Source organism: Triticum urartu, chromosome 6, assembly GCF_003073215.2.
Source record: "Triticum urartu cultivar G1812 chromosome 6, Tu2.1, whole genome shotgun sequence".
NCBI lineage: Eukaryota > Viridiplantae > Streptophyta > Magnoliopsida > Poales > Poaceae > Triticum > Triticum urartu.
The window spans coordinates 23,747,759-23,819,847 of NC_053027.1; the positions used below are offsets into that span (position 1 = coordinate 23,747,759).

Sequence of the window (72,089 nt, forward strand, 5' to 3'; positions counted from 1 at the left end):
TGCCACAACCACTTTACAAGAAATAGAGGTCAATCAAACTGATAAGCAAGAATGCTAAATGGTATTGATGTAACTAGCGCTTGAAACACTAGGAGATGCGCGAACATGCTACTATAGTACTTACTTTTGGGTGTCTAAATTCCAGCTCCTTCGGCAGTCCCGGAACTGTTTTGGTGAATTTTCTCCAAACCCTGCCGGACAAAGAAAACAATTACTTGATATCAGGAAATGAACAAAGTTGCTGATATAGTGGATAATGATCGATTTAACTTACTTCTTGAGGATTTCAGTCATGTCCGCATACTCCTTGGGATCTTTTCGTTTAGAGTCCAAGACGGTTACTACTCCCTGCTCAAGCTTAATCTCTAGGAGAATATAGTGGTAACTGCACACACATGCATAACTCATCAACTACATTACTATAACCTTGACTAATATATAAGGGAAACCGAATACGCACAAGACAGTAACACTCACCTGAAGTTGTAAGGAAAGAGTATTATATCTTTGTTTTGATTTATTACGAACGATCGTAGCAAGCTGGCCTCGGTAGCTGCGGCATGAAGTTTAACCTGAGTTGCATCTATGAGATATGTGCTAATGAACCCAATATCACCGACTTGTCTTTTCTTCAATTCGACGATCTTCAATCTGCATAATATAGTGAGGATGATTATAAATACATGCAATGAAAGAGCTAAGCTATATAGAGAAACTTAATGACAGAAGTGGTACTACTTACAGACAGTAGCAGGCGACCGTTGTTTTATCGAGGGCCAATTGATTGAAGAACTGATAGAACTCCTCAAATGGAACATGCAACAAATCAATTCCAACGAGGTCATGCTCCGGTTTAACTCTCGCATACAAAGTACTCCTCCCCCAGAGTCTCTGCAGATTTTCAAGTACCAATCATGCAATCTTCGCATCATCATTGATAGAGATCTTTCATCTTTGACGAGAGGCTTCCCGTACTCGTATCTTTGTATCTACACGTCCATGGGTTCATAATGTACTTCGTCGGGCAGGTAATCTGCAAGATTGCTATAACCGGGCACCATCCTCGGATCATTATCGACGTTGTGGCTAGGCACCTTGAGCGGGGGGCACGATTGCTTCGCTTGTTCGCCGAGCTGGGCAATTTGTTTCCCAGCTCGTCGATCTTTCAGCCTTTGATCACTGATAGTACTTCCCGACCGCTCCGCTTCGGCAAATTCCTTTCCAATAATGCGGTCATAGTTTCCTTTCGGCGAATCAGACTTCGGTGGTTTTGTCAGGGCAGCCAGAGTGCGCTTCACTTCCACCTGATCTACCTTCTCCTCCGGAGGTGGATGTTTCTTTGCTTTCACCCCTTCAAAGAATTTCTTCACTTCTTCTCGCTCGATCTCGGCGTTCTCCTCCTGGGCCCTCTCGTATGGTAACTTCTCTGGAGTCTTCAGAGAAGGACCAAATCTGTATGTCCTCCCACCTCTGGTTGTACTGCTAGACACCGACCGAGCAGACGTAGCGGTTGTCTTCTTTACTTGCTTAAGAGGCGGAGGAGAAGGACTACGACGCGCCGGAGCAGCTGGAGCGGCGGCAGGTCTCTTCCGCCCTTGCTGACGAGGCGGAGAAGGAGGAGGCTGGCTGCTCGGGCGCGTCGGCGCAGGCGGAGAAGGAGGCGGAGTGCCGCCACGCGCCGGAGAAGGAGCCGGCCGAGGGCCCTGATCGTCACTCGCCGGAGGAGGAGGCGGTGGAGGCGGAGTGCCCTGACTCGCCGGAGGAGGAGGAGGAGGCGGTGGTGTCCAGTTCGGAAGGTTGATGAGCTCCTTCCGCCATAGGCATGGAGTCTTCAGAGCAGACCCCAGCCGAGTCTCCCCTTCACCGGTAGGGTGGTCAAGCTGGAGGTCCTCAAATCCCTCCGTTATCTCATCCACCATCACCCTAGCATATCCTTCTGGAATCGGCCGGCAGTGAAAAGTTGCGCCGGGTTCAGTAGGAAAAACAGAGCCAACAGCCGCCTTGACCTTCAAATTCATCCATTGCGTCATAAGGTGGCAATTTTGAGACTCTGTTATAGCATCCACGGGATAGCTGGCAGGAGCCGTCAAGTCATGCTCCGGCTGAAGCAGCTCGGTGGAAGCCACGCTGCTTCTGCGCTGAGATGGCGGGTAGCTTCGGGGGAGGCTTCGGCAGTATGTTTGCTGCGATTTGCTTCTCGTTCCTCTATCGCGTCTACCCTTGCTTGCAGCGCCTGCATTTGGGTCTGCTGCACTTTTTTCCTCCTCTCATGGGATTTGTAACCGCCTGCGTCCAGAAACCCAACCTTCCACGGAATGGAGCCTGGCGTGCCTCGTGTCCGTCCAGGGTGCTCAGGATTCCCGAGGGCCATTGTGAGCTCGTCGTTCTCTCTGTCTGGAAAGAACGTCCCTTCCTGCGCTGCTTCGATATACTGCTTAAGCTTACTGACTGGTATGTCCATTTGATCGTTCGTCCAAATGCACTTCCCTGTTACAGGGTCCAGTGTTCCGCCAGCCCCGAAGAACCAAGTCCGGCAACGGTCTGGCCAGTTAATTGTCTCTGGTTCGATCCCTTTATGAACCAGATCATTCTCAGTCTTGGACCACTTAGGCCGGGCTACGAGGTAGCCACCTGTCCCCGTGCGATTGTGAAGCTTCTTCTTCGCAGCATTTTGCTTGTTTGTCGCCGACATCTTCTTACTCTTTTCCGATGTCTTGTGGGCCACAAATGCGGGCCAGTGATCTATGATATTCTCATATCTGCCCTTAAATTCTGGTGTCTCATTATTTTCGACAAACTTATTCAGCTCTTTCTTCCACCTCCTGAAAAGTTCTGCCATCCTCTTCAGAGCAAAAGACTTGATTAATTTCTCTTTAACTGGGTTCTCTGGATTATCCTCAGGCGGTAGGGTGAAATTTGACTTCAGCTCAGTCCAAAGATCATTTTTCTGCATATCATTGACATAAGAGACCTCAGGGTCTTCTGTAGCCGGCTTAAACCATTGCTGGATGCTTATCGGGATCTTGTCCCTAACCAGAACCCCGCACTGAGCAACAAATGCGCTCTTTGTCCGGAGGGGTTCAACAGGTTGGCCGTCGGGCGCGATTGCTATGATCTCAAACTTTTCATCCGAGCTCAACTTTTTCTTCGGGCCTCATCTCTTTACCGAAGTTGTGCTCGATCCGGAGGGCTAGAAAAAAGAACAAAGACTTAATTAATATCTTTACATACCAAAACAATGAATGCATCAATCAGCTAGTCAGCATAGGCTTAACTAATATATATACCTGGCCGGACTCGGTTCGGTCACCGGAGCCGTCCTCATGTTCTTCTTCTTGCACCGGCATTAGGTCACCGTAGCCATCTTGTTCACCCTCTCCTTCCAGACCATCGGTTTCGTTGAGAAACAACGAGATGGCATCACTTCCTTCTGCGATTATGTCCCTCAACAACGCTTCTTTTGTTGCTTCGTCTAGGGCGATCTCCATAGTTTCTACAAATATTTAAAACATGGCAATTATTATTCAAACATGATAGATGGATATATTAGTGCCAAACGTAGAACTAGCTACCTAATCATAGTAAGCTATCGGGAGGGGGTATATATCGACAACGACGACACTACATCTATGTCCCTCGACGACCCTCGTTCCCGATAAAAAAAAGAGGAAGAAGAAGAAAAATAAGAGGAGAAGAAAGAATAGAGGAGAAGATCTCCTCTATTCTTTCTTCTCCTCTTTTTTTCTTCTTCCTCTTCTTTCTTTATCCTCTTCTTCCTCTCATGTTCGATAGGATCGCCGAGGGGTCGGGAGGTTGCGTAGTGTCTCAGGATTCAACAAAACCATGTCTTCATCATTAGGCGAAAGTAACATGTGCATGATGGTATGAAGCTCTTCAAAGTTGTTCTGGAACGGACTCCCAGATAGGATAATCCGCCTTTTGGTACAAAGTTCAGCAAGAGCCTTCCGAATATCGCTATTTGGAAGGCCTTTGCTGAATTGGTACCAAAAGGCGGATTATTCTATCCGGGACTCCATTCCAAAACAACTTTGCAGAACTTCGTACCAACATGCCCTGGTTACTTCCGGCTAATGATGAAGGCATGGATTTCTTCAATACTTTGACACTAGGAAACCTCTCTCTACTTCCGGCTAATAAGAATAAGAAGAAGAAGAAGAATAAGAAGAAGAAAAGAAGAAAAAAAAGAGGAGAAGAAGAAAGGAATAGTGGAGAAAAGAGAAAATAGAATATATTCTATTTTCTCTTCTTCTCCACTATTCCTTTCTTCTTCTCCTCTTCTTTTTCTTCTTTTTTCTTCTTCTTATTTATTTCTCCTCTTCTTTTCGGTAGAGGAAACCCTAAATAGCTAGCAAGTTTCGTGGGTGTGAGATACATGTGGCCTTCGGTGTCGGACACTACATCCACGTCCCACAAGTGACGTGGGCGTCGAAGCCCGCGCCACTTGTGGGATGTGGGTGTAGTGTCCGACACCGACGGTACATGTATCTCACACCGACGATACTTTCTATTTAGGGTTTCTCCTCTACCGCTCCTCGACCTCTCGACGACCCTCGTTCCCGATAAAATAAAGAGGAAGAAGAAGAAGAAAAAAGAAGAAAAGAAAGAATAGAGGAGAAGACTTCCTCTTCTTCCTCTCCTCTTCTTCTCCCTCTTCTTCCCCTTCTTTTTTCTTCTTCTTATTTATTTCTCCTCTTCTTCCTCTCCTCTTCTTCTTCTTATTTAGTTCTCTCGACCCCTCATCCCTCTCTCGACCCCTCGATGACCCTCGTCCCTGATAACATATTTTTTCTCCCCTCGACACCTCTCGACCTCTCGTCCCACTCTCGACCCCTCATCATCATCTATCACCCCCCTCGTTTTCTTTAGCATATATCCATGAACAAAATAGAGGAGAAGATCGAAGAAAAAAAAAGAAGCCTTCCTCTTCTTATTTTCCTTTCCAAACTCCTTCCTTTTCTTCTTCTTCTTCTTCCTCTTTTCTTCCTTTTCCTTATTTTACTTTTTCCTCTACACTAACCTAAAATCGATATCTACTAATTAACAACCTAAATAAAAAAATGAATACATATATGAAAAAAAACATCATATAAAAAAACATTTTTGACATATTTAGCATATTCTGATCCATAGTTCAAAATTTTCAAATTTCATTCAAATGAAATTTGAATCGGATTCAAATAACTTGTTGAAAACCTATTCTAAACCTCTCCAAAAATTCTGAAATTTTGCCATCGCCTTTGTCTTGCATCAGTACCTCACCACAATTTTTTTTAAAAAATTCCAAAAATGCCCAAAGCCATCTAGTATTTCATCAAACACCTTCTATATGGACAAAAAGATTCCTCCTGTTCCAAAAAATTCAGAAAAGTGGACAGCGCGTTGCTGCTGCTCCACTTCTCCTCTCCTCTACTTCTCCTCGGGCGCTCGGGGCCGGCGGAGCAGGGGCGGAGCAAGGGCGCAGGGGCGGAGCCGGGGCGCTCGGGCGGCGGCGACCATGGAGCAGGGGCGGACCAAGGGCGCTCGGGCGGCGCAAGAGTGGCACTCGAGAGGGGGGCTCACTTTGAGGGGGGCGGCGACGGCTGGAGTCCGACGACGAGGACGGCCTGCTCGGGGACGCGGTGACGGGGACGGTAGCCGGGGCGGCGGGCGTGGGGCAAGGGGCCGGCGCGGGCGACGACGAGGGCGGGGCGGGGCGGTGCGCGTCGGGGCAGGGACGAGGGCGACGGCGACGGGGGCGGGCCGTGGCGGCGCGCGTCGCGGGCGATGGCGACGATGGGGGCGGGGCGGCATCGGGGCAGCCTGGCGGCGTCAGGGGAGACAACTGCAAGATGAGAATGAAAAATTCCAAAGTGTGGCCTTATATAGAAGAGGCTTTAGTCTCGGTTCGTGGCAGCAACCGGGACTAAAGGTGGGCATTAGTCCCGGTTGGTGCCACAAACCGAGACCAATGGCCTCTTTTCGGCAGCCCAAAGGGCGGGAAGCGAAGCCCATTGGTCCCGGTTGGTGGCACCAACCGGGACTAAAGGGGGGCAATGGTCACGGCTGGTGCCACCAACCGGGACCAATGCCACCTTTAGTCCCGGTTAGGGCCGCCAACCGGGACCAATACCCTTGTGCTGCCCCGCGCCCATAAGTTTAGTCCCACATCGCTAGTTGACAGCGCCCAACACCAGTTTATAAGCTCTGCTACCTCCTCCCTCTCGAACTCCTCTGAACAGCAGGCCTATGGGCCTAATTTGACACTGCTTTGCCTGTGGGCCTATTGGGCCTTCTGCGGGCCTGAATCCTGGCCCATGTATGGTTTCTAGTCGTATTCAGGCCGTGGAGGCCAAGTAGGTGGCATTTTTTTGGTTTTTTCTTTTTTATTTCTATATTTTTTGGTTTTTTATTTTTTTATTTCTACTTAAAACTAAATACTTACAGTTTTTTAGTGATTTCTTTTTGCTTTTAGGTCACAAAAATTATAAATTTTCTGTTAGTGCCATTAGTTTTAAATTTTAAATAGTTTAAATTTGAATTTTTAAAAATTTGTGTGAATCACTAGTTTATGAATAACTTTACTATAAAATTAGAATTTTTTTTCTATTTATTTTTTATTTCTACTTAAAACTAAATACTTACAGTTTTTTAGTGATTTCTTTTTGCTTTTAGGTCACAAAAATTATAAACTTTCTGTTAGTGCCATTAGTTTTAAATTTTAAATAGTTTAAATTTGAATTTTTAAAAATTTGTGTGAATCACTAGTTTATGAATAACTTTACTATAAAATTAGAATTTTTTTCTTCTTTGCTATTTATTTTTTATTTATACTTACAATTAAATACTTATAGTTTGATTTTAGGTCACACAAATTATATTCTTTTTGCTATTGAAGAATATTATGTTTTATTTTAGTTGATCATAACATAATATTTTAATTGATTGTTTTTATTTTCATAAAAGTTTTGTAGTTCATTCTGTTTGCTATTAATTCATTCTTTGAGCTAAATGACTCTGAAATTGGAAAGCATTTCAAAATGAACTCTGAAAAGGTTGAAAGTTGGCATGGTATCATCATTTCACCCACATAGCATGTTCCAAAAAGTAGAGAGGGTTACGACAAAAACTTGATGCACTTCGTGTACAAAATGGACAATCACTTTCGAAGTATCAACGTTTCGAACCATAAGACATGAAAGCATTTCAAATGAACTCTGAAAAAGTGGAAAGTTGGGATGGTATCATAATTTCACCCACATAGCATTTGCTTATTGCGGGAGAAAGTCTGCACTTTTTCCTCCCATGTGTCATTTTCTTATTGCGCCGTAACCATGGATAATCTTCATTGTTTATCAGGATGCTTGGGTCAGCCTTGACTTTGAAGGGAGGAATTTCATGAAACTTTTCATAATCTTCAGACATGTCTGTCTTGCCCTCCACTCCCACTATGTCCCTTTTTCCTGAAAGAACTATGTGGCGCTTTGGCTCATTGTATGATGTATTCGCTTCCTTATCTTTTCTTTTTCTCGGTTTGGTAGACATGTCCTTCACATAGATAACCTGTGCCACATCATTGGCTAGGACGAATGGTTCGTCTGCATACGCAAGGTTGTTGAGATCCACTGTTGTCATTTCGTACTGTGGGTCTACCTGTACCCCGCCTCCTGATAGGTTGACCCATTTGCACTTAAACAAAGGGACCTTAAAATCATGTCCGTAGTCAAGTTCCCATATGTCCACTATGTAACCATAATATGTGTCCTTTCCCCTCTCGGTTGCTGCATCAAAGCGGACACCGATGTTTCGGTTGGTGCTCTTTTGATCTTGGGCGATCGTGTAAAATGTATTCCCATTTATCTTGTATCCTTTGTAAGTCAATACAGTCAAAGATGGTCCCCTGGACAAACAAGTACAGCTCATCACAAACAGTGTTGTCACCTCTGAGACGTGTTTCCAACCAACTGCTGAAGGTCATGATGTGTTCACATGTAATCCAGTCGTCGCACTGCTCCGGGTGTTTGGAGCGCAGACTGTTCTTGTGTTCATCGACATACGGGGTCACCAACGTAGAGTTTTGTAGAACTGTGTAGTGTGCTTGAGACCAAGAATATCCATCCCTGCATATTATTGAGGCCCCTCCCAGCGTGCCTTTTCCAGTCAGTCTCCCCTCATACCGCGATTTAGGGAGACCTATCTTCTTTAGGCCAGGAATGAAGTCAACACAAAACCCAATGACATCCTCTATTTGATGGCCCATGGAGATGCTTCCTTCTGGCCTAGCGCGGTTACAGACATATTTCTTTAGGACTCCCATGAATCTCTCAAAGGGGAACATATTATGTTGAAATACGGGCCCTAGAATGACAATCTCGTCGACTAGATGAACTAGGACGTGCGTCATGATATTGAAGAAGGATGGTGGGAACAGCAGCTCGAAATTGACAAGACATTGTGCCACATCACTCCTTAGCCTTGGTACGATTTCTGGATCGATCACCTTCTAAGATATTGCATTGAGGAATGCACATAGCTTCACAATGGCTAATCGGTCGTTTTCCGGTAGAAGCCCCCTCAATGCAACCGGAAGCAATTGCGTCATAATCACGTGGCAGTCATGAGGCTTTAGGTTCTGGAACTTTTTATCTGGCATATTTATTATTCCCTTTATATTAGATGAGAAACCAGTCGTGACGTTCATACTGAGCAGGCATTCAAAGAAGATTTCTTTCTCTTCTTTCGTAAGAGCGTAGCTGGCAGGACCTTTATACTACTTCGGATGCATGCCGTATTTTTCGTGCAAACGTTGCAGGTCCCCCTGTGCCTCAGGTGTATCTTTTGTGTTCCCATACATGCCCAAGAAGCCTAGCAGGTTCACACAAATGTTCTTCGTCATGTGCATCACGTCGATTGAAGAGCGGACCTCTAGGTCTTTCCAGTAGGTTAGGTCCCAAAATATAGATTTCTTCTTCCACATGGTGCGTGTCCCTCAACGTCATTTAGAACAGCTAGTCCGCCGGGACCCTTTCCAAAGATTACGTGTAAATAATTGACCATAGCAAGTACGTGATCATCGGTACGCATGGCGGGCTTCTTCCGGTGATCTGCCTCACCTTTGAAATGCTTGCCTTTCTTTCGACATTGATGGTTGGTCTGAAGAAATCGACGATGGCCCAGGTACACATTCTTCCTGCATTTGTCCAGGTATATACTTTCAGTTTCTTCCAAACAGTGCGTCCATGCGTGGTATCCCTTGTTTGTCTGTCCTTAAAGGTTACTGAGAGCGGGCCAATCGTTGATGGTTACAAACAGCAACGCGTGTAGGTTAGATTCCTCCTGTTTGTGCTCATCCCACGTACGTACACCGTTTCCATTCCACAGCTGTAAAAGTTCTTCAACTAATGGCCTTAGATGTCTTTGCCGGGTTAGATTCCTCCTGTTTGTGCTCAATATCGTTGCCGGGTTGCTTAGGGCCTTGGATGAGAATTGGCATCATAATGAACTTCCGCTTCATGCACATCCAAGGAGGAAGGTCATACATACATAGAGTCATGGGATAGGTGCTGTGATTGCTGCTCTCCTCCCCGAAAGGATTAACGCCATCTGCGCTTAAACCAAACCATACATTTCTTGGGTCACTTGCAAACTCATGCCAGTACTTTCTCTCAATTTTTCTCCACTTCGACCCGTCAGCGGGTGCTCTCAATTTCCCGTCTTTCTTACGGTCCTCACTATGCCATCGCATCAACTTGGCACGCTGTTCGTTTCTGAACAAACGTTTCAACCATGGTATTATAGGAGCATACCACATCACCTTCGCAGGAACCCTCTTCCTGGGGGGCTCGATGTCAACATCACCAGGGTCATCTCGTCTGATCTTATACCGCAATGCACCGCATACCGGGCATGCATTCAGATCCTTGTACGCACCGCGGTAGAGGATGCAGTCATTAGGGCATGCATGTATCTTCTGCACCTCCAATCCTAGAGGGCATACGACCTTCTTTGCTGCGTATGTACTGTCGGGCAATTCGTTATCCTTTGGAAGCTTCTTATTCAATATTTTCAGTAGCTTCTGAAATCCTTTGTCAGGCACAACATTCTCTGCCTTCCACTGCAACAATTCTCGTACGGTACTGAGCTTTGTGTTTCCATCTTCGCAATTGGGGTACAGCCCTTTTTTGTGATCCTCTAACATGCGATCGAACTTCAGCTTCTCCTTTTGACTTTCGCATTGCGTCCTTGCATCAACAATGACCTGGCGGAGATCATCATCATCGGGCACATCGTCTGGTTCCTTGTGATCTTCAGCAGCTTCCCCCGTTGCAGCATCATTGGGCACATCGTCTGGTTCCTCTTGATCTTCAGCAGCTTCCCCCGTTGCAGCATCACTGTATTCAGGGGGCACATAGTTGTCATCGTCCTCTTCTTCTTCACCATCTGCCATCATAACACCTATTTCTCCGTGCCTCTTCCAAACATTAGTGTGACATGAAACCATTGTAAAGCATGTGGGTGTGAAGGATTTTCCGGTCAAAGTAAGACTTCATATTCCCACATTTAGGGCATGGACAACACATAAAACCATTCTGCTTGTTTGCCTCAGCCACTTCGAGAAAATCATGCACGCCCTTAATGTACTCGGAGGTGTGTCTGCCACCGTACATCCATTCACTACTAGGGAAAAGCCTACCAGCAGCGAGGGTTTTGGGCATCTCAGCAGCGCGGGCACCGGCGCTACTAATAAAGCGCTACAGCTAACGTATAGCAGTAGCGCCGGTTGTCCCACGCTACTGCTATACATGAATAGTTGTAGCGCTCTTTGGTAAAGGGCGCTACTGATATTATGTGCAGCGCTGTTTGCTGGGACACGCTACTGACAATGCGGCGCTACTGCTAAATTTCCCCCCTCGCTACTACTAGTTTATTTATTAGTTTTTTCCTGCATATTTGTTTTGTATTTGAATAGGCTTTATACAATAATCTTTAGCATATCATACACATACAAATGTAATCATAGCATATACATACAATTAGTCTCATCAAATCATGTCATCATCATAATCATCATCCAACACAAAGTGGTCTCTCATCATCATCTCGAAAATAGCGATACAAGTCTCGAATGATATGCAAATACATCGTCATCCATCTAAACAATGATATACGCGAGAAGAGCTATCACTTTGAGAACATGAGTTCGTATCCCTCTTTCGCATTAGCGTGAACCTCTAAACTAACTACTGCCTATCGCTCGGAAACCGGAAGGGCTTGACACTCCGGCCACTTGTCGTATATATACTCCTGCCATAGCACTTCTTCGCCATCTGTGATCTATGCACCTACATCATCACATGAGTCGATGATATGTAACATATATAGTTGAGCAACAGAAAGAGACAGACTTGGCAAAAATAAAAACAACATATCATAAGCATAAATAACAAAGTTCATCGTACCCCAAAATGCCCTAACTAGAGTGATTTTCGCTAGTCGAGGACGAGGACGGTTTAATTACATCACAAATAAAGTTTCACCATGCATAACTCAAAGTTTTGTCATACAGAAAGTATGGACTAAACGGACACATTGTCATATATCGACAATCACTCCAACATGTCGTTCCATCCATCCAAGTCAGGGAGATAGTCCCCGAGCCTAGTGAAAGGCTTCAGGTCGAGACGCTGAGAGCCTATCCATGTTCGGATGTCTTCCCGCGACATTTGTCCTTCTCCGTTGAACATCCCTGTTTTTCTGACGACCTCCTTCATGATGATTTGGGCAAGTTCGTGCTGGATGTTATAGAACTCAGCTCGAAGTCGATGATCCTCGATATCTCCTATGTCCTTTGCCCATTGCAGAATATGGGCATCGCCGGATCTAGGTGACATGCGAAGGTTCTAGTGATCCCGTCTGTACTCCAGCATGTGGTGTAGGACATAGAGTCCATCATTAAGAGAATCATTCGGTTGCTGGATGCAGCAGAAGTCGGTCTTATGGCCGAAGGCGACCCTGCCGCCCCTTCTCTTCTTGTCCCTGACCTCTCCACCCCCTGCTTGGTAGTAAAACATAGCACTATCGAGAACATCCTTGATGTGGGTGTAATCCTTTTTGTGAATGTTCTTCGACGAGTCCAAGTAAAGAGCGTGGGAGAATCGGGGGTAGAGGATGATGAGGACGGCGCGCCCGTCGCTGCGCAAAATAAGTCCTCAAATTAATTAGCCTCCACCCTGCAAATGAATGATTGAAATTGAAGGAAGGATAGCAGCGCGGATGACTTACACGGGATGATAAGGCATGAGAATCGCCTCCTTGTCCTTATTGGCGAGCTTGAAATTGACGATGTAATCCCTCGCATATTCACGGTGATTTGCGCAGACTCCCAAGAAGCCCTCGTGCATGTAGTACGGGCCAGCGACACAGATATGAGATATCTGCTCAACCCCGATGATGTAGTTCATGTGCAAGGCATAAAGGCGGACAAACGTAAAATCCAGCTTCTTCACGTGAAACATGTCGAATATGTAATCGAATCGGAGGAAGAACTTATCCGCGGGGAAGCTGTCGACGTACGACATTTGCCGCGGAACGTTAACCACGTAGAGTGGGTATCCTGGATCTTTCGAGGCGATGAGGTCTTTCTCTACCCGCAGCACATCGGCATGAAGTCTCTTTAGATCGCCGAATCTGGCCCGTAGCGCTGTTGCAGGTAGGATTGGTTGATCGGGGATATGCCATTTATCCGCACCGGGGATATCTATATGGTCCTGAAGCCGAGGCTGCTAAGGCGGCTGGATCGTAGAAACAACTTTTTTGCCTTTCCTCGCTCTCTTCCTAAACTTCTTTACTACCGGAAGGTCGTCCATAATATGTTGAGACGGCAACTCAGGCACCGACTCATGACGCTCAAACCCTGAGGAGGCGCCAGTATAGACATACTGTTCAGCAGCGCCATTGTCGTCCTCATCCTCATCCATGGCGACGTCATCAGCGACTAATGGAGCCTCCTCCTTACCCCGTCCGCTATCACCCAACCCGACACCCGACGATAATTGGGTAGGTGGGGTGTTGATGTTCATACCTTGCTGAGGCTACGTGCTCGTAGGTGTGCTCCCGGCCACCTCCAGACGACGCAAACTCTTTGGCCACAACAGGACCCACCCAGCATTGCAACAATCACCAAGCCGCCGCGGTGTCTCGTCGTCATCCCCCCAGTAGTACTGGAGGAGGCAAATTCTCGTGGCCCGGTTTGACACTGGCCATGGAAACCTTGAAGACGTTCGAGGGGATCGGCCGGCTGTGGAACAATGGTTCCTTCGGCTCCATTATCGTCGCCTTCCCCACGTCCACCTTCTGGTCGCCGATGGTGTACAATATGGTGCACGGGGTTTCGTCGGCCTACAAAGAAAAGTCTGCGACATGAGACATCCGAAAGGCAACGAAAATGGGAGATTATACATTTATATTGAAGGGGGCCGGTGTGACAGATACCGTGAGGGCGTCGAGCTCAGCCAAAGACGAAGCACAGCCTAGCACGTCCGGTGCGGGAGCAGGTGCAGCTGTAGGTGCCGGTGCAACGCTAGTCGAGTTGCTCCCCGCCAAGAAGTCAGCAAGGGGAAAGTCCGCTGCAACTTTTTTTGGATTTTGCCTGGTCCAATTGAGAACGGCCGGAACCAAGGTAGTAGAAATATCTAAAGCCACCTGTTTTGCGGCAGCTACCGCTATTGCGACTGTCTCAGTTGATTTCTTCTCAACCACAATCTCAACCCTCTTGTCGATGTTTTCTTCATTTAACCTCCGTCTTTCCTTTCTCTCCTCCGTGGTCTCACGGTAGTACTTCTTCCACGTGGCGCCGTCTCCGACATTGTGCACGCGTCCATACGACAGTCGAGTATCAACCGGTTGTTGTTTCAATATGTTCAACGCCCGGTTGAATGGAGTGTCCCACTTGAGCCTCGCCAATGCCTCAGACGGCGAGTCACTTTCGGCCGCAATCCTGTGCTGCTCTCTCTGCAAAAGGCACAACGATCGTTTACAAATATGACTAACGTGTGCAGTCGAATTGATCAGAAACTAAAATTACCAGCAGTCTCATGAACTCTGTAATGACCGGTGTTGTCTCGTAAACCATTCTCACTGGGTCCCAATGGTGCCGGGCCCTGAGGACGTCACGCTCCCGCGGGACGGTGAACTCCGCCAAGGGATCTGGGATGCCCAGACTCGCGGCTTCCGTGTCCTCCTTGGCCCATTTGGACCTCTTTTCGCCGTAACCACGGCTTCCGAGGTGGTGGCTCCCAATGTTCCTCTCTTCAAGCCCCTTCATGTACTTAGAATTTTTTTGGCATCTTCGGCCTCGCAAGCCTCCTTGAATATTTGAAACTGCTCTTCCGTGATTGTCGGATTATCCTTTACAATCTTGGAGTAGGGTTCCTTCTTGTCGATGATCCTTGCTTTCACTCAATTTTTCCAGGCGGCCAACGCGTCGCTAAACTTGGTCATGGCGTGTTTGTTTATCTTCTTCATTGGCGGGTCCTCGTCTGGATCATTATAATCCTTCTCATTCCGGCCCGGGAAAATGAATATCTGGTGAAACTTCTTTAGGAGGGAGCTCCTCATATTTTCTATCTTCTGTAGTTTCTCATTGTTGATGGTGGCGGTTACCCGTACGATGCAGCCTATTTGATTGTCGTAGCATCGACGAGCTTCCTCGGGCGCCGTTGGCTCAAAATTGCCGTCGTCCACCTCCATGACCACCACTCTAGTAGTTCTGAGTTTGTTAGGAACCCGTTGCCTCTTTGCTTTCGGTTCTACACTGGCTCCGCTCCCCGAGGCAGCGCCGGTCTCAGTCTCAGCACCGGTGTGCGTGTCGGTCTCAGTCCCCGATGCCACCGGTGGGCCCAGCAATAACATCGGTTGATCATCGGTAAGGCTAAAAAATTCGTCTGCCGCCCGGTAGGCGTCGTCGCAATCACCAGAACCCTGTCCTTCATCATTGCTAGCCATGTTTCCTATGATTAAATCTAGTCAATTAATTCTAGACCTAATAAAATGAATAATGACATAAAAAAGGCCTATTGTTTTGCAGGAACGTTGACTCCTTCCTGGTGCGGCAAATCACACGGGCACTCGATATGTCCTAGTTTGTAGCACAAGTCATTCCGAAATTCACGGAAAATTTCGGCATGACCTTTGCTAAAAAGTGGAAAAATCGAGAACCTGAAATTTGCCGGAACAGAAATGAATCAACATTCCCGCAAAATATATATAGGCCACTCAGCTTCATTGAAACAACAAAGCCACTTGGGCACAAGCAACATGACCACTTCAATGAAAAGATATAATCAACAATAGAAGTCTAGGAAGGGATCATATTTAAAATAAAACTTGCCTAAATAACCTAGATAATTAACCTAATCAAACTAGTTAACCTGACTAGTTCTCTGTCAAAGCCCTAACTAAATTTTTGCACTAACTTAGGCAATTAACCTAATTAAACTAGTTAACCTAACTACTTCTCTGTCAAAGCCCTAACTAAATTTTTGCCCTAACCTTGATAATTAACATAATTAAACTAGCTAACCTAAGCATGAGAGAGAGAGGAGGGGTGGGGGCTTACAGAGGATGGCTTCGGTGGTGGCGAGGGTGGCAGGGGCGTCTCCGGTGACGGCGAGGGAGGCAGTTCTGGCGAGGGAGGATCCGGTGGCGTCAACGGCGGCTACGGTGGCGTTGATGAGGCCGCGCGGCTCCGTGGCGTTGGGGGCGGCTCCTATGGCCGCGACGACGCAAGGCTCTGGTGGCTCCGGGGGCGTCGACGTCGGCAGGAGACAGCGGCGAAGTGGGGCAACGATGAATCAGTGAGACGACGGTGGGGTGGGTCGAGAGATTTGGGGGGCAAGTGGTGGCCGGGGGGGGGGACGTTTTTTTGGTTAAGTCAAAACTAGCGGTAGCGCGTTTCGCAGAACGCGCTATAGCTAAGGTAGCTATAGCGCTTTTTCCAAAACGCGCTACTGCTATACATATGTAAGTTTCTCTCTTTTTTATTTCCTTTTCTGTTTGTATAGCAGGGGTCCTCGAAACGCGCTGCAGCTGCGTTAGCTACAGTGCCTCTTACTAACACACGCTACAGCTAAGCCTTTCTCTGTTTTTTCGCTTTTTCATTTATTTTGCTTTACATATTATTATTTTTCTTTCTCCTTTTTCTGTTTCTTTCATTTTCATTTACTTTTCTATTTGTTTTTCATTTTATTTTATTTCCATTAGCAGTAGCGCTGTTACAGGGAAACGCGCTGGTACTCATGCCCTAGCGGTAGCGCGCTTCCTGCAAGGCCGCTACTGCTATGCGTAGCGCATCGTTCCAACAATGGGAATATTAGTAGTAGCGCTTTTACGGGCACACGCGCTACTGCTAGAATCGTATCTGCAGCGCGGTTTATTTTGAACCGCTACTGCTATCTAGCACTAGCGCCCTTTTTTAACCCGCGCTGTTGCTAAATTTCTGTGTATAAGGTTTTCCCTAGTAGTGATTGTCGGTTCATCTACGTGCATTATATATAATTAAGTGTGTCAAAAACCATTACAGAACATCATGAATAGATAATTAAGTGACCAAATTAATAGAAGTTCATCATCACATTAAAACCAAAGTACATACATAGTTCTCATCTAACAACATATAGCTCTCCTGATCATCTAATTAATTAAACCATACATTGAAACTATGTAAAACATTTCAATGTGAAAACAAATGCGATCATAATCGTGACCAAGGTAACAATTGATCCAACGGCATAATGATACCAAGCCTCGGTATGAATGGCATATTTTCTAATCTTTCTCATCATCAACCGCATTGCATCCATCTTGATCTTGTGATCATCGACGACATCCACAACATGCAACTCCAATATCGTCTTCTCCTCCTCAATTTTTTTATTTTTTCCTTCAAGTAATTGTTTTCTTCTTCAACTAAATTTAACCTCTCGACAATAGGGTCGGTTGGAATTTCCGGTTCAACTACCTCCTAGATAAATAAAATTTATGTCACGTTGGTCGACATAATTGTCATAAACAATAAATGAACCAAATAGTTATAAAAAGATAATATATACCACATCCGAATCATAGACAAGACGAGGGCCGACGGGGGCGGATACCAAAACCATCTCACTATATAATAACAAGCAATAATAAAAGTAAGAAAATTAGACAAGTATCTATCTAGCTAAAGTAAGAACTTTTTCTTTGGAAAGAAGATAAGAATAAGAGGCTCACCACGGTGGTGCCGGCGACGAGATCGGTGCGGGCGATCCACGGCGGTGAAGACGGGAGTGGGACGTGACGGGCCACTAAGCCTAGACAAATCTCGAGGAAAATGGAGCTTTGATGTCGAGCTTCGAGAGGAGAAAGCTTAACTAGTGTGGCTCGGGCATTTCATCGAACACCTCATGTGCATAGGAGGTGAGCTAGAGCACCACAAAGCTCTCCCTTCGCCGGCCAGAAAAAACAGAGCGGTGTGGAGTGCTCTGCTCGCCGGCGAGTGGGTATATATAGGCACCTCATTGGTCCCGGTTCGTGCCATGAACCGGTACCAAAGGGAAGCCTGTGGTCCCGGTTCAAGCCACCAACCGGGACCAATGGTGGTGGGCCAGGAGCTAGGCCCATTGGTCCCGGTTCGTCCCACCAACCGGGACCAAAGGGGCATGACGAACCGGGACCAATGCCCCCACGAGGCCCGGCAGGCCCCTGGCCTGACGAACCGGGACAGATGGCCCCATGGGTCCCGGTTCTGGACTGAACCGGGACTAATGGGCCACCTCGGACTGGACCAAAGCCCTGTTTTCTACTAGTGGGATGCCCAACGCACCCCAAGGTAATATTCAAGGATAGCCAAGAGCCTAAGCTTGGGGATGCACCGGAAGGCATCCCCTCCTTCGTCTTCGTTCATCGGTAACTTTACTTGGAGCTATATTTTTATTCACCACAAGATATGTGTTTTGCTTGGAGCGTCAATTTATTTTGTTAGGATTTGCTTGCTGTTATTTAGAACAATCTTTTGCATCTTTTATTTCAATAAAAGTGGCATTGATAGCCTTTACTATGCCTATTTTAGAAGTCCACGTGTTGCTGTTTGAAAACAGAAAGTTTACCGCTGTTGCAATAATTCCCTAGAAAATTCAGAATGTGATCAAATGTTGAAACCTTTTGCATATTAAAATCTGATAGATTTACTACAGTGGGAATTTTCTTTCATAATTTTTGGAGTTAGGGAAGTATGGATCTTGCTGCACTCTTTAGAGATTGTCCTGTTTAGGCAGATTGCTGTTATGTTTGCATTGTTTGCGCATGTTTGCTTCTTTAATGTTTCTATTTGATGATAGGACTATTAAATATGCAGAGGAATTTAGTATGAAATGTTGAATAGTAATTTTAGTGATGTGCTACAGTAGAGTAAAATAAGGTTTTTACAATGATTTATACTAACTTATCTCACGAGTCCTTGTTTATTTTTGTGTGGATGAAGCTTTTGAGATTAGGGAGACTGTGATATGAGAGGAATTAAGGAGACACAAAATCTCAAGCTTGGGGATGCCCAAGGCACCCCAAGATAATATTTCAAGAAGTCTCAAGCATCTAAGCTTGGGGATGCCCCGGTTGGCATCCCACCTTTCTTCTTCAACAACTATCGATTAGTATCGGTTGATCCTAAGTTTTTGCTTCTTCACATGATATTTGCTATTCTTAGATGTCATTTTATTTTGTTTTTCTTGCTGTTTTAATAAAGTATAAAAATCTGAATCCTTAAATGTTAAAAAGTCTTCACATAGTTGCATAATTATTCGACTACTCATTGATCTTCACTTATCTCTTTCGGAGTAGTTCGTCATTTGCTCTAGTGGTTCACTTATATCTTTTTAGACCACGATGGTGGTTTTATTTAATAGAAATAAGTGTTCTCTCATGCTTTACTTATATTATTTTGAGAGTCTTGTAGAACAGCATGGTAATTTTCTTTTGTTATGAAACTAGTCCTATTATGATGGGCATCCAAGAGGGATATAATAAAAACTTTCATATAGAGTGCATTGAATACTATGAGAAGTTTGATACTTGATGATTGTTTTGAGATATGGAGATGGTGATATTAGAGTCATGCTAGTTGAGTAGTTGTGAATTTGAGAAATACTTTTGTTGAAGTTTGTGATTCCCATAGCATGCACGTATGGTGAACCGTTTGTGACTGTCTTCCTTATGAGTGGCAGTCGGGGATGAGCGATGATCTTTTCCCACCAATCTATCCCCCTAGGAGCATGCGCGTAATACTTTGTTTCAATAACTAATAGATTATTGAAATAAGTATGTGAGTTCTTTATGACTAATGTTGAGTCCATGGATTATACGCACTCTCACCCTTCCACCATTGCTAGCCTCTCTAGTACCGCGCAACTTTCGCCGGTACAATAAACCCACCATTTACCTTCCTCAAAACAGCCACCATACCTACCTATTATGGCATTTCCATAGCCATTCCGAGATATATTGCCATGCAACTTTTCACCGTTCCGTTATTATGACACGCTTCATCATTGTCATATTGCTATGCATGATCATGTAGTTGACATTCTATTTGTGGCAAAGCCACCGTTCATAATTCTTTCATACATGTCACTCATGAGTCATTGCACATCCCGGTACACCCCCGGAGGCATTCATATAGAGTCATATTTTGTTCTAAGTATCGAGTTGTAATTCTTGAGTTGTAACTAAATAAAAGTGTGATCATCATCATTATTAGAGCATTGTCCTAGTGAGGAAAGGATGATGGAGAATATGATTCCCCCATAAGCCAGGATGAGTCTCCAGACGAGAATAAATAAAAGAGGCCAAAGAAGCCCGAATAAAAAAAGGAAAGAGAAAAGAGGCCATAAAAAGAGAAGACCCAAATAAAAAAATAAAAAAATGAGAGAAAAAGAGAGAAGGGGCAATACTACTATCCTTTTACCACACTTGTGCTTTAAAGTAGCCCCATGATCTTCATGATAAAGAGTCTCCTATGTTGTCACTTTCATATACTAGTGGGAATCTTTCATTATAGAACTTGGCTTGTATATTCCAATTATGGGCTTCCTCAAAATGCCCTAGGTCTTCATGAGCAAGCGAGTTGGATGCACACCCACTTAGTTTCTTTCTGAGCTTTCATACACTTATAGCTCTTGTGCATCCGTTGCATGGCAATCCCTACTCACTCACACTGATATCTATTGATGGGTATCTCCATAGCCCGTTGACATGCCTAGTTGATGTGAGACTATCCTCTCCTTTTTGTCTTGTCCACAACCACCATTCTATTCCACCTATAGTGCTATATCCATGGCTCACCCCCATGTATTGCGTGACGATTGAAAAAGTTTGAGAACATCAAAAGTATGAAACAATTTCTTTGCTTGTCATCGGGGTTATGCATGATTTAAATATTCTGTGTGGTGAAGATGGAGCATAGCCAGACTATATGATTTTGTAGGGATAGCTTTCTTTGGCCATGTTATTTTGAGAAGGCATGATTGCGTTGCTAGTATGCTTGAAGTATTATTATTTTTATGTCAATATTAAACTTTTATCTTGAATCTTATGGATCAGAAAATTCTTGCCACAATAAAGAGAATTACATGGATGAATCTGTTAGGTAGCATTCCACATCAAAAATTCTGTTTTTATCATTTACCTACTCGAGGACGAGCAGGAATTAAGCTTGAGGATGCTGATACGTCTCCAACATATCTATAATTTTTGATTGTTCCATGCTATTATATTATCAACCTTGGATGTTTTATATGCATTTATATGCTATTTTATATGATTTTTGGGACTAACCTATTAACCCAGAGCCCAGTGCCAGTTTCTATTTTTACCTTCTTTTAGGTTTTCGAATAAAAGGAAAATCAAATGGAGTCCAATTGACCTGAAACTTCACGGAACTCATTTTTGGAAGGAAATAAGCCCAGAAGACTTGAAGTGCACGCAAGGGAAGCTTCGAGGAGGCCACAAGGTAGGGGGCGCGCCCACCCCCCTAGGGCGCGCCCTCCACCCTCGTGCCCCCCTGACGTATTTCTTCCTCCTATATATCTCCATATACCCTAAAAACATCGGAGAGCACAATAGATTGGGAGTTCCGCCGCCAGAAGCCTCCGTAGCCGTCGAAAACCAATCTAGACCTGTTCCGGCACCCTGCCGGAGGGGGCAATCCCTCTCCGGTGGCCATCTTCATCATCACGGTGCTCTGCATGACGAGGAGGGAGTAGTTCTCCCTCGGGGCTGAGGGTATATACCGGTAGCTATGTGTTTGATCTCTCTCTCTCTCCCGTGTTCTTGAGGTGATACGATCTTGATGTATCGCGAGCTTTGCTATTATATTTGGATCCTATGATGTTTTCTCCCCCCTCTACTCTCTTGTAATGGATTGAGTTTCCCCTTGAAGTAATCTTATAGGATTGAGTCTTTAAAAATTTGAGAACACTTGATGTATGTCTTGCCGTGCGTATCTGTGGTCACAATGGGATATCACGTGATTCACTTGATGTATGTTTTGGTGATCAACTTGCGGGTTCCGCCCATGAACCTATGCAGAGGGGTTGGCACACATTTTCATCGTGATTCTCCGGTAGAACTTTGGGGCACTCTTTGAGGTTCTATGTGTTGGTTGAATAGATGAATCTGAGATTGTGTGATGCATATCGTATAATCATACCCACGGATACTTGAGGTGACATTGGAGTATCTAGGTGACATTAGGGTTTTGGTTGATTTGTGTCTTAAGGTGTTATTCTAGTACGAACTCTAGGGCTGTTTGTGACACTTATAGGAATAGCCCAATGGATTGATTGGAAAGAATAACTTTGAGGTGGTTTCGTACCCTACCATAATTTCTTCGTTCGTTCTCCGCTATTAGTGACTTCGGAGTGACTCTTTGTTGCATGTTGAGGGATAGTTATGAGATCAAATTATGTTAGTATTGTTGAGGGAACTTGCACTAGTGAAAGTATGAACCCTAGGCCTTGTTTAAACGCATTGCAATACCGTTTACGCTCACTTTTATCATTAGTTACCTTGCTGTTTTTATAATTTCAGATTACAAATACCTTTATCTACTATCCATATACCACTTGTATCACCATCTCTTCGCCGAACTAGTGCACCTATACAATTTACCATTGTATTGGTTGTGTTGGGGACACAAGAGATTCTTTGTTATTTGGTTGCAAGGTTGCTTGAGAGAGACCATCTACATCCTACGCCTCCTACGGATTGATAAACCTTAGGTCATCCACTTGAGGGAAATTTGCTACTGTCCTACAAACCTCTGCACTTGGAGGCCCAACAACGTCTACAAGAATAAGGTTGTGTAGTAGACATAAATACTCCAGCCAAAGACCGCAATCAAGTATGTGTATCGAGGTATTAAGTTCATAACAAATAGAATATTGCAATAAGCATGATGATATAATGTAGACAACAAAACTGTCATCCATGTGTGATAAAGAAACCATCAGTTTATCCTTATTAGCAATAATACAATACGTGTCTTGTTCCTTATTTCCACGTGGATATAGGCCACCACAAGATTGAACCCACTATCATACAAAACTCCCTCTAAAGAAATACTCACAAAACTTGGCCAGAGAAGACAAATAGACCATAGACCATGTATGACTACTTAATTATGCAAGAAGAAACCACAAGAAACCTCTTCATTATTACCTATTGGTTCAAAGTGTATAAATAAGTTCAGGAATTGTAGAGTCAATATAACATGATAAAAGATAGCATGCTACAATATTTTTGGCAAGCAAACTAATGGTAAATAAAAAGTAAATAGTCAAGACAGATAACAAGTAAGTAACGTGGTTGTGCGTAATACCTTTTTGTGTGTGGAAGAAACTCCCCGGCAACGGCGCCAGAAATCTTGCTTGCTCTCTCGTAAGAGTGGTTGGCTAACCCCAAGTGTGAGGGCAAAGTAACCCGACAATAAGTATTTCCCTCGATTGAGAATCAAGATTTATTGGAACATTAGGAGTTTTGCAACAACAAAAAAATCCTCGGTGCCAACTGTTGTAAGCAGGCCCATGATGAGGGCATGCGAGTTGAGCGATACACAGGGTCCCCAAAATAGTGCCCCCCCCCCCGACCGACGAGAAAATAGGAGCACAGAAAAAAAGGAGAAGAGAAAATGTGAAGAGCTGCCCATCGATCTGATCTCTCAGTCGCTCCATGCCAGAGCAACCTGCTCGCTTGCACCGTTCTACGTCGAGTCTAAGCCAAAGGGAAAGCCTCGCTATGCCGTAATCAAGAATTCACCCAAGTCAGGCCGCGCCGCCTTGAAAACCAATCAACCACACATCGAGTCGGTCAAGAATACATCTCTTGCGCGGCTGTGAACGGAGCAATGGAAGCGGTAGGATCTAGGGACCCCTGCGGTAGTCATCGACGATGCCGACGCCGAGGTCGATGTTGACGATTAAGAAGATAAGATCCCGCAGCCTAGCCGTGAAATCTGTCTCCTAGCGTCATGCTTCGTGTTGTTGGAGTTGTACTCTTATTCCAATGATGGTCTCTCCAGCTTTGCCGGTGGCAACGGCGCTGCCCCATTGGATCCAAAGATAAATGTGGTGTGGTGAACAAATTACAGTTGGGCGGCGATTAAATTGCAAAATTTATATTTATGACTATGATCATTCATTACATAATATTGCATATGCATTACATCCATGATATGTAGAAGCTTAATCCAACTACATGTACAACTAATGCTCCACCTAAAGGCCGTTATCGGACATGCATCTCGAGGTATTAAGTTTGCAACAAACAGAGCATTGCAATAATGATGATGACATAATGTAGACAACATAACTATCATCCAAGTTTGATAAAGGAACCATCGTTTTATCCTTAGTAGAAACAATAGAATACATGTATTGTCATTTTCTGTCACTGGGATATAAATCACCGCAAGATTAAACGCACTACCATACATAACTCCCTTTGAAGAACTGCCAATCAATCTAGCCAAAGAAGATAAATAGATCAGAAAGCATACATTACTACTTCATTATGCAGCAAATAAACTTCAAAAGATTCAATATAATTTAGTGAACACTCTAATCATAAAGTGGCAATTCATCATATCTCATCAAACACAACCACTGATCCCGATCATGTGAGGCAGCACAAGGAAACTATGTATTGAATCACAAGGGAGAGAGGATGCCATCTAGCTACTGCTATGGACCCTAAGGTCCTAAGAAAAATACTCAAACATGGTGTTCGATTAAGCAAGGTTGATGAAGCTGACTCCGGTGATGGATTCCCCCTCCGGTAGGTTGCCTCAACAGGCCTCCAGATTGGATCTCCCAGGAATAGGAACATGCGGTGGCGGAATTTTTTTCCCAAAAATGGTACAAAGGGTTTTGGAAATTATAGGATTTATACGCGAAAGAATTGACGGAAGACGGTGGCTAGGTAGAAATGAGCACCCGCCACTGCACGTCCAACTTATAAGACCCGCCACTCATTAGCTCTTCCAAATTTGCCCGTGGGCTAAAATCGGCGATGACAAATATGTATTCGGGGGCCACCACTTGTTTGTCTTCCACCAGTGTTGGGAAAAAAATATGCCCACCACAACCTTAATTATATTGGTAACCACGCCCAATATTCCAAAATTGGAAAATGTTAGCTATGGCGGGCAATATGGGATGCCCGCCAAAGATATCTTTTCTCTAGAAAAAAATCCTAAAAAGCATATTTACTGAACATAAAATACTCTCAAATTTGGTCATGCAGCTTTGAATATTGTGTGTTCATCATAGAAAAGTTTGAAGTCCAAAGGATATTAAAAGTGGACTTGAGTGAGAAAGGCGGCGGTTTACGTCTGAAACACTTACACTTCATTTGAGAGTGTTCAGTTTGTACATGAGGAGCAACAATGTGTTACCATGACACTCAATTTTTGATCACATCCTAAAAGGGTGCAACGAAGACACCATGCCAAGTTGCATCCCTTCTGGAGCTCATTTGCATGCTACTTCATATCGAAGGGCATTTTGCCCATGTTAAGTGGCCGAAATCACTTAGTGCATAGTTTCCTTTTTCTTAGTTCTCAATGCTATCAACATATCTAGGCTACCTATGCACAATTTCCTTTTTGTTAGTTATTTTTCCACAATGTACTTTATTTTTTGGATCATAGAAGTTTCCTTGGCCATGTTCGGTTTCAGTGGTTTGTTCCCAACAGGGTCTTGATCACCATGGGGTTATAGTGGAACTCCATTTGTCACTCTAATCCATGTCATTGTTTGTATCATATTCTTCTTAATTGATATCTACTTTAATGTTGTTTACTTGGCCAGGACTGAAAAAAATTTGTACAGGCAATTTCAGGTTAAGCATTGCAGTGGGTAAACATTCATCCCCAAATTGTATAGGGATTCGATAAAAATATTCACGGAATATAGTGTAAAAATGGCACATCCATTGTTTTTAATTTTATAGTTGAAGTAGAGAAAATAAATATTCATAGATACAAAAAAATGTGATGACATCTTGCTGAATACATAATAGCGTCTAAGAAAACTGAAACATCCATGAAGCTCGAATAAGTAAAACATCCGCGGCCATAACTGAATTGTTATGAAGTAGGCGCACATTCCGCATATTAGACCAAACAGTGAAGCTAACTATAAGGAAAGATACCGTTCGCAGGAGAATGATCAACAATGACGCCTAGTAGCTGCACATGAGCCAAAAAAGGGAGAATATTAAAAGAAGAAATACCAGCTCTTACGTGACATGTATGGAAAATATGCATATAAGCATCTTGACAAGAACAAATGATGATGAAAGACAACACAGATCATGAACAAGTTGTTAATAACTAGTAGTCTAACTTAAGGCACACCTTTTATAAATGAAGAATTCGATAGTTTAGAAGCTAATCAACTTAATACATTGGAAGCTTAAACCAAAATAAATCACTCACCATCTTAATATTTAAGTAACTATGACATAAAAAACACACGCATAGCAAAAATATAAATTACCTCACCTATTAGACCAACATAGCATATTAGCAGATCTCTTGTGTTTATAGATTTGGATCCACCCATTTCCCCTGCCTATATCAAAAGAAGCACAATAAATCAATGAAAAACATGGAGCAGTTGGATCATGAGAATGCAATGTACACATTTGTGACAACTACAGTACATGATACCACATCCGTGTCAGGTGGAAGACATAATTAGAATATGGCAAATTTTAACATGCTCCCTCTTACCCCCTCTTATGATTAACCCTTACCTTCTTACCTCACATGTAAAAAGAGGGGGTAAGATCGAGCATGTTAAAACATATGTCGTTATGAGTTGATGATTAATATCAAGAAAAAATAAGACATACATTGTCTTGCAAGGAGATGCAATGAATGGGAAAACATTACAAGCACGAATCTTCCAAACGAGTAACTAGGCTTGTATGAATACGCCTGCTGCTGAGTCAAAGCTGTCTGAAGGAGCTCCCTAGCCTGTCGCGTCTCAACCACTACGGGGGACTCACCTTCCACTGGGAGGGCTGTCAATCGTGAAGCGGCGGCGACTATGTTATCCAGGGGGTTGGAATAATGACCCGAAGGGGTTAACATGTGCTGTGACGGGATATTATGACGAGGCGGATCCACCATGCACGGCTGAACCGGCGCCCCCGTTCCAGGTGCTTCTACCCGGTTTACCACTCGCTGGTTGCGGGTTCCTGCTCCTGGCGTGTTAAAGAGATTCCTTGCCTCATAAACCGGAGGCAGGTGAGACCGGTACCTTCTCCTCATTACATCATTTGACGCGTTATGATCCAACATAAGCCGATAAGCCTGTGCATCCAACTCAGCCCGCTCTGCAACCATCCTGGTGTTTTCGACTGCTAGATCTATGCTACCTCTTGAGCACTGTGTTGGTTTTCCCTTGAAGAGGAAAGGGTGATGCAGTAAAGTAGCGTAAGTATTTCCCTCGGTTTTTGAGAACCAAGGTATCAATCGAGTCCCACGCACCTACACAAACAAATAAGAACCTTGCAACCAACGCGATAAAGGGGTTGTCAATCCCTTCACGGTCACTTACGAGAGTGAGATCTGATAGATATGATAGGATAATTTTTTTGTTATTTTTATGATAAAGAGAAATAAAGATGCGAAGTAAAGTAAACGGCAATAGAAATAGCTAAGTGTTGGAAGATTAATATGATGGAAGATAGACCCGGGGTCCATAGGTTTCACTAGTGGCTTCTCTCAAGAGCATAAGTACGATGGTGGGTAAACGAATTACTATCCAGCAATTGATAGAATTGAGCATAGTTATGAGAATATCTAGGCATGATCATGTATATAGGCATCACGTCCGCGACAAGTAGACCGAAACGATTCTGCATCTACTACTATTACTCCACACATCGATCATTATCCAGCATCATTGTTGAGGAAATCGTTAACTGGTAACTGCTCAGTTGGCTTGCGAGTAGGGGATTAATAGGCTAATCGGCAAGTTAATCAGCCATTTAATCAATTAATCGGACGATTTATCAGTTTATCGGCTACTCGGTGACCCTACGAGTAGGGACTAATCGGCAAGTTAACTGGTTAATCAGATGAATTCTTGAACAGAGTACAGCATGCATCTAGAGTATTAAGTTCATAAGAACAGAGTAATGCTTTAAGTAAGATGACATGATGTAGAGGGATAAACTCATGCAATATGATATAAACCCCATCTTTTTATCCTCGATGGCAACAATCCAGTACATGCCTTGCTGCCCCTGCTGTCACTCGAAAAGGACACCGCAAGATTGTACCCAAAGCTAAGCACTTCTCCCATTGCAAGAAAGATCAATCTAGTAGGCCAAACCAAACTGATAATTCGAAGAGACTTGCAAAGATAAACCAATCATACATAAAAGAATTTATAGAAGATTCAAATATTGTTCATAGATAAACTTGATCATAAACCCACAATTCATCGGATCTTGACAAACACACCGCAAAAGAAGATTACATCGAATATATCTCCAAGAAGATCAATTAGAACTTTGTATTGAGATCCAAAGAGAGACAAGAAGGCAATCCATAAGTGGCTCTCATGATGGTTTCATATGGCAATTTTATTTTCTTTCTTGGAAAGTTTTCCATGCCCTTTTTTAATGGAAATTGGAATCTAATATTCCCTTCCTTCATATCAATAATCGCAAGGTGCAAGTAGAGGCCCATTGTGGGTGTGCATCCAACTTGCTTGCTCACGAAGACCTAGGGCACTTGAGGAGGCCCATTGTTGGAATATACAAGCCAAGTTCTATAATGAAAAGTTCCCACTAGTATACGAAAATGAAAAAACAAGAGACTCTCTATCATAAAGATCATGGTGCTACTTTTAAGCACAAGTGTGGAAAAAGGATAGTAGCATTTCCCCTTTTTATTTTATCTTTTTTTGGGCCTTCTTTTTTTGGCCTTTCTCTTTTTTTATTTGGGAAAATGCTCTATTAATGATGATCATCACACTTCTATTTATTTACAACTCAATGATTGCAACTCGATACTAGAACAAGATATGACTCTATATGAATGCCTCCGGCAGTGTACCGGGATGTGCAATGACTCATGAGTGACATGAATGAAAAACTTATGAACGGTGGCTTTTCCACAAATACGATGTCAACTACATGATCATGCAAGGCAATATGACAACGATGATGCGTGTCATAATAAAAGGAACGGTGGAAAGTTGCTTGGCAATATATCTCTGAATGGCTATGGAAATGCCATAATAGGTAGGTATGGTGGCTGTTTTGAGGAAGATATAAGGAGGTTTATGTGTGATAGAGCGTATGATATCACGGGATTTGGATGCACCGGTGAAGTTTGCACCGACTCTCAAGGTGAGAAAGGGCAATGCACGGTACCGAAGAGGCTAGCAATGATGGAAGGGTGAGAGTGCGTATAATCCATGGACTCACCATTAGTCATAAAGAACTCACATAGTTATTGCAAAAATCTACAAGTCATCAAAAACCAAGTATTACGCGCATGCTCCTAGGGGTATAGATTGGTAGGAAAAGAACATCGCTCGTCCCCGACCGCCACTCATAAGGAAGACAATCAAATAACACCTCATGTTTCAAATTTGTTACACAACGTTTACCATAGGTGCATGCTGCGGGACTTGCAAACTTCAACACAAGTATTTCTCAAATTCACAACTACTCAACTAGCACAACTTTAATATCACTATCTCCATATCTCAAAACAATCATCAAGTATCAAAGTTCTTTTAGTATGCAACGCACTTATATGCAAGTTTTTATTATGCCTAAAAGAAAATTGCCATGTTATTCTAAAGGACTCTCAAAATAAGATAAGTGAAGCATGAGAGATCAATTATTTCTATAAAATAAAACCACCGCCGTGCTCCAAAAGATATAAGTGAAGCACTAGAGCAAAAACTAAATAGAGTATTCTAATAAATTTCAAATAATGTGAGTCTCTCCCAAAAGGTGTGTAAATCAAGGATGATTGTGGTAAACTAAAAAGAAAAGACTCAAATCATACAAGACGCTCCAAGCAAAACAAGTATCCTGTGGCGAATAAAATATAGCTCCAAGTAATGTTACTGATGGATGAAGACGAAAGAGGGGATGCCTTCCGCGGCATCCCCAAGCTTAGAATTTTTGGTGTACTTGAATTTTACCTTGGGGTGCCATGGGCATCCCCAAGCTTAGGCTCTTGCCACTCCTTGCTCCATAATCCATCAAATCTTTACCCACAACTTGAAAACTTCACAACACAAAACTTAAATAGAAAATCTTGTGAGCTCCGTTAGCGAAAGAAAACAAAACACCACTTCAAGGTACTGTAATGAACTCATTCTTTATTTATATTGGTGTTAAAACTACTGTATTCCAACTTCTCTATGGTTTATAAACTCTTTTACTAGCCATAGATTCATCAAAATAAGGAAAAAACACACAAAAATAGAACAGTCTGTAGTAATCTGTAGCTAACGCAACTTCTGGAACCCCAAAAATTCTAAAATAAATTCCTGACGTGAGGAATTTTTCTATTAATAATTTTCAAAAGGAATTAACTAAATAGCCCTCTCCAAATTATTTATTACTAAACAGGAGCAAAAATCAAGGAATGAAAATAAAATTGGGTTGCCTCCCAACAAGCGCTATCGTTTAACGCCCCTAGCTAGGCATAAAAGCGAGGATAGATCTAGGTATTGCCATCTTTGGAAGGAAATCCATAAGTGGCTCTCATGATGGTTTCATATGGAAATTTTATTTTCTTTCTTGGAAAGTGTTACATGAATTTCCTTAACATAAATTGGAATCTAATATTCCCTTCCTTCATATCAATAATTGCACCAATCGTTCTAAGGAAAGGTCTACCAAGAATAATAGGACATGAAGGATTGCAAACTATATCAAGAACAATGAAATCTACGGGCACATAGTTCCTATTTGAAGCAATAAGAACAACATTAATTCTTCCCATAGGTTTCTAAATAGTGGAATCCACAAGGTGCAAGTTTAAAGAACAATCATCAAAATCACGGAAACCTAGCAAATCACACAATGTTTTTGGAATCGTGGAAACACTAGCACCCAAATCACACAAAGAATAACACTCATGATCTTTAATTTTGATTATTATTGTAGGTTCTCTCATCATAAAGTTTTCTAGGGATAGAAACATCCAACTCAAGTTTTTCTTCATAAGATTGCATCAAAGCATCAACGATATGTTTAGTAAAAGCTTTATTTTGACTATAAGCATGAGGAGAATTTATCACGGATTGCAACAAGGAAATACAATCTATCAAAGAGCAATTGTCATAATTAAATTCCTTGAAATCCAAAATAGTGGGTTCATTGACATCTAAAGTTTTGACCTCTTCAATCCCACATTTACCAATTTTTGCATCAAGATCTAAAAACTCTGAATTTTTGGAACGCCTTCTAGGTAACGGTGGCTCATCTTCAGTCCCATCATTATCAAGATTCATATTGCAAAACAAAGGTTTAATAGGAGACACATCAATAACGTTTAGATCTTCATCTTTATTTTCATAGAAACTAGAAGAACACACTTTCACAAAGCAATCTTTCTTAGCACGCATCCTAGCGGTTCTTTCTTTGCACTCATCAATGGAAATTATCATGGCTTTGAGAGACTCATTGATATCATGCTTAGGTGGAATAGATCTAAGTTTCAGAGAATCAACATCAAGAGAAATTTTATCAACGTTCCTAGCCAATTTTCATCAACCTTAAGCAATTTTTCTTCAAGCAAAGCATTGAAATTCTTTTGCGAATTCATAAACTCCATAACACTAGTCTCAAATTTAGAGGGCATCTTATTAAAATTTCCATAAGAATTGTTGTAGGAATTACCATAATTATTAGAGGAATTACTAGGAAACGGCCTAGAACTAGAATTACCTCTATACGCGTTGTTACCAAAATTGTTCCTACCAACAAAATTCGCATCCATATATTCATTATTATTCCCAATCAAAGTAGACAAAGGCATATCATTAGGATCGGTAGGAGCACTCTTATTAGCAAACAATTTCATAAGTTCATCCATCTTTCCACTCGGAACATTAATTTATTCTATCGCATGCACTTTTTTATTAGTAGATCTTTCAGTGTGCCATTGAGAATAATTAACCATAATATTATCTAGGAGTTTAGTAGCTTCTCCTAAAGTGATTTCCATAAAAGTTCCTACCGCGACCGAATCTAAAAGATTTCTAGAAGCAAAATTCAATCCGGCATAAAATTTTTGTATAATCATCCAAAGATTCAAACCATGTGTCGGGCAATTACGTATCATTAATTTCATCCTCTCCCAAGCTTGTGCAACATGTTCATGATCAAGTTGCTTAAAATTCAGAATATCATTTCTAAGAGAGATGATTTTAGCGGGAGGAAAATACTTAGAGATAAAAACATCTTTGCACTTATTCCATGAATCAATACTATTTTTAGGCAAAGACGAAAACCAAGCTTTAACACGATCTCTAAGGGAAAAAGGAAATAGATTCAATTTAGCAATATCATTGTCCACATATTTCTTCTTTTGCATATCACACAAATCAACAAAGCTATTTAGATGGGTAGCGGCATCTCACTACACCACAACACTTGATTGGGGGCAGTTAACTGCCGGGAGAAAAACCTATCTAAGGGCAAACTATCTGCCGGGACATTAGTTTCTGCCGCTAAAATCACATTAGGGCATATGAACTGCCGGGAGAACTTGAGCAACAACAGCGCTGTAACTGCCTGTACATTTTACGGCCCAAAAACTGCCGGGAGAACTAAATTTCGGCCCATAGTCTGCCCGAGATCGCCTTTGCCGTGAGACCCAAAAGCCGGCCCTAAGCGCGTGCCAACGAGAAAAAAAGAGCGCGCAACTTTGGGGGAATTTTAGGCCCAAGAAGAAATAGACGCGCCAGCCCTCCTGTAGTCCTGCTCCACCAGACCGCATAACCCTAAAAAAATAAAAAATCAGACCGCATCTCCGCCCCCAAATCAACGCCCAATCCCCTCCACCAGACCGCCGCCGCCACCAAACCTTCCCACCGCCGCCGTGCACTACCGCCCCCAAATCTTCCCACCACCGTCACGCGCTGCCACCCCCAAAGCTTCCCACCGCCACCGCGCGGCCGCCTTCCACTTAGTCCAACGCTGGCATAGCCCCTCACCACCGCAACCCCTTTGCCGCCCACAAATCAAGACCCTTCATAGGACTGCAAGGCCTCCGCCCCCAACCATCCCACCACCGACGGCAGCTCTCCAACCGAGCACTTTCGCCGTCGCCCTCCATCATGGCAGCCCCTCCGCCCCTCCGCCGCCCCCAACAACCAACCCACTGCTGCCGACCACTACTGTCCACTATTGTCATCGCCTCACTCCATAGCGGCACTGTCGAGCACCCGATTGACACGGAGCACCACCGTCGTCGCCGAGCCACCCCACCGGCGGCCACAATCCTCGCCACCAACCTACTCGCGCACTTACTCCTCGAGTAGGCCTCCCCGAAAGCTTCACCGAGCACCAAGCCGCGGGTCCGCCTCCTCCACACGCGCCCCCGAAGCAGCAGGTCATCGACCCTCTCCTCAACATCCTGTCTGTGGAATTCACTGGCTCCTATACTTCATTTGACAGGTGAGATGTTGCAATTTTTGTGCCCTTTTCTTGTTCTGAATGTGCCCTCCTGTACTTCAGCACTGAACTATTCCGGCAGTTAGAACAAATCAACAGTTTGTAATTGCTTTGATATGATAACAGCGAAAAAACCATGATCCAGACATGTTTGAAGGTTGTTTGGTTGTCTAAAAACAATCACTACTACTGTTAGTAGCCCTTTAGATCAAAGGACATGTACTGTTGGTGATTAACAAGTGCATACCGTAATTAAATTGGTTGACACCTGACTGTTTAGTTGAGCTTTGGAGGTCATTTTAATTTGAGATGAAACAAAGCTAATTATTTTAAGTGTTTGTTTGTTTTGTTGATGCACCTACTACCATCTTTGTTTGTGTTTTGTGAAATACCATATGTGGACAGAATAGGTGCTACGCTTTTATGATATAGATGATGACATTCTTACTACTATTTTGGTTATTGTATTTTCTGAAATGACATGTTTTAGTTAATTATATTCTATTGTGTGATGACATTCCTTCTCCGTATAGTATTTCTTGTTGCCTGTACTAGATACGGATGATATGCATTTTTGTTACTAGATTTTTTTCCTTAATAGAAGTATTCTTTCTTTCTCATGTTAGGCAATCTTAGTGAAATTGGTCAAGAATGGATAAGAGTGGGATGGGGATTACGTTGACATGCTCAATCTTAGTGACCATGATGAGGTTCAACCTGATGATGTTCAAGAGGAGATCGACCTAGATGATTACGATGAGATGCTCGAGTTCTTAGGTCCCAAACAACTAGAGATGTTGATGAAATCCCAAGTGACGGCATTGAAGAGCATGAAGGTGTGTAGCTCTAAAATCTATGTATATAGGCTGTTAGTTAAATGGATGATACCCAAGTAACTATTTTCCATGTTAGACCATGAGTTGGATCAAGAAACGAAGGGGAAGAAGGAAAAAAACACTAGAATGCACAATGTGTATGATTTCTGGTATAACTTGCCCCTTTATCTCTCGACGACTTGTAGTATAACTTCCCCCTTTATCTAATACATCACCCTTACACTCTCCATTTACACTTGCTTGAAAGCAGATGTACTATGTTGTGGATGACAAACTGAAGTATTGGCTAATGGGAAGCACTATGATGTATCGCATGGCCATACAAGCATGTGAGCTTTTGTTCTTATGATTGAACTTAACAATTACTATCATGGTTGATTGCTTAAGAAGCTTTCGTTCTATGTATTCAGTTGGAAGTGGAAAAGTCCATGACGAAAGCAGGAATGCGACCACAAGCAAGCTCAGGTAATATGCATGTTTCTTTGAGATCAAATCTTATTCTAGTATGCTAGCTGGGCCGTTGAGGTAGAGTGGTAGGCGACATAATCATATTTTGTTTTTATGTTTGTATGTTTCCAAGAAATTTCATGCACTCGACTCTGTACAGTACTGAAGTTTACAAAATAAAAATATTTCATAAAGTATTATGCTGAAATCTTTTACATCATTCCTGGAGACTCGGTACAAATGTTTATCTTAGTAAAAAAGGAAAGATTCAAACTGAGCATGTTTTGCCTACACTACTAGGAAAAGGGCTACTAATGGCGCACCGGTTTTGCCTACTAATGGCGCGTCACTGGTGCGCCATTAGTAGCACGCCACTAGTAATTTTTACTAATGGCGCACCACTGGTGCGCCATTAGTATCTGGTATACTAATGGCGCACCAGCTAGTGCGCCATTAGTACGTAACAGCATGCGCCATTAGTGTGCCTCCCGGGGGGCCATACGTAAGCATGGCTTTGTCATACTAATGGCGCATTCTCTGTTGATGCGCCATTAGTATCCTTTGGCATACTAATGGCGCACCTGGTGGTGATGCGCCATTAGTATGAATATTTGTTTTTTTTCCTTTTCTGATTTTTGCGCAGGTTATAAAATATATTATTAGACAGAATATAAAATATATTATTAGACAGAATATAGACAGCAACATCAGATTCATCAAATACAATAGAAGATTAGTCTCCGAATACAATTCATCATATTAGTCTCCGAATTCAAAAGACCGAACAAAGATAAAACATTACAAGTCTCAAGACCGCGAGTATCGAGTTTGTCGGAAGTAATACTAATCCTAACAAGTCCTACTAATCATCATCATACAACTTCTACTCGTTATTCATAACAAGTCATACGATCATCATCTTGATAGTCTTCGAACCAACCCTACTTAATTGTTCATCAGCACATGATCATCAGTATTAGGCAGGACCTAAATACCCTATTTAAGCTAAAATAGCATAAAACAATATAGACCCTGACTCTCCATTATGGAGAATGGAGAACATCCTGTCTCCAATTCTTGCGCTTCGCTTCCTTTTGCTTTCAAGAAGCTCCTTACGACTGTCCATACATTTTTTTCCATCCTTTGATTTTCACGTCTCCACTTCTTTTAGAAATCTCGTATGGACAGTTGAGATTCGTAGGATGACCTGGCTGTATATTCAAAACATTAACACTACCTTTCAGATACATCATATGAGGCACACAGTTCTCTGGGATTATCTGTTGAAAAACATAGTAATAACTTCATAGTTAGCAATGATGTACTAGTTTTAGAAGTATGCAAAAGATGCACGGATGTCGTAATAGTAAAAATCTTACCAGGGTATCTCCATGGTAGTTACCGTAGTTGAACGCATGCACTAGTGGCACGTATTTACCATAATGTTGAGGAGTTTGTTTGTGGATAATATAATTTTCAATGTCAGTACAAAATCCGACCAGATGATTTTTCTCCTTGTAAGTTGTTAATTCGGAGCCATCGGTGTAGTGGGTTTTGTCTACCATCTCCCGCACATTCTTTGAACAATAAAAATAAGCTGTCAATGGAAATAAGTTGTCAACTATTTTGAAATAAACAATATAAATTAGCTAATGACTATGTTTGAGAAACTCACATAGCGGTGGAACTGGAGGCGTATCAACAAGGACCCAAATGTCCATATTGTCTTGGTTGATGTCAGGATTACCAAGATCCATGGTGATAAGCATACCCTCATCAAAACCATACATCTTGCAAAATGCTTCCCAATTTTTGCAACCAAAATGGGTTACGCTCTCAGAATTATATAGATTTACTTCAAAGTCCACATCGTGATGAGTCCTTAGGTGAATTTTCTTTGTTTCAGAAATTTCATGGTCTTCAAAATCCATCCTCTCCAAGACATAGCGTCTTGCATGGCATGGGATAAGCTATACTCGAATTGTAAAAGATGAAAATTACACATTGAAATAGTTGAAGTCATGCTTAATTATGAAAATAACACTTGTCGTCGTTGTGTACCGTTTCGACTTCGAAGGTCTCCTCGAGCTTAATGCTGAAGCGCCGATCATCGTCCAGGTGAGGCATGTCACACAGACCTCAATTGTCGTGGCACAAGTCGCACTCCGCCGGGAGACTTTCGTCGTCCGATGATGATGACGACATATCCTGGGACAGCTCCCAGAATTGCTTGCCGCCAGAACCACCGGCCTCATCGTTGTGGGCCATGTTTCGCTCTAAATAGGAAAAAAGTTTGGTCAAAAAGTTGGTTATTGTCAAGGAACAAGATCATGGTCTCATCATTTAGGGTTTGTCGACACCGAGGCACCCTAAAAGCCTAAGCTTTCATCATTTAGGGTTTGTCGACGCCGAGGCACCCTAAAAGCCTAAGCGTACATCATTTAGGTTCTCATCGACACCGAGGCATCCGGGGCAGCCAAGTTAAGTTTTCATCATTTAGGGTTTATCGATGCCGAGGCACCCTAGGTTGGGCCTAATCACTTGGCACTAATCACTTGGCTCTATTGCCACCTATGGTTTAATGCAGCAAGAATGGCGGGGCAGTTGATCCTACTTAACTAAGTACTAAGATACCCCGGCCCATGCATTAGTCGCAAGTACCCCATATGTCCTATTTTTAGCAAAGTCATGCTAAAATTCATGGAAAATTTCAGCATGACCTTTGCTGAAAATAGGACATATGGAGTACCCGAATTTGCCGGAACGGAAGTTAATCGACATTCCGGCAAACTCAAGGGCCTCTCGGGGTACCTGCAAATTCATCAGACACAATGGTCGGAGACAAAACCCAGCCACAGACCATATGGTCCTCTGCTTTCATATGACAAAAATCAGCTCAACTTATGTGAGCTTCCATTCCAGATATAATAGGTTCACCCAACAAAAAATCATCAATAGTTTAGCAAGTCTGTACAAACACAGAAAGAATGACAAATGTATTTTACAGATCATGGCATTGTTTTTACTATATGCACCATGGCAAATTTCTTTTCTTTTTGCAACATGGCAAATTTCTTTTGCACCAGCCCATGGAAAATATAGTCTATGCATCATGAAAATTATAGTGTATGGATCATGGCATTTTTTATTCTACATTTTTCTTCTATTGATCATGCCAGGAAATTATAGTCTATGCATTTTTTAATCTCTTGATCATGATCTAACAAAATTGCCATCTCCCATGGCAAATATAGCCTATGCATCATGGACACTTGCAGGTGCACATTTTTTCTTTCAAAGCACACCTCTTTGTTTCAGCTATGTATATATCTTGTTCTATGTTGCATTTTTAATTCCTGATGTTAACAAGAGTGTTTTTCAAAAGGAAAAACAAAGTTCATTGCAGTGTAGCTAGCTTCTCATGCATCCCTCTTATCATCTAGCTAGCTAACACTTGAATCCATGATGCTTGCAGACTTGAGCATTGAGAGTTTCAGACTAGAACTCACCTTGATGAACGCGGTCGCAGACGAGGTCGTAGACGGCGGCGGAGCAGAGACAAGGTCACAGACACGGTCGTGGTGCTCCAGTGGACGCGGCTGCATCAATTGTTTGAATTGGCATTCAATCAAACACCTCACAGTCAAGAACAGAAGGTGGAGACAGAGAAGAGAGGGGATCGAGCAGAGAGGGAGAGGGCCAGGAGGGAGGAGCAGAGAGGGGAGTCTAGGGGGAGGGAGCTTACGGGCGGAGGAGGACGGGCGGAGGAGGAGGGGGCTTACGGGCGACGACGGTCATCATCCTGCGGGTGGAGGAGGGTGGGTGGCGGAGGAGGGGGCTTACGGGCGGAGGAGGGTGGGCGGCGGAGGAGCTGCAGTGGTGGGGGCGCGGGGGCGCGGGGCCGGCGGCACACGTAGGGGCGGCGGCGTCGTGGGTCGTCGGGGCAGCGGCCAGGGATTGGCGATGTGAGATGTGAGATGGGATCGGCCGGGGATTGAGGCCGAGATTTTAGTCGGGGGAGGTATAGCAATGGCGCACCACCTAGCGGTGCGCCATAAGTAAGTTTTTTTTTCTAATAGCAATGGCGCATCCTCCTCTGGTGCGTCATTAGTAACTTTTTTTTTCTGACAGCAATGGCGCACCCTCCTCTGGTGCGCCATTAGTAACATTTTTTTCATTATTTCTTGTTGCATCTAATAATTTGTTTTTTATCAAATTTGTTATTTTCATGAGGACTAGAACAGAATATATCATCAAATTTTTTTTGAAAATATCATCAAATTTGTTTTTTATTTTTAATTGAAAATATAATCAAATTTGTTATTTGAAGATATCATCAAATTTCTTATTTCAAAATATCATCAAATTTGTTGGGTCGGCGGCGGTGGAGCGGGGGGGTGCGGGGGGTGCTCGGCGGCGAGGGGGATCTGGCGAGGGCGATAGCTATCGAGAGGGAGGGGGATCGAGATCGAGTGTCCTCATGAATATTCAATATTTTTTCATATTGAATACAATCGATCTTCTTTAGGCCCGAGAAATATTTTTTCATAATACAAAAATATTCATGATATCAAAAAGTGCCCGAGAAATGAAGGCTACAATTTAAATACAATCGATCTTAGCTAGCTATCTGTTCACAATCTTCTTGCCCTTCTTTTTCGCAAATGGAGTTCTTCTGTGGAACGGACGTCCTTTAGGTAGGGTGGTCCTGCTTCTTCTTGTGGTGTATGCTGCTACTTCATCGTCGTCGTCATGTTCGATCTTCGGGTCGCCGTACTTGTCGAAGTCTTGCTCATTGGCTACTCCATCCATTCCGATGATCTTCCTTTTGCCTCTCCTCACGACAACACGACTGGGCTTTGACGGATCGGTAATGAAGAAGCATTGGTCCACTTGTGAAGCCAGTACCCATGGCTCATTTTTCGCGGTGACGTTTGCGCCCGCGGTCTTGGATTTGGCTTCGGGTATAACCATGGTGGTGAAATACCGGTCTTCTTTTAGGACGCTCTTGGCCCATCTGACACGGAACATCGGGACCTTCTCTCCAGCGTAGCTCAGCTCCCAGATCTCCTCGATCCTTCCGTAGTATCTGTCCTTGTCGTTACCGGTGTAGGATTCCATCGTTACCCCGGAGTTCTGATAACCATCGCTCTTCATGTCCTTGTCCTCGGTGTAGAATGTGTAGCCGTTGATATCGTACGCCTCATAGGTCATCAGGTTGTGCTCGGCGCCCTGTGACAAGGCGAATATGAGTTGTTCTTCCGCGGAAGAATCCTCATGTAAAGGGTACGACAGAAGCTTCTGCTTGAACCAACGCGTGAAACATGAGTTGTGCTCTTTGAGTATATCTCCGTCCGTCCTCTGTTGGCCTCGGTCATTGTACGTCTTCTCAATAAAGGTTTTGTGCTCTACCATCCAAGGATCGACCACGTCTATGTGTTGTAGCGCGACTAGGTTTGCTCTTTCAAAGTCGGCGAGTCGACCCTCGAAGTCGACATGCATTTCGCGGCGACCCTCACGGTGACCCCATCCAGCGAGCCTGGCGAGGTGCCTGTTGACAGGCAGACCAACGGGGTTCTCGATGCCTAGATTATTCGTGAAGTAGGAGATGCACTCTTCGGTCAGAAAGCCCCTGGCTATACTTCCCTCTGGACGTGACATGTTGCGAACGTATCCTTTAATGACACCATTCATCCTTTCGAACGGCATCATGCTGTGCAGGAACGTCGGCCCGAGTTGGATGATATCCTCCACGATATGGACCAGCAGATGCACCATAACATCGAAGAATGCGGGCGGGAAGTACATCTCAAGCTCGCATAGTATCACCACGATCTCTTCCTGTAGCCTTCTGAGTTGCCTCACGCCAATCGACTTCCGAGAGATGACGTCGAAAAGGTTGCATAGGCCAAATAGCGTTTCACGGACGTGCGCGTCCATGATCCCACGGATTGCAACTGGAAGTATCTGCGTCATCAGCACGTGACAGTCGTGAGACTTCATCCTGCTGAACTTCTGCTTCGCTGGGTCTAGGTATCTGCTTATCTTCCCCGCGTAACCGTAAGGAAGTTTTACTCCTAGGAGGCAGGTGAAAAACTGCTCGATCTCCTCCTGACTTAGAGTGAAGCACGCGGGAGGGTAGTCATTTCTGGTCTTCTTGGCCTTTTTTCCTTTGCGACGACTTTCTGGGTCCTGCTTCGCCTCATCATCATTATCATCATCATCATCATCATCATTAGCGTGAAGCTCCTGCCTGATGCCCATTGATTTCAAGTCTTCCCTTGCTTTCGGCCCATCTTTGGTCCTCTCTGGCATGTTGAGTAGGGTACCAAGCAGACTCTCGCACACGTTCTTCGTGATATGCATGACATCAAGACTGTGAGGCACACGGTGGATCTTCCAGTACGACAAGTCCTAGAAAATAGACCTCGTTTTCCATACCTTCATCAGCGGCTCTGGCGCCTTTCGCTTCTTTCCCGGCTCTGGCGCCTTTTGCTTCTTTCCCGGCAGTGGGCAGTCTTTCCAATTTTTCAACAGCTCGTCTATTTCCTCGCCGCTCCTCGTACACGGGCGTTTTCGGGGTTCGGTTTCACCGTCGAACAGATCCTTGCGTTTCCTCCACGGGTCATCGTCGCGAAGCCACCTTCGATGTCCCATGAACACGGTTTTCGAAGACCCAGGATCTCTATCTAGCTTGCGATACGTTGTGTCATCCATGCACCTTACGCATCCAGAAAATCCGTGGACTACCTGCCCCGCGAGATATCCGTAACCGAGATAGTCGTGCACCGTCGTGAGCAGTGCGGCTCTCATAGGGAAATATTCTTTCTCTGCGGCGTCCCACGTATTGGCTGGCGTTTTCCACAGCGTGTCTAGCTCCTCCTTCAGCAGCCCCAGATATAGATTGATGTCATTCCCTGGTTGTTTCGGCCCTTCAATTAGCATACTCATGTGAATGTACTTCCTCTTCATGCACAACCAGGGGGAAGGTTGTACATCCACACAAACACAGGCCAGGTGCTATGTGTGCTTCTCTGGCTGCCAAATGGATTGACTCCATCGGTGCTCGCGCCCAGCACGATGTTGCTTGGATCCTTCCCAAATTCTGGGTATTCGAAGTTCAACGCTTGCCACTGGCTCGCATCCTTAGGGTGACTCAGCATCTTATCTTTTTTATTTATCTCCGAATTATTTCTGTCATCTTCCCTCTTCTTCTCCTCCCTATCCGCGTGCCAACGCAGGAGCTTTGCTACCTTAGGGTCCGCGAAATACCGCTGCAGACGAGGAGTGATCGGAAAGTACCACACCGATTTTCGAGGAGCTTTCTTCCTCTTCTTGTATCGAGTGACGCCGCACACCGGACATATGGTAGACTCCGCGTGCTCGTCCTGATAAATGATACAATTGTTCATGCACACATGGTATTTCACGTGCGGTAAATCCAGAGGACGCACGATTTTCTTAGCCTCCTCGAAACTGGTCGGGCACTTGTTCCCCTTGGGAAGACGTTCGTGCCAGAATGACATGTTCTCGTCGAACCATGCGTCGGTCATTTTGTGTTTACCTTCATCTCCAGAGCCATGAGCGTTACTTTCAGGCGGGTATCCTCGGGCCTGCATCCTTCATACAATGGAGTAACCGCGTCTATCTCCAGTTGATCCGGCTTGGCTTTCTCTCGGGCGGCAGCTCTTGCGTTATCCGTCTGCTTGAGAAGCAGCTCTTGAATATGAGGGTCCTGCACCCAGCCTCCATCGTCGTCTGCTCCGGCATCTTCATCTTCATGATCATGCCCTTCGTCTTGATCTTCCTCATCATCATGTACGACATCTTCTACATGATGACTGTGTACAGCATCACCGCCGTGATCATGTCCTGGAGATTCTTCGTCTTCTCGCCCGCCCTCGCCGCAGTGGTACTTGTCTTGTTGCCCTTCCTCATTTCTTGCCCGGCCCCGGCCATGGACGACTTCATAGTCATCTTCATCCCCTTGCCACCGATAGCCATCCATGAAACCACGCAAGAGCAAGTGGTCCCACACCTGCCCGGAATCTGGGTCCGCAATAAGGCTCTTCAGCTTGCATCTTCGACGCGGACATCTTATCTCCGTCTCGTTCTTTTGAAGCATCTCGGCCTTCGCGGAGCTAAAAAACCTATTCACGATGCCTTCAGTCATCGTGCAGACCATGGTCGCCTGCGGGGTAGAGCAAAACGATATTTTAGAACCAAGAAAAAATTTGGCATGACCTTCCCTAAAAATAGGACCAAAAAGAATGCATAGTGCCAAAATTCTCGCCGAAACGGAAATGAATCAAAACATTCCGGCAAAATATTGGCAACTATCGCATTTCAAATACCGGTACCTTCAAACACAAACATATATGCAACACCACAAACACATGCAATAGCACAAACATACATAGATCTAGCTAGGCCACAAAAAGTGCATGTGCACGTTGTCGGAGCGAGCTAGGGAGAAAAAAAGTAGATCTACATCATGAAGATAGCTTTCCCCTTACTTACCTATCAAAAAAAGGTAATTTCACCACTTAATTTTGATGAATCTATGGTGCAAATGAGGTGAGGAGGAGGAGGCAGCCGAAAGCTTGGAGAAGGAGGTGAAGGGAATGATGTGGGGAAAGTGAGTGGGTAGGTGTGGGGCTGTCCAAAATATCTTGTTGAGGTCCCAGGTTACTAATGGCGCACCACAAGGGAATGCGCCATTAGTAACCCTGGTTACTAATGGCGCACCTGCAGGCGGTGCGCCATTAGAAGTTTTGCAAAAAAGTAAAAAATATAAATATATATACTAATGGCGCACCGTCTAATAGTGCGCCATTACTAGTTAGAACTAGTAATGGCGCATTGTCTACCTGATGCGCCATTACTATGTATGGAAAAATGAAAAAAAATGTAATACTAGTGGCGCACCCTGTTTCTGGTGCGCCATTAGTGTCTTCCACACTAATGGCGCATCACCAACAGGTGCGCCATTAGTATATAGTAGTGGCGCACTGCTTACCTGGTGCGCCATTAGTATCAATCCTATCTATATCCCTTTTCCTAGTAGTTCTATTTGAACATGAAAGATTTTTGACTGTGAGTTAGAACTCAATGTTAAACTCTACTATACAGTACAGAATTTCAGACTTGTTTTGGCGTATAAAAATGATCCTCATACCAGTTTTGGCTTGCTAGTCTGCTAGAGGGTATTATCTTCAATGAACTCTATTAAAAACAAGCTAAGATGCATGAGATAGACAAAGAAATCTATAATCAATGGTTATTTCATGAGTTTCTTTTTCCCTATGATATAGAGAAACCAATAACCAATGGCCTGCCCTTGCCTATTTGTACAGAGGTTTGCCTATTTGTACTACTGTACGATGTATAGTACAGAGTTTTGCCTACTTGTATACTACTGTGTTTTTTATAGTACAGACTTTTTCCTATTTGTACACAGTTTTAACTATTTGTTCAATATAGTACTGGATAGAGTTTTTCCTATTTGTTGAGTTTAACTCGGTGCAAAAAAAGATTCAAACTCAGAGTACTATATTAACTCCAGAGATACATGTTTAACTCAGGTTTAGTCATAGCTTTCACTAGTAAGTTGTAATTTTTTTAGACTAAGCAGCTTTTGCAAGTTCATTGTACAGCTTTTTGTTTTGCTTATTTGCATGAAGATTTGTTTATGTGTACTTCAAACAAATCTTTCTTGATCTATTGATGTAACCTTGCTTGCTGTGATGATGAGATGTTGCGCATTTAGAAGAGTTTTATTTATGTCGACGAGTTAAAAACTGAAGCATGTCAAAATCTTTAATGTGCTAATTTAAAATCTGAAAAAAGAGCTCCATTTTGAGTTTTCTATTTGTTGCAGATTTCCCTACAGAGTTGATGGAGCTTTGGAAGATCTTCAATCTGCTGAAGAGTTGGGAGATTTGGAAGATCTTCAAGCTAGTGAAGATTTGGTAGACCTATAATTAAGTTCGTAGAGTGATTATGACACTTGCTCTGCTCATTTTGCTTGTGTGACACACCCTAGAAACATATGTACTCCTTTTGTGGCACACATTTAGAAACATGATGTATTGCACCTTTTGTGGCGCGACCAACTTATACATATGGTTGTTATGTTAATTTATCGAATCAACTTTAAGGTTCTGGGTGAGGGCTACATTCTACTCTGATTGAAGTGTATGGATGAGACATGTTACTTTGAGTGAAATGTGTGTATAAATCGTGTGGTATGTACTGATGGTTTGAACAGAATGAATGGATATTATATAAGGGATGCCTAAAAAAATAGGAAGTGAAATCTATGTGCTGGCATAAGAACTGCCAGGAAAATGAGCTTCTGCAGGCAGCAAGCTGCCGGTAATTGATGTTACACGTGCCTTGACCAATCTGCCGGGAGAAAGTGGACTGCCGGCAAATAGATGTGCACCGGCAATGCAACTGCCGGGAAAAAATTATCTGCCGGGAAAAGTAATCCCCGGCAGCCGTTCTCGTGGCGGTTCTATCTGCCGGGAGAAAACCTGTCCCGGCAGTTTGTCTGCCCTATAAAGTGCTTTCTCCCGGCAGTTTTGTTGTCCCTACATCAGTGTTGTGGTGTAGTGTCTTCACTAGGAAGGTCGGCGAATTGATCTTTCATGACAAGATTCAACAAAGCAGCATTAATTTCACAAGATTCAGCATCAGTAAGAGAAGCAATCGGAGTGCTAAGAAAATCATTGTTGTTGGTATTGGTAAAGTCACACAATTTAGAGTTATCTTGAGCCATCATGACAAGCAAGCAATCCAACACACGAGCAAACAAGGAACAAGAGAAAAAAAAAGAGGGCGAGATAAAAAGAGGGCGAATAAAACTGCAAGGGTGAAGTGGGGGAGAGGAAAATGAGAGGAAAATGGCAAATAATGTAATGCGAGGATAAGAGTTTGTGATGGGTACTTGGTATGTCTTGACTTTTGCGTAGACTCCGGCAACGGTGCCAGAAATGGCTCGTTGTCGGGAGTCAAATCTTGACTTCACTTGGCGCAAATCTCCCCGGCAACGGCACCAGAAATCCTTCTTACTAGCTCTTGAGCACTGCGTTGGTTTTCCCTTGAAGAGGAAAGGGTGATGCAGTAAAGTAGCGTAAGTATTTCCCTGAGTTTTTGAGAACCAAGGTATCAATCCAGTAGGAGATCACGCTCGAGTCCCATGCACCTACACAAACAAATAAGAACCTCCCAACCAATGCGATAAAGGGGTTGTCAATCCCTTCATGGTCACTCACGAGAGTGAGATCTGATAGATATGATAAGATAATATTTTTTGTATTTTTATGATAAAGAGAAATAAAGATTCAAAGTAAAATAAACGGCAATAGAACTAGCTTAGTGTTGGAAGATTAATATGATGGAAGACAGACCCGGGGGCCATATGTTTCACTAGTGGCTTCTCTCAAGAGCATAAGTATTATGGTGGGTAAACAAATTACTGTCGAGCAATTGATAGAATTGAGCATAGTTATGAGAATATCTAGGCATGATCATGTATATAGGCATCACGTCTGCGACAAGTAGACTGAAGCGATTCTGCATCTACTACTATTACTCCACACATCGACCGCTATCCAGCATGCATCTAGAGTAGTAAGTTCATAAGAACAGAGTAATGCTTTAAGTAAGATGACATGATGTAGAGGGATAAACTCATGCAATATGATATAAACCCCATCTTTTTATCCTCGATGGCAACAATAGAGTATGTGCCTTGCTGCCCCTGTTGTCACTGGAAAAGGACACCGCAAGATTAAACCCAAAGCTAAGCACTTCTCCCATTGCAAGAAAGATCAATCTAGTAGGCCAAACCCAACTGATAATACGAAGAGACCTGCAAAGATAAACCAATCATACATAAAAGAATTTAGATAAGATTCAAATATTGTTCATTGATAAACTTGATCATAAACCCATAATTCATCGGATCTCGACACACACAACGCAAAAGAAGATTACATCGAATAGATCTCCAAGAACATCGAGGAGAACTTTGTATTGAGATCCAAAGATAGACAAGAGGCCATCTAGCTAATAACTATGGACCCGAAGGTCTGAAGTAAACTACTCACACATCATCGGAGAGGCCATGGAGTTGACGTAGAGGCCCTCCGTGAACAATGTCCCCTTCGGTGGAGCTCTGGAAAAGGCCCCAAGATGGGATCTCTTGGGTACAGAAGGTTGCGGCGGCGGTTTTCGTGGTGCCCCTAGATGTTTGGGGGATACGTGGATATATATAGGAGGAAGAATTACGTCGGTGGAGCAACAAGGGGCCCACGAGGGTGGAGGGCGCACCCAGGGGGGTAGGCGCGCCCCCTGCCTCGTGGCTTCCTCGATTGTTTCTTGACGCCCACTCCAAGTCTCCTAGATCACATTTGTTGAGAAAATCACGTTCCCGAAGGTTTCAATCCATTTGGACTCCGTTTGATATTCCTTTTCGGCGAAACTCTAAAATAGGCGGAAAGACAACGATTTGGACTGGGCCTCCGGTTAGTAGGTTAGTCCCAAAAATGATATAAAAGTGTAAAATAAAGCCCATTAACATCCAAAACAGATAATATAATAGCATGGAGCAATCAAAAATTATAGATACGTTGGAGACGTATCAATCTACCTTGGCTTGAGCTATCTGATCCTTTACCTTTGCAACTTCTACGTTGTGCTGATCCAGATCCGCTAGATTAACTTCAGCCGCCAGCAGTGTTGCCGAAGTGTCGAATAAATCAGACAAAACTTGAATCGGTGGTTGCGCAGGGCCTCCTGCTCCAGCCGTTGTCCCCGCTGCTGAACCGGAGATCATCGCTGCTACGGTCGAAGAGTGTTGCACCGACTGTGTACCGGCTGATACGTCTCCGTCGTATCTACTTTTCAAAACACTTTTGCCCTTGTTTTGGACTCTAACTTGTATGATTTGAATGGAACTAACTCGGACTGATGCTGTTTTCAGCAGAATTGCCATGGTGTTGTTTTATGTGCAGAAAACAAATATTCTCGGAATGACCTGGAAATCCACGAAACATCTTAGAAAAAAAATAAAAAATCCTCGCCAAAGATGAAGACCAGGGGGCCCACACCCTTCTCACGAGGGTGGCCCCCCTTAGGGCGCGCCACCCTACCTCGTGGGCCCCCTGGAAACCCTCCGACGCCAACTCCAACTCTATATATTCGCTTTCGGAGAGAAAAAAATAAGAGAGAAGAAAGGATCGCATTTTACGATACGGAGCCGCCGCCAAGCCCTAAAACCTCTCGGGAGGGCTGATCTGTAGTCCGTTCGGGGCTCCGGAGAGGGGGATTCGTCGCCGTCGTCATCATCAACCATCCTCCATCACCAATTTCATGATGCTCACCGCCGTCCGTGAGTAATTCCATCATAGGCTTGCTGGACGGTGATGGGTTGGATGAGATTTACCATGTAATCGAGTTAGTTTTGTTAGGGTTTGATCCCTAGTATCCATTATGTTCTGAGATTGATGTTACTATGACTTTGCTATGCTTAATGCTTGTCACTAGGGCCTGAGTGCCATGATTTCAGATCTGAACCTATTATGTTTTCATGAATATATGTGAGTTCGTGATCCTATCTTGCAAGTCTATAGTCACCTATTATGTGTTATGATCCGGTAACCCCGAAGTGACAATAATCGGGACCACTCCCGTTGATGACCGTGGTTGGAGGAGTTCATGTATACACTATGTGCTAACGCTTTGTTCCGGTTCTCTATTAAAAGGAGGCCTTAATATCCCTAAGTTTCCAATAGGACCCCGCTGCCACGGGAGGGTAGGACAAAAGATGTCATGCAAGTTCTTTTCCATAAGCACGTATGACTATATACGGAATACATGCCTACATCACATTGATGAATTGGAGCTAGTTCTGGGTCACCCTATGTTATGACTGTTACATGATGAACCGCATCCGGCATAATTATCCATCATTGATCCGGTGCCTACGAGTTTTCCATATATTGGTTTACGCTTATTTACTTTCCCGCTTGTTACAATCACTACAAAATACCAAAAACATTACTTTTGCTGTCTTTACTTTTGTTGCCATTACCACTACTACCATATTACTGTGCTACTAAACACTTTGCTGCAGATACTAAGTTCCCATGTGTGGTTGAATTGACAACTCAGCTGCTAATACTTGAGAATATTCTTTGGCTCCCCTTGTGTCGAATCAATAAATTTGGGTTGAATACTCTACCCTCGAAAGCTGTTGCGATCCCCTATACTTGTGGGTTATTAAGACTAATTTCTGGCGCCGTTGCCGGGGAGCATAGCTCTATTCTTTGAGTCACTTGGGATTTATAACTGCTTATCATTATGAAGAACTTGAGAGATCCAAAAACCAAGATCTATCCCTCAACTACGATGGGAGGTAAGGAACTGCCATCTAGCTCTGCACTTGATTCACCTTCTGTTATGAGTAAGCTAGCGACACCTACACCTGCTTCTGCTATTCGTTCCGATATGTCGCATGTTATTGATGATGCCACTTCTGCCATGCATGATACTTATGATGAAACTGCTTCTATGTCTGATACTACTGTGCCCCTTGGTGAATTTCTTGATGAACAAATGTGTAGGGCTAGAGAAAAAGGAATTATTGAATCTGAATACGATGATGATGGTGATGATGAAAATATGCCTATTATCCCTGAGGGCTATCTTTTTGATATGGAATCTTCTGCCGCTATTTTAGCTTGCAAAGATAGATATGAGCTTAAGAGGTTACTAATTAAATGGAACAAAGAATCACTTAGAGATAAAATGAAACCCAACCCTGCTTTTGCTACTTCACCTACATGTGTTCCTGATAAAGATTATGAATCTGATCCTGATATAATTACTTTGGTTGAATCTAATCCGTTTTATGGCTATGAATCTGAAACTGTTGTGGCACATCTTACTAAGTTAAATGATATAGCTTCCCTGATCACTAATGCTGAGAGATCGCGTTACCTCTATATACTCAAAATATCTCCGTTCTCATTAAAGGGTGATGCTAAGATATGGTTTAATTCTCTTGATCCTGGTTGTGTGCGTAGTCCCCAGGATATGATTTATTACTTCTCTGCTAAATATTTCCCTGCTCATAAGAAACAAGATGCTTTGAGGGAAATATATAACTTCATGCAAATTAAAGAAGAGAGTCTCCCGCAAGCTTGGGGGAGGCTTCTCAAGTTACTTAATGCTTTGCCTGATCATCCTCTTAAGAAACCTGAAATACTTGATATCTTTTATAATGGACTAACCGATGCTTCCAGAGATTACCTGGATAGTTGTGCTGGTTCTCTTTTCAGGGAAAGAACACCGGATGAAGCTGAAATTCTATTGAATAATATGTTGACAAATGAAAATAATTGGGCACCTCCGGAGCCAGCTCCTTCTCTAATTACTGAGCCTATTCCTAAACCAACTCCGAAGAAGAGAGGTGTTCTATTTCTCAGTCCCGAAGATATGCAAGAGGCAAAGAAATCTATGAAAGAGAAAGGTATTAAAGCTGAAGACGTTAAGAATTTACCTCCTATTGAAGAAATACATGGTCTTAATATACCGCCTGTTGAAGAAACTTATGATCTCAATTCTTTATTTATTGAAGAACCTCCTGACCCCGATATCCCGACACAGGTAGTAAAGGTAAATTCTCTCTATAGATATGATAAAGCTGAAGTCCCTCCTACTAAAATTGCTAGTCAGTGCTTGGATGAGTTTGATAACTTTATGTTTAAGCAAGACGACTTCAATGCTTATTTTGGTAGACAATTAAAAGAAAATGCTTATATGATTAGATGCTTGGGTGATTATATGGCTAATATTAAAGGTGAACTTAAACTTGTTAGAAAACATGCTTCTATGGTTACCACACAAGTAGAACAAGTAATTAAGGCTCAAAAAGAAGTGCTTGATGAAATGAATTATGCTGTTAGAGTGGCTACTAGAACTGGTAGAATGACTCAGGAACCTTTGTATCCTGAAGGCCACCCTAAGAGAATCGAGAAAGATTCTCAAAGAAATAATATTGATGTTCCTACTTCTTCTAAAAAGAAGAAAAAGAAAAATGATAGAAGTGTGCAAGCTTCTAGTGAACCTATTGCTGAACCACCTGATAATCCAAATGATATATCTATTTCTGATGCTGAAACACAATCTGGTAATGAACATGAACCTAGTGAAAATATTAATGATGATGTTCATGATGATGCTCAACCTAGTAATCACAATGATGTAGAAATTGAACCTGCTGTTGATCTTGATAACCCACAATCAAAGAATCAACATTATGATAAAAGAGACTTTGTTGCTAGGAAACATGGTAAAGAAAGGGAACCTTGGGTTCAGAAACCCATGCCTTTTCCTTCAAAACCTTCCAAGAAAAAGTATGATGAGGATTTTGAGCACTTTGCCGAAATTATTAGGCCTATCTTTTTGCGTATGCGATTAACTGATGTGCTCAAAACAAATCCTTATGCTAAATATATGAAGGATATCATTACTAATAAAAGAAAGATACTGGAAGCTGAGATTTCCACCATGCATGGTAATTATACTTTTAAGGGTGGAATACCAAAGAAACTTGGAGATCCCGGAGTACCTACTATACCTTGCTCCATTAAAAGAAATTATATTAAAACTGCTTTATGTGATCTTGGAGCCGGTGTTAGTGTTATGCCTCTCTCTTTATATCGTAGACTTGACTTGAATAAGCTGCCACCTACCGAAATATCTTTGCAAATGGCTGATAAATCAACTGCTATACCTGTCGGTATTTGTGAGGATGTGCCTGTTGTGGTTGCAAACGTTACTATTTTAACAGACTTTGTTATTCTTGATATTCCCGAGGATGATAGTATGTCTATTATTCTTGGAAGACCTTTTCTTAATACTGCAGGGGCTGCTATTGATTGCAACAAAGGCAATGTCACTTTTCATGTTAATGGTGATGAGCATACGGTACACTTTCCGAGGAAACAACCTCAAGTTCATAGTATCAACTCCATTGGAAAATTCCATCGATTATATGTGGAGGTTTTGAATTTCCTCTTCCTACTGTCAAGAAGAGATATGATATACTTTTTATAGGGGATGTGCATATCCCCGTTGAGGTAACTTAGTGATATTCGAAATTTCTCCGGTTTCATGTTAATCGGAATGAGTTTCTTAACAAGACTTGATCAACCTTGTTAGTGGATTCTTTCTGATGAGCATGAGATGGATGAAACTAGAAGCACAAACTTCTGTACCCTCTCTATATTTTCTGTTAATTAGTAGAAATAAAGTAAAAATAGTTTTTTTTTGTCTGTTTCCTGGCTTATCCGTGCAATATAAAAATATCCAGAAAATAGAAGTCCTCAGAATGACATGCCAATTTAATATGATTTTTTCAGGAATATTTGAGGATTTACTGTGCAAAAATTACCGCGGGAGGAGCTGCCACCTGGCCACGAGGGTGGTGGGCACGCCTCCCCTCTAGGGCGCGCCCCCCTGCCTCATGGGCCCATGGTGGCCCTCCTCCACTTATCCCAGCACCCATCTTCTTCCTCTGTCTCACACAAACCCGAAAAACCAACTCAAGCACGAGTTCCAGCCACTTTTGCTGTGATTTTTGATCTCCTTGCTCAAAGCACCTCTCGCAAAACTGCTTGGGGAGATTGTTCCTTGGTATGTGACTCCTCCATTGGTCCAATTAGTTTTTGTTCTAGTGCTTTATTCATTGCAAATTTATGCTGCATAGTTGACCATGTTCTTGAGCTTGCATGCCAAATTTATATGGTTCCAAGTAGTTTTGATGCATGATATAGGCTCTGGGCACTTGTAGGAGTAGTTGCTATCAGTTTTATTGAAGTTGGTTCACTTTTGTTTGAAGTTACTAACAATTTCAGAATTTTTCAGAATATAATGAGGAGATTCTTGAGGGGCTCATCGAGCCAAAGCTCGAAGGAAAAGGCACCGAAGCCTAAGTATAATTTGCCACGCACCGCGGAGGTTCGGGCGTGTGAATGGCCTTCTGATGATTTCTTGAGAGCAGCCGGTATCTATGAAGATTTTCATGAATTGGCTCACAATGCAGGCCTCACCGCTTTCCTCCATGACCAATGCGATCAGTATCTCTTACTCACAAATACCTTTGTGCAAAACTTTCATTTTCATTCTAGGAACTCACCACCCACGGTGGAGTTTCATTTATATGATGAGCATAAGGAGATGTCAGTTTATGATTTCTGTCGGATTTGTTTAGTCTCTTTTGAGGGCAAGACAGAAGAACCACATCATGATGATCTGGAGGGATTTATTAATAATATCACTGTAGGAGAAACTAGGAAGGTTTCCGATGCACGAATCACTAGCATACATTTTCCTGTTTTACGTTACTTTGCATTATTTGCTAGTCGTTGTTTAATTGGACACGGAAACTGTGGAAACCTTAGTATCCCTGATATAATTATTCTAATCCAAGGTTTATACAGTGATAACACTTTTAGTATGGGCGATATCATTGCTAGACGGTTAAATATGAACCATACTAAGGGCCCCATCTTTGGAGGCATCTATGCTACACGCCTAGCCGCACATTATAACATACCTATTAGGCATGCTGAGAAGGAAGAAAAGGTTCTGCCCCGTGTTTATCTAGATCATAAAAGTATGGTGGCACATGATTTTATGGTTAAGAATAGGGCAGGAGAGCTTAAACATCAATTGTTCTTTAATAAACATCATCCTGAGACTATTACCTTGCCTGCTCCTTCTTTGTTTGATTTGACTGTAGGCACGTACCTTGTTCCGTTGACGGCTATTCACGCCTACCGGAACCCTGCATCAGCCGAGGAGCCAGAACCGGAACCACAATTTGATCCTTCACGATAGTCTAACTATCAGTGGGATCTGGAGATGATTGCCAGCTAGTGGCAATCGGAACCTTCTTCTTCCTCATCGCAGTACGACCCCAACTATTATTATGGATATCCGCTAGGCCAGCCGTGGCCATAGACCAACTTAGGCCAAAAGCCTAAGCTTGGGGGAGTACGTATTGCTCACCGACATTACATTTATGTTCACACACACTCATTGCTAGATGTCGGTGCTCATACTTTTTCACTGTAATATCCATGCTAGTTTATTTTCTTTTTCCTGCTTTCCTCTTGTGTGTTTGTTAAACCTTAAGTAAAACCAAAAAAATAGTAGTAGTTTATTTTTCTGCTGTAGTAGTAATAATTAAAAAGAAAACCCAAAAATATTTCCCATTCTTCTTTTTGCTTGTTGGGAGCTTTCCCGTGTAAATAGTTTTATTTCTTTTATTTTCTTTGGGGGTCAGTAGGAGAAGAACATAATTAAATTGTTGAAGTGGCTCTTATATGCATTATTGTTGAATTAACCAAAGAGCCCATATTGCCTTGTCTTCTCCTATTTATTGAATGCTCGCAGATTCCAGCTTAGTCCAATGCACGTACACTCTTATTATTATTCACACCATTCGGTCGTGCAAGTGAAAGGCAATTATGATGATATATGATGGACTGACTGAGATGAGAAAAGCTGGTATGAGCTCGACCTCTTTTGTTTTTGTAAATATGATGAGTCCCTCGTTCTTGATTCAGCTTATTATGAATAAACATGTTTGCAATGACAATTAGAAATTGTAGTTGCTTGTGCCATGCTTGATTAGGTATGAGTTATAATGATTTACCTTGTGCGCCAACATGCTATTGAGATGGTTATGATGTGGTATGATGGGGTGGTATCCTCCTTTGAATGATTTAAGTGACTTGACTTGTCACATGTTCATGCATGTAGTTGAAACAAATCAACATAGCCTTCACAATATTTATGTTCATGGTTGATTATATCCTACTCATGCTTGCATCAAATGTTTATTAATTTTAATGCATGTACATGGCTGTTGTCGCTCTCTAGTTGGTCACTTCCCAGTCTTTTGCTAGCCTTCACTTGTACTAAGCGGGAATACTGCTTGTGCATCCAATCCCTTAAACCCCAAAGTTATTCCAGATGAGTCCACTATACCTTCCTATATGCGGTATCTACCTGCTGCCCCAAGTAAATTTGTATGTGCCAAACTCTAAACCTTCAAATAAACATTCTATTTTGTATACTCGAATAGCTCATGTATCAACCAAGGCTGTCCTTATCTTCCGTGTTAGGCGGGTTATTCTCAAGAGGAGTGGACTCTGCTCCTCACTCACGAGAAAATGGCTGGTCACCGGGATGCCTAGTCCCATGCTTTATGCAAACTAAATCAAAATTAATTGCAAACAAAACTCCCCCTGGGACCTGATGTATGTTGGAGGCACTCGTTGTTTCGAGCAAGCCATGGATTGATGTTTATTGGTGGAGGGGGAGTATAAACTTTACCATTCTGTTTGGGAACCGCCTATAATGTGTGTAGCATGGAAGATATTGCCATCTCTTAGTTGTTCTGTTGACAATGAAAGTATACCGCTCAAAATACAATTTATCTCTATTGCAAAACCGAGCTCTGGCACCTCTACAAATCCCTGCTTCCCTCAGTGAAGGACCTATCCATTTACTTTTATGTTGAGTCATCACCATCTTATTAAAAAGCACTAGCTGGAGAGCACAGCTGTCATTTGCATTCATCACTATTAATCTATGTTGGGTGTGACTATGATTGGATCTCTCTTACCATGAATTACAATGTCTAGTCAGTCATTGATCTTTAAAGGTGCTCTGCATTTATGTTTTGCGGTCTCAGAAAGGGCTAGCGAGATACCATCTTGTTATATCATATTATGATTGTTTTGAGAAAGTGTTGTCATCCGAGATTTATTATTATGACTTGCTAGTTGATTATGCTATTGATATGAGTAATTATGAGACCTGAGAATTATTGCAAATGTGGTTAGTTATGATCTATGCTAAAAACTTGAATGCTGGTTTGACATAGTTACAACAACAAGAGCAAACAGAGTTTGTAAAAGTTTTTCTTTGTTTCAGTTTGTCGACTGAATTGCTTGAGGACAAGCAAGGGTTTAAGCTTGGGGGAGTTGATACGTCTCCGTCGTATCTACTTTTCCAAACACTTTTGCCCTTGTTTTGGACTCTAACTTGTATGATTTGAATGGAACTAACCCGGACTGACGCTGTTTTCAGCAGAATTGCCATGGTGTTGTTTTATGTGCAGAAAACAAATATTCTCGGAATGACCTGAAACTACACGGAACATCTTAGAAAAAACAATAAAAAATCCTTGCCAAAGATGAAGACCAGGGGGCCCACATCCTTTTCACGAGGGTGGGGGGCGCCCCCCCCCTAGGGCGCGCCCCCCTACCTCGTGGGCCCCATGGAAACCCTCCGACGCCAACTCCAACTCTATATATTCGCTTTCAGAGAGAAAACAAATAAGAGAGATGAAATCATCGCGTTTTACAATACGGAGCCGCCGCCAAGCCCTAAAACCTTTCGGAAGGGCTGATCTAGAGTCCGTTCGGGGCTCCGGAGAGGGGGATTCGTCGCCGTCGTCATCATCAACCATCCTCCATCACCAATTTCATGATGCTCACCGCCGTGCGTGAGTAATTCCATCGTAGACTTGCTGGACGGTGATGGGTTGGATGTGATTTATCATGTCATCGAGTTAGTTTTGTTAGGGTTTGATCCCTAGTATCCATTATGTTCTGAGATTGATGTTGCTATGACTGTGTTATGCTTAATGCTTGTCACTAGGGCTCGAGTGCCATGATTTTAGATCTGAACCTACTATGTTTTCATGAATATACGTGATTTCGTGATCCTATCTTGCAAGTCTATAGTCACCTACTATGTGTTATGATCCGGCAACCCCGAAGTGACAATAATCGGGACCACTCCCGGTGATGACCGTGGTTTGAGGAGTTCATGTATTCACTATGTGTTAATGCTTTGTTCCGGTTCTCTATTAAAAGGAGGCCTTAATAGCCCTAAGTTTCCAATAGGACCCCGCTGCCACGGGAGGGTAGGACAAAAGATGTCATGCAAGTTCTTTTTCATAAGCACGTATGACTATACACGGAATACATGCCTACATTACATTGATGAATTGGAGCTAGTTCTGTGTCACCCTATGTTATGATTGTTACATGATGAACCGCATCCGGCATAATTATCCATCACTGATCCGGTGCCTACGAGTTTTCCATATATTGGTTTACGCTTATTTACTTTCCCGCTGCTACTGTTACAATCACTACAAAATACCAAAAACATTACTTTTGTTGTATTTACTTTTGTTGCCATTAGCACTACTATCATATTACTGTGCTACTAAACACTTTGCTGCAGATAATAAGTTTCCAGGTGTGGTTGAATTGACAACTCAGCTGCTAATACTTGAGAATATTCTTTGGCACCCCTTGTGTCGAATCAATAAATTTGGGTTGAATACTCTACCCTCGAAAGCTGTTGCGATCCCCTATACTTGTGGGTTATCACCGGCCATGAAGATCACAAACCGGCTCGGCAGATCGATGGGATCCGGAATACTGTCGCCATCGGAATCTCCACTAATCCGGCCTTCTTGTAGTTGATACAATGACTCGGTCTCTCCGGTCGATGACTCGTCATCAGAGTAAACAACGGTTTCAGCATCAGATACCGATCTGTCTCGAGATTCCGCTCCGTGGATTACTCCCACGAAGGCACGCTTCATGGCAGGCCGAACCCGGGCAGGTCTTGCAAGCTTATCTGTTTCTATGATGTCGGTGGAGATGTCCGGCTCAGGTTCCGGTTCGCCAATCTTGCCAATGAAGACATGTATACCGCCAAAGGGGACCCGGTACCCGTACTCAATCCAGCCGGCCTCGGGGCCCCAGCCTGCGTCGTCGATGTAGAGCTTGCCACGACGACTCTTGGTCATCTAGCCCACATCGTATCCCTTGAGCCCTTCGAAGCTGCCTTCCAAGAACTTGAAACCATCGTGAGATAGCCCCTCGGTGGGCGCTAAGTGTCATGGGTTTGTCACGGCAGATGTCCTAGTATGAGGACTTAGTCGTGGAGCCATCGCAACGTACTTAGTTTAAAGGGGTTAAAGCGGGACAAAGGACGCATGGAGTTTATACTGGTTCGACCCCTTGCGGTGAAGGTAAAAGCCTACTCCAGTTCTAATGGGATTGCTGGGGTTTCGATAACTAGGGAGCGAATCCGCTTTGCCTGGCTCTCGAGTTGTTGTTCTCAGTCCCTGAACTGCCGCCGGGTCGTCCCTTTATATACATAGGTTGACGCCCGATGGTTTACAGAATCCCGGCCGGCTCATAAACGTGTCTGGCTCGATTTCTTCCCTTTCATATCTTACAACACAAGTTACACATTATATGGCGGTTTATGTCTAGAGGCCCTAAACCGCCTTTGGGCCCCGGGCCTTTAGATCTCTATAGTAAAATGCCATGCTCCTTGTCTTCATGGGCTTCAATATGAATAACTCCTTATGGGTATAACCCGGCCCCTCCTGGGCGGTTTATACTCAGTAGTTATATCCCCAACTGTTTCACTGTATTATTTATATCAAGGGGGGCTTTAATCAAATGAACACCTAAGGGGCTATTTGGTTCCAATAAGTCACCTGACTTATAAGTCAGGTGACTTAAAACAAGTGACTTATAAGTCATGCCTGTTTGGTTGTCACCTGACTTATAAGTCATCTGAGCAGACCTTCCCACCTTATTTTTTTAGTAAAAGTGGTGGGACCCATGTAAAAGAGGGTGACTTATAAGTTTTAAGTTGGGGTGGAACAACTTATGACTTATAAGTTGGGGTGACTTATAAGTTAGGTCCTTTTGGCAAAATAAGTCATTTTTTGCACTTTTTGACTTATAAGTTAGTGACTTATTTGAAACCAAATAGGGCCTAACACAACAAACATATATCAATAGTAATTGGAATTAATCTTGTTACACATGAGGTACCGAGGTATTACCCACAGTGTAGAAATTTCTGTACGGAAAATGCATCCTGTAGACCCGGCGATTCTTTTTAGGCTGGTTGTAATGGAGAGTATCATATACTAGTATCATGCATATGATACTAGTCTATGATACTACATCCCTAATGCATAATATCATATGTTGGTATCATAGAGGACTACATTTATTGACATGCATGACACAAAGTAGCACATCACGGTATCATGATATGATACTCAAGTCTCTCTTTCTTCATTTAATTCTATGCCATCTCATCAAAATTGCTTAGTTGGTATGCATGATACTAACTATGATACTCATATTAAGGGCAGCTTTAGTAATTAATCTGATCCGCCTCGACTCAAGGTGCAACATGAAGTCACCACTGTATGTAGACAAAACCACCACATTTAAGTCCTCGTCATACCCCACCATCCCTTCATTTATGAAGTCGTTAGACAACATCCCCTCCAATTGATTGATTTTCTGCAGAAGCACCCATCCGGCAACACCATCAGAGTTCAGGTTCCTCTCCCATATATGAATGCCCAGTTTCGACATAGCGGCAAGGCCAAGAACGCTGTCTTCATCTGTCCGTAAGAGCTGAAAGGACCAACGTTGGGTATCTACGGGCGTCTCGATGACAGCAAGAGTCTGCCTTTCAATATCAAATGCAAGGACCTCCATGGAGCAACCAGTAAACTGCACTCCTGATAAGGATGCTGGGCTTTAGCTTCATAACCATCCTTCTAGTCGACGCTGAGACAATATTCCCCCATACACCCGACACTGATTCGTAGGCACAAGCTAATGATATCTTCAGGTCTCTACGGGAGCAGATCAAGACCAATTTGAAGGCCGGGTTCAAGAAGCAATCCTCCTGCAAATGCCCGTCTTGATCATCAACACACATCACCGTGGCGCTGCACCTACAGAAACTCTCCCTTTTGGCGTCGCGGAGTTCTGATGGAAAAGGCACGCGGTACTGCTGGCCGTTGAGGGGATCCCACACGAAGATCTCACACAGAGACTCGCTGAGCATGACGGCGAGGCCGTGGCGGCAGCCAAGGAACTCCCAATCCCCCGTCATCTCAGGCACAAAGAAGCGCTCGGCAGGGGTGCGATCGGGCGGGTCCAAGACAAGAATGAAGAAGGGATATGGGGAGACTCTTTGAAGAAACCAAAGAGAGGAGGTTCCGGGTGGTGTCTACTGAAACAGCGGAGGAAGCGGGGATGCGGCGCCAGCGCGTGCATACGAGGGAGGCGCGGGAGAGGGTTGACGGCAGCTGAGGCAGCCGGAGGAGGATCTCGCGGAGGAGGTCCTCATCTTCCAGCGCCGCTGGAACTGACATGGCGCGGTGCCCGGAGTTTTCCTCCTCTTTTTCCGCGGAATCCTGGCACGGAACGACGCCCAGCACCACCCCTCCGGCTCCTGGACCTGCTGCGGTCGGAGCGGAAGGTCGGCGGATTGGAAGCGTGACGCGTGTGACAAGGGATCGAGATTGGAACTTATATAGCTGTAAGATTGGAACTTCGTGTCGGTATGTCGGTGTGTGTCCGTTACTTGTACTGAGGTTACATGAGTAGGAATCAGTTTCGACTCCGTTCCATATGTGTCCGTACGCAGCCTACGTAAGAAAGGATTCAAATAAAAACGGAGATCTGATCAAGCCGAAATACAGATCGACTCGGAGCACGCGTACAATCTGGGTACTATCAACCCGCTAGTGCAGTTACAATCACGGACCCGGCTACGGAGCGCCGCTGCGCTCGTTCGTTGATTAGAGCGCATCCTCGCTCACGCGCGTTGAACAGAACATCAAGCACTGCTGCGCGCGATGCATGCGTTGCTAGCAGCCACAACCAACACCCTCACTCGCCATCCATCCATCCATCCATGAGGCAGCAACTAAGCCATCACGTACGTGTGCATGGCAAAGTAGCTGGTCGGTGATGCCTAACACACGCGTGTGGTAGCTTGCTGCTTTGCTATGTTTTCTTACACGCTTGCAACTGCTCGTGCTGCCTAACTCGTTGTGTCGCCGCTGGTCGCCAAAACCTCACCAACCGATCCGTCTGCAAGCTGCCTAGTGTACCGTGCGAAGCGCCACCTCGTCGGCCGATCCATCCGTAGGCCACATAGTGTACCGCTCATTGGCACTCTTAGCTGGGAGCCAGGCCGACTCATCTAACGGCCTCGATGCCCAACTACGTCCCTCGCGCCCTCTCTCGCAACCTCCTCTACGATGAGTCGATGATCACTACAGCACCCGAGCACCGCGTCGTCACATGACCCTTGTCTATATCAAGCAAGTTAATCGGAAAGGAAGATTGTGCAACCACTTGTACGTAATACAAGTACATCTTCTACTACATCGTATCACAACTCTTCATCGGTCCGAACCATAGAAATAACTATGGCGACCTTCTCAACGTACTAGTCATTGACTGTGTCACTGGCAAGGTCAGGTAATGCTATCACATACCGGAGTCACTATAAAAATCCGTAATGAGTATACCGACTTGGGTGAAGACCAACATCCTCGTTAGGAGTGGGGATAATTGGGCTAAGTTACTAAGTTACTTTTAGTTGAATTGCCTTGAGTTGTTGACACAAACCTAATTGAAAGGTATCTAAAACCTTTAGATATTGGCCGAAATATGGTCTTGATGACGTTTCTATTAATGAGATTTGGGCAACTCATTACATGCTTTTAGGCAATTGTATGGTTAATAGTGGGCAACTATATTATCTTTCATGTATTGTGCATAAAAAAGGGATCCAAACATTGTAGGCAAACTCTGGTATCTTTCTCTGAAATTCTTAACACATCTCTATGACATAAACCTAATTGAAAGGTATCTAAAACCTTTAGATATTGGCCAAAGTATGGTCTTGGTGACGTTTCTGTTCATGAGGATTGGGCATCTCGATACCTTTCAATTAGATCTGCATATTTTTGGTTGTTCATTATGGGAAATACACCAGCAAAAGGAAAGAGCAGGCCTCGTCTCCTCATGTCACGTGCCCGTGAACCTGTACATGCCCACCCGAACCACACGCCCCACCTGGTCCCCCTCTCCCGTCCTTTTCTTGGCTACTAGTGCCAATCACCCAAATGCCCAGCATGTCGTCCTTCTTCCTCTCCTCCCACATAACACTTTCCAAAATCATAGATCATGCTATTTTCGAAAGAGCAAACTTACTTGTGATTTTCTAGCAACTCATATTAAAATTTGAAGCAACTACTATCAAGCGTGTAAAAAAGGTCTGCTCACATATAAGTTCCTTGCAGTAAAAAATATCATGTATCCCCAATGCAAAAGTAAAAAACATGCAACAACTTTGCCTGTGATGATTTCAGGCAACTCATGCTAAAATTTGAAGCAACTAGTGTCGGGCATTAAAAAAGGGGTTGTTGCCCCAGTAAGGTCCTTGCAGTAATATCAGGCAACTCTTGTGCAGAAAACAAACAACCACAAAAACAACAAAGAGGATGTCATATATAGGTGATAGTAACCGCATATGTAGGTGCATTACATACACAAGTAAAAATGAAAAAGAAACACGGTCACATAATATCAAAAGTTTACTAGCCATGTGTCCCTTCTCTCAACAAAAAGACATGCTGGTTTTAAGCAACTATCTTGTGTGCTATAAGAAACTTTGTCCATGCAAAAATGTAAGAAGCTTGTTCAATGCAAATACAATCAAACTTTGTCCACACAAAATTGGTAACTGTTTTTGTTAACAGCAAAAATATGCAGAAAATTTAAAGAAAATGTTTATATCATACTACTTAAAATGAAGCAACTTCCTCCTAGTTTCGCTGGCACCTATGATCCCGATGATGTGAGTTAGCGGGCAACTTTGTGAAGTTTTCCGAACAACTCCACTGTTTTCTTTGGGCAACTACACACAACCACACCCACACACGCATAGTCTTGTGCCTCGTATCTCTATATATGACACCTAAAAAAGAGGGATAAAGAACATACACATGTTCATTTTTGAAGGGGTTCACAGATAAGCCTATAGTCCCCAAAAAACACTATGTCCCTGTCGGTGTCAAAACCGGTGGATCTCGGGTAGGGGGTCCCGAACTATGCGTCTAAAGCGGATGGTAACAGGAGGCAGGGGACATGATGTTTTACCCAGGTTCGGGCCCTCTTGATGGAGGTAAAACCCTACGTCCTGCTTGATTATTCTTGATAATATGAGTAGTACAAGAGTTGATCTACCACAAGATCGGAGAGGCTAAACCCTAGAAGCTAGCCTATGGTATGATTGTATGTTGTCCTACGGACTAAAACCCTCCGGTTTATATAGACACCGGAGGGGGCTAGGGTTACACAAGGTCGGTTACAAAGGAGGAGATATACATATCCGTATTGCCTAGCTTGCCTTCCACGCTAAGTAGAGTCCCATCCGGACACGGGACGAAGTCTTCAATCTCGTATCTTCATAGTCCAATAGTCCGGCCAAAGGATATAGTCCGACTATGCAGAGACCCCCTAATCCAGGACTCCCTCGGTAGCCCCTGAACCAGGCTTCAATGACGATGAGTCCGGCGCGCAGTGTTGTCTTCGTCATTGCAAGGCGGGTTCCTCCTCCGAATACACCACAAAAGAGTTTGAATACAAGGATAGTGTTCGACCCTGCAAAATAAGTTCCACATACCACCGTAGAGAGAATAATATTTCCACAAATCTAATCTGCTGACACGTTTTGGAAGCATGACATCACGCCATGGCCCGGTAATTATTCGAACCGTTTTTCTTTAACCAGCACCGCACATAACGCGAGGCGGTTTCTTGACACGTCTTGGCAAAGCAGAGATCGTGTTCCACTTATTACGGGATTCTCATCAATACAAACGTGGGTAACCCAACCGTGCCTGTTGGTATGACTCCTAGATCTTAGGTAAGTCTCGAACGGCCATGAGGAGGACGCCTGATATTCATCCCCTTTATAAAGGGACAAGGCTTTTTCTTTTTTCCCTCCCGTGCTCAATCGAATCCTTCCCCCGCCTCGAGTTCTAACATCCAAAGCCCAGGTCAGATGCCCCGGACCTTCAATCATGTCCGGATCCAGCCTTCAAGGCCGGTGGATGCCTTCCTCTGTCACGGAGGAGGACATCAAGAAGTTGAGGGAGGCGAGATATTTGACCAGCGAAATTTCACATAGGCTGCCCGCCCGAGGGCAGGTCGTCCCCACTCCCGAAACCAAAGAGAGGGTTGTGTTCGTCTCCCACTTTCTCCGAGGACTAGGCCTCGCTCTGGATCCCTTTGTTAGGGGTCTTATGTTCTATTACGGGCTGGATTTTCACGGTCTGGCCCCGGATTCCCTTCTTCACATCTCGTCATTTATTGTCGTTTGTGAGGCCTTCCTTCGCATTACCCCTCACTTCGGCATGTGGCTCAAGACCTTCGATGTGAAGCCGAAGATGGTCGAGGGGCAGTACGCAGCGTGCGGAGGTGCTCTAATAAGCAAAATTGCTGACGCTCCATAGCCAAAGGGTTCCTTTCTAGAGGTGTCCGGATTGTGGCAACGGGAGTGGTTTTACGTCATAGCTCCCCGAAGTGCCAAGTGGGTAGTTGCCCCCACCTTTCGCTCGGGCCCTCCACCACAACTGATGTCATGGATCAGCAGGGGCTGAGCTGGGGTCCAGCCAAGGACGTGCCAATACTGCACAACCGTATCCGATATCTCTTCGAGGGAGATTTCAGTCTGGTTATGTTAATGCAAGTTGTGCTGGTTCATCGAGTCCAGCCTTGCAAACGCCGGCCCCTCCGCTTGTGGGAATTCAACTCGGAAGGACCGCGCACTATTCAGAATTTCCTCGGCATGATGCACGAGGAGATGTACAAATCGTTCTTCAGACCCCAAATAGAGTGTCCGGACACTACCGAGGATGTGGGCCTGAGCTGCAACCCGCCTGCTCCCCAAGTAAGTAATCCCATGGACAAACACACTGTCCTTTTATTTATCATGACATCATGCTGAAGAATCGCTCTTTGACCAGGACTGGATAACAAAGGCGAAGATGATCCGGTGTTCGGCCCCCCTTCCTGAAGGCTTGGAAAATGCGGTGCTGGAAAAGATGCTCGAGCCTGCACCTTGTCTAGTGCCCTCGAAGGAAGATGAATGGGGGAATAAAGAGGGCGAAAGTGGGCCTCCATCGCAACCTATTCCAATCGAGGGAATGAGCGCCTCCGCGAGGGAGGATAACCAAGGGGAAGAATTTGACATTCTCTATCCCCGGGGAAGGAAGAGGTCTACGTCTGAGGATCCGGAAACTAAGGTTTCCAAACGGGAGAAGAAATCTCCGCCAGAGGGACCTGCCTCGGAGGGTACTCTTGCCGCACAATGCCCGCACGGGGATCAGCCCTCAACCAAGCTGTAAGTAAAAGGGTATTCAATAACGAAAATATCATGCTCTATTTATGAGGAAAATAATCAAAGCATTTATCTTGCAGTTCGGATCTTAGCCCTTCTTAGCAGAGTTCGTCTTCGGGGGATCTTCTTCCGGAGATGATGGAGACGAAACGCCTCCCCCTGCCACACCGCCTTGCGAAGCGGGCGACCCCGAGGTGTCGTCGCGGAGGGCATCTCCTGATCCGGCAAGGCCAGAAGGTAATCCTATGGCCACCCGAAGTCCTCAGTATCCGGCTCTCGAAGAGAGCAATCAAAAGAGTCCGGCGCCATCTGGTGTGCGGTCGGACGTACTGAGGGGTCTGCTGGAGAAAACGGCTATCTCAGAAGAGCACCACACATTGATGGGTACGGTGATTGAAAGGATTTCGTCCGCCGAAAGCAGGCTGCATGAAGCCTTTATGAGTCTACTGACGGGTTTTGAGGTACGTGAAATGATGTACATTTTTGAAAGTACCGCACATTTTTAGATGTGCCCTGTGTAGATAGTAGCCCCTGAGACTCTGGTTGTCTTCTAAAACGGCGGCAAACAGAGGATCACAGTCCCAGGTAATAACCAGACTACTTTTATATGCAGGTGGTTGAAGCTCCGGTGGCTAGCCGGACTGATGGGTTTGCCGAACTGAAGCGGCAACTGGATGCGGCAGATGCCGACATTGTGCTTGTTAACAAGCGGCTTGACGAGGCACGGGGTAGGTGATTTTTCTGGTGGATGTCACATAGTAAGAGCAGCATGATGCCAGTATCTTTAATATGTTGTGACAGCAGATGGAGCTGCCACCGTGGAGACCCTTCGGGCGGAGCTTACCCGAGCCAAGGAGCAAGCAAGGAGTAGTAATGCGGCCGCATTAAAGGCGGCCGAAGAGTTAAGGGCCGAACAGGCCGCACATTGCGGGAGCAAAGAAAATATTACCAAGAAGGCCGTGGAGTTAAAAGATGCCGCTGGCCGTTACCGGCTTCTTGAATAGGAAAACCGGGTGAAAGCGACGGACCTGGAGAAGGCCCGGGTGGCTGCCAAGGAAGCCCGCTCCATAATTAGAGCAACGAAGGAGGAGCTGAATCAAGCTGCAGATATCGTTTCTGGGAAGCCCTTCTTGTTGCGGACTAAGTTCGGAGATCCGAAGTATGCTTCTCTGGACCGGCTATGGAGTTCTGCGAACGCGTACATGGATTTGGCTGCCAGCGTTGCTGATGCCGCCGAGTACTTCAAGGATCAGAAAGGTCCCGAAATGGAGATGCTGTTCTGGTCACAGTTTCACGCTCCAGTCCGTCCGCTGCTACTGAATGAGCGATTGACCGGTTGGACCGAGCTCCATAGGTTTTCCGGACTTGCCATGAGGTCCGTTGTGGATCACCTATGGCCGGGAGGGCCAAGGCCGAGTAGCTACTTTAGCTTAGTGCAACAATTCCTTAAAGCTGTGCCACGCATCATTGTTGTAAAGAGATGATCGTGCATAGAAGGTGCGCGGATGGCCCTTGCCCGTGTCAAAACATACTGGGCGGAGATGGAGGCCACCACTGTTGCAGCACAGGGTTCGGCCATAGGCCGAGTGGCTGCCGAACACTACTTTGAAGAAGTCCTTGAAGGCGCTCGTTCGATAGAGGCGCGATGCTCGAAGAATATTATTTTCCAGTGACGTGTATTCCCATTGTACAAACAATGTTTTATTGAATTTATCAAGGCTGTATTTATACTTTTGCCCGAAAGTGCTATGATGCCTCCTGTGCGGCCGTTTATGTATATATGTATATAACCTGAAAGATGGCAGTCGTCAGCTTCAGCCCCCACGCATATAATGCGGGGGTGTTCGCAGAAGACCCATGTTCACACTTGATCCAACGTCTTGGACCATTAAGGAGGTGATAGCGTAGCGAACTAGGCAACCGGACTATAATGCTTTAACACTTTCACTTAGCCAGAGGATTTTAACAGTGGGGCTACTATATAGCCCCTAGTGGCTCCGCGCTCATCCGGTTTCGGGGCGCGTACATGCCTGGCCGGGAAACGGCCCTTCGTTAAGGCGGAGGAATCCCAAAGATTCCACTAGGACATCAAGTGGTTGACCAGTCTCACGCTATATCATGACAGTCAGTTTTCGGCTTTCTCTACTGAGGTGCTCGTTCGGATGAACCAGGGCACAATCGCAGTAGTTCTCCTGGTGCCGCGTTAGCCGATAGAGCGGAACGTAGGGCAGCAAAACACAGGAGCCGGGCAAACCCAACATTTGACCAAAGACATGATTCGGAGCTCATGCATATAAGGCCAAACTCGCGACGCCGAACACTCCCTAAGGTATTTGGTCTTTATGATGTAAACCGGGCCTAAACAGTGCCCTTTGTAATAAGCCCCTGGTGTCCAGGTACGTGCAATATTCTGACGTGGCCACATGCCAATACGTCAGCATCCCTCTCAATTGTACTAAGAATCCGAGGGATGTGTATCAACAAGAGACAGTAAAAAAGGTTTACGCAGGGTCTTAATCTAAAAAGAATCCTTGGAATGGGTCCCTGCTGCACGTCTGCGCCTGTGTCTCCGTTGTGCCGTATTCTGGACGGGTGTAGCACGATGGTCATCTGAAAAAGAGAGGAACTTAATTGAAAGTTGCCGTGCAGAAGGAAAGTTATACTAAATAAACAATATATAGTTCAAAATGAGTAAAGTTGAGCCTAATTGCCACTTGTGCGCGCGCACGTTGAGCCCCTTGTATTGTAGTAGGGGTATAGCCATCAAACCTGTATCAATTACATATAGCTGCAAAAGACTCGTCCAACCGTGTATGTGGTCTTAATGACCTGTCAGATGCTTTAGTTGGTGAGGCCGTTTAGTGTGCCGCTGCCAAGGCAGTCGCGCGGTCTTCCGCACGCAAGGAGCGCTCAATATTTCCATTTACTGTAATGATGCCATGTGGACCGGGCATTTTAAGCATGAGGGAAGCGTAATGCGGTATTGCGTTAAAGCAAGCGAAAGCTTCACGTCCGAGTAGTGCTTCATAGCCACTTTGGAACGGAGCGATGTGAAAGGTTGAATTTTCGCTGTGAAAGTTATCGGGGAAGCCGAATGTAACCTCTAGTAGTAGGGAGCCCGTGCAATGGGATTCTGGGCCTGGCGTTACTTGCGGAGTAATCCCGATGGTCGAAGGTGATCGGTTGGGACAACCAGTGGCAGAACTCTGCTGTGATAGGCCCTGGGACATGTGTCTCTAGGAGTGCCGCTTTGTTTCTCCCCTTTGTCACGTGTAACACGTTTACTGTTTTAACTTCTGGTGGGAATTTCTTTTGTTCCCCAGTGCTTTGCTTGCGAGGCTCATCCTCGTTTTCGCTTGGTGTATCCTGCTCCTTGTGTTCGGCGTTGAGCTTGCCGGACTGCTTGAAGACCCAACATTCTCTATGGGTATGATTTGCAGGTTTATCGGGGGTGCTGTGGATCTGACATATTTTGTCCAGAATCTTGTTTAGGCTGGACAGTTCGTCTCTGTTGCCTTTGGAGGGGAGCTTTTGCTGACCTAGTCAAGAGCATCTGAATCCGGCATTTACCGCCGTGCTCTTCGGGATATCTTCTTTATTCCGGCGCTTGTTTTTGCTGCGTCATTGTTTCCCGTTTTCATCCCTGACTTCGGATGTACTTGGGTCGCTGGTGCTGCACCGGGCTAACCAGCTGTCCTCACCCGCACAAAAGTGGGTCATGAGGCTTGTTAATGCTGCCATTGTTCTCGGCTTTTCTTGGCCGAGGTCTCTGGCGAGCCATTCGTCTCGGACACTGTGCTTGAAAGCTGCTAAGGCTTCGGCGTCCGGATAGTCGACTATTTGGTTCTTTTTAGTGAGAAACCTGTTCCAAACCTTTCGGCCTGACTCTCTGGGTTCTTGAGTTATATGACTTAAATCGTCTGCATCCGGTGGTCCGATGTAGGTCCCTTCAAAATTTGCCCGAAAAGCGTTTTCGAGCTCTTCCCAGCTTCCAATGGAGTTTTCGGGGAGGCTTTTAAGCCAGTGCCGAGCTGGCCCTTTTAGCTTGAGGGGTAAGTACTTGATGGCGTGGAGATCGTCTCCTCGGGCCATGTGGATATGGAGGATGTAGTCCTCAATCCCCAGGGTCTGTCGTTCCGTCGTACGCCTCTATGTTTACGGGTTTGAATCCCTCTGGAAATTCGTGGTCCAACACCTCATCGGTGAAACATAGGGGGTGTGCGGCACCCCTTTATTTGGGTGTACCATGGTGTTGGGATGTTTGTTGTGTTGCATTGCATACTGGAGTGCGCTTGCGTGGCCCATAGATGGATCTGGTTGCGCCGTACTTTTGATGCGATCCCTCATGTGGGTCGCGTACTGGCTTATGTGCGGCATCGTTTGCCGCTCTATGTTGGCCACGAGGACGTCTATCCGACCGGATGGCCGTTTTGTTTTTTGATTGCAGGGGATCTAAGGCCTCTTCATCGAATTCAGATAGCAGCTTTCGCTTCGGGTAGCTCTTGGTATGGTGATTACCGACGTACTTCGCTGCAGTGTTAAGTACTTCACTCCATCTGATTCTGAGTGTGTCTTGTGCAGTCCTGAGCCTTTGCTTCTGCTTTTTCAGACTCCTCGCAGTGGCAACAAGCCTTTTATGGGTATTCTGTTGCTTCGGGTGCCTATCTGGTGTGATGTTATCAGGACTGTTATCTTCGACGGAGTTGTGTTGTTCGGTTTGATTCTCCGTGTTGCCGTGGTCAGACGACGGTTCAATGCTGTGTTTGTCATCTGGTGGCTCGCCTTGCTCTATCGCTGGGTTTATATGATCGTTGCTTCTGCCGAGGCGGGATTTGGAGCGGCGCTTACGCCGCCGCTTTGGCTGCTTCTCGAGGGAACAACCTTTCGATGTGTTCTCCTGTTCCTCATCGTCGTTTTCTTTGGGTGTGTCCATCATGTATACATCATATGATGAAGTGGGCGTCCAGTGCACTATGGGCAATGGTTCCTGTTCGTCTCCTGCATCGTCGTCCATACCGTCGATGTCTTCGGAGTCGAAGTCGAGCATGTCGGTCAAATTGTCGACAGTGGCTACTAAGTGGGTGGTGGGTGGGCGGCAAATTTCTTCGTCATCCGCATCCCAATCCTGCCGAACATAGTTCGGCCAGGACTCTCCTGACAGGGAGAGAGACCTTAATGAGTTCAGTATGTCGCCGAAGGGCGAGTGCTGAAAGATATCCGCGGAGGTGAATTCCATGATCGGCGCCCAGTCGGATTCGATAGGCATGGGCGCAGGCGGTTCGGAGTCCGTGGCCAGGGAAGAATCCGGCAGTTCGGCGTCACGACTCCCGTGAAGGGTAAGGTCGATATTCAGCTCGATCGCCGCTGAGAATACGACCTCCGTGGCGGGGTCTATCCACCCGTCCATGGATGGCGCAATTGGCTCCGAATTGAGGGTCGAAGGGGTCGCCGGTGCGGTCTCCTGAACACTGTCCGATGGTAGAGCTAAATCATGCACGTCGTGACCGTGCGGCGCACTTGGCAAGGGCTTGAATTCGTCGAAGATCAAGTCTTCGTGGATGTTGGCCGTGTAGTTTAAGTTTCCAAACCTGACCTGGTGGCCAGGGGTGTAACTCTCGATCTGCTCCAGATGGCCAGGCGAGTTGGCCCGCAGTGCGAAGCCGCCGAATACAAAGATCTGTCCGGGGAGAAAAGTCTCACCCTGGACCGCATCGCTATCGATGATCGAAGGAACCATCAAGCCTAACGGTGACGACACAGAGGAACTCAAAATGAAAGCACCAATGTCAGTGTCAAAACCGGCGGATCTCGGGTAGGGGGTCCTGAACTATGCGTCTAAGGCGGATGGTAACAGGAGGCAGGGGACACGATGTTTTATCCAGGTTCGGGCCCTCTTGATGGAGGTAAAACCCTACGCCCTGTTTGATTATTCTTGATAATATGATTAGTACAAGAGTTGATCTACCACGAGATCAGAGAGGCTAAACCCTAGAAGCTAGCCTATGGTATGATTGTATGTTGTCCTACGGACTAAAACCCTCCGGTTTATATAGACATCGGAGGGGGATAGGGTTACACAAGGTCGGTTACAAAGGAGGAGATATACATATCTGTATTGCCTAGCTTGCCTTCCATGCCAAGTAGAGTCCCATCCGGACACGGGACAAACTCTTCAATCTCGTATCTTCATTGTCCAATAGTCCGGCCAAAGGATATAGTCCGGCTGTCCGAAGACCCCCTAATCCAGGACTCCCTCAATCCCCATGACCAACACCACCCCCTCCCCTCCACGATCATTCTTTCACCAAGGGATCCCACCCCTGAGGCGAATAAATTATTGACGCATCTTTGTGACACAAACCTAATAGAAATGTGTCTAAAACCATTAGATATTGGGCAAAATATGGCCTTGATGATGTTTCCGTTCATGAAGATTGGGCAACTGGATACATGGTTTTAGGCAACTGTATGGTTGATTGTGGGAAACTGGATACATGGTTTTAGGCACCAAGGGATAAAGAACATACACATGTCTGTTTTTGGAGGGGTTCCCAAAAATGAACTTAATACCCTAAAAACACATTGTGGTTTTAGTTATGTCCACATGGCCAACTCCACCCCCTCCCCCTCGACGATCATTCACCAAAAATTTTATGACCGCACCAAGGGATTACACCCGAGGAAAAGAAATTCTTGACGCATCTCTACGATACAAACCTAATTGAAAGTTATCTAAAACCTTTAGATACTGGCCAAAATATGGTCTTGGAAATGTTTCTGTTCATGAGGATTGGACAACTGGATACATGGTATTAGACAAGAGTATGGTTGACTGTGGGCAACTATGACACCTGAGAAAAAAGGATAAAGAACAAACACGTGTTTGTTTTTGGAGGGGTTCAGACTTCACAGAAACAAACTTCATCCTATAAAAGCACTTCGTGGTATTATTTATGTCCTCATGACCGGCTCCCCCCCCCTCTACAATCATTCACCAAAGTGTTTACGATTTCACCAAGGGAATCCACCCGAGGAGAAGAAATTCTTGACGCATTTCTTCGACACAAACCTAATTGGAAGGTATCTAAAACCTTTAGATACTGACCAAAATATGGTCTCGGTAATGTGTCTATTCATGAGGATTTAGCAACTGGATACATGGTTTTAGCCAAGAGTATGCTTGACTGTGGG

The 72,089-nt window shown here is 44.3% G+C and overlaps 1 pseudogene; it reads right to left on the reverse strand.

Annotated features, from left to right (window-relative positions):
* Positions 1-5,576: 5,576 nt before the first annotated feature.
* On the reverse strand, positions 5,577-59,850 carry LOC125516424 (annotated as a pseudogene).
* Positions 59,851-72,089: the final 12,239 nt, after the last annotated feature.